The 72089-nt window shown below is 35.1% G+C and overlaps 1 protein-coding gene across 1 annotated transcript; it reads right to left on the bottom strand.

Moving 5' to 3' along the window:
* Positions 1 to 31262: 31262 nt before the first annotated feature.
* Positions 31263 to 40893, bottom strand: LOC149194965 (oligopeptide transporter 7-like). Its single transcript, XM_089407854.1, has 8 exons — positions 40809 to 40893; positions 40202 to 40704; positions 40018 to 40109; positions 39291 to 39860; positions 38950 to 39205; positions 38648 to 38830; positions 38088 to 38448; positions 31263 to 31522 (listed from the first exon to the last, which is right to left on the bottom strand). The coding sequence occupies exons 1-8, from the start codon at positions 40891 to 40893 to the stop codon at positions 31263 to 31265; spliced, it is 2310 nt and encodes a 769-aa protein (XP_089263980.1).
* Between the last annotated feature and the right edge of the window lie 31196 nt (positions 40894 to 72089).

Raw genomic sequence — 72089 nt, 5'->3', positions numbered from 1 at the left:
CCGGGTCAACTGCCGCCTCGACCTTTTGACTTTCGTCTGGTATGGATCCAGATGGTTTATCTTCAATGATAGGTGCTTCAGCTGACCACTTGAGCGGACCAGCTGGATTCTCAATTAGTGACGGACTCGGCAAGAGTTTTTTATATCCAGGAGGAAGTCGTAACGGTGAAACCGGACGATCATCCAAAACTCTTTTAGCTTTGTCTAAGAAGGGACAATGGTGGACGGCATGATTGCCTTCACACAGTTTACAGGGAAATCTAGCTTTCCCTTTTTGTCCTGGGGCTTCACTTTCACTAGTTGACGGTGTGCTTTCAACATGATCACCAGAGGTTGACGACACCGGGTTGTGCAAACGAGGAGACCAGTCCCTTAGTATTTGGGGAATGCAAGGAAAATCTCTGTGAAAGTGGTCTCCTTTGCAAATGACACATGGCGATTTAGGCCTGGTCGGTGCAGTGTGTGGATTTTCGTTAGATGACACTCGTTTTCCCCCATTCGCCTTTGGCTCCTTCTTCTTCTTCTCTTTCTTCTTCTTTTCTTTCTTCTCCTTAGGAACATGGCTTTTAGCTTTACTAGTTCCATCAAGCGAAGAGGAAGGAGGAGAGGAAGAATTAGAGGAAGTAGAAGGCTGGTGGGCAACTCTGGACTCGTCTAATTGCTGATTCGATTGTTAAGGAATGGTGGTGTTCTAAACGACAGAGGTTGAGAAGAGCCATACAGGCAAACCAATTGTCAGTCCTAGAAGCGACAATGTGGCCATATGGGGCGCACCAACATCTCCCCAAGAGGAGAAAGGACTAGGATTTCCACCAAGGGGAATTCCTTGGTTGGTAGGCTCCATTTTCTCAACCCAAGATCAACGTAGGAAAAGGCTATGAATATTCCGTTTAAAATAAATTTTAACACGCTTTGACACAACTTGTTTTTTCAGTTTTTAAGAGTCGAAAAAAATCAAAAGATGACTCTAGTCTCCTTCGATTTTTAATGAGCCTGAAGTGACAAGTGCTCAGATGGACCTTTTCCATTAAGGAGTCTTAAAAGGAACGAAAGGGACTGCTCTGGAGGTCTAGGTAGAGGGTGTACCAAACCAATCGCAAAACTGCAGAATACTTTTTACGGTACGGCAGTCAATCTTCCCGAATGCTGTGTTCGGTGCATTGCGATCAGTAGGGCGGCCGACACGGCTTCCTATGGATAAAAGGTTTTAACCGTATAGGGGTCTCCCAATATATACTCAACGGTACGTGGGAGCACAAGTCCGTACTGGCACTTATCGTCTCAAAGTGGAGGAATCACCCAACCATCAGTGAGGACAACAGTTACCAGGCTTTACGACACCGGAATACGTCTCTAGCCCAGACCTCTAAATGTTGTGCATTAAGTTCCAAAGCGTTGTTAAGTTCATTGAATTTATTTTAAGTTGATCTTTCTTATGAAGTTTGCCTTTTGGGATCACCATGATATGTAGATGTAATTCCTAAAATGCAATCTAAAGATGATAAACAAACCTTTATCTCTTTTCAGCAATGAAAATCCTAGCTACTAGGGGAAAACAAAGACACAATCTTTTCACAAAGAGCAAAGAGCACAGACTGCCAATATGCAAATGCACATGCATCTGTTTTGTTTTTCACTTTCTTAATATTGATGCCTAAAAAGAAAGTTGGTGTACAAATCTGAATTTGCTTTCAAGTGACAAACACAAACAAGCTTATTTTCGAAATCAAAAGGTCGAGATGATTACGACACTTTATGATTTTGAAATAAATACTCGTTTCGACACTAGAAAGTCACAAATTCAAACCAAAGGCAAAAGTAAAAGCATAATCGACTATCAAAAACAAATAAACTTTCTCCTATGATCAAAATCGACACTTGCGACAGATCTAAATCAAAGGACGACAGTACGACTATTCTACTTTTGCAATGGAAAACTGTAAACGACGCAACAAACACATAAAAACATGTATAGTTTCTTTTGTACAACTGAGGCAGAATATCAGTAAGGAAAAGGGGTTTGAAACAGTGGAATACTGATCATAGGCTACAAAAATCAGAGACAAAACTGAAAAAAAAAATGAAGCAAAGAACCTCAGCTGCACAGGGCTAGGCTGATTAGCGCACCTGTTACACAGAGAAACTGCATTGCAGCGCAGGTAGCCCTCTCGGGAAGTGCGTTGAAATGCAGAACCTCTTCACAGAGCCTGCGATGGGGCAGAAACGAGAATTCTATCCGGATTCTGGGTCACGGTTTGCAGTTTAATCTTCGGTTTTTGGCCGAGTAAAAGCAATCAGTAATGCACAATCAGAGGTAGATCTAAGGGGGGTTCTAAGAGCTATCACAAGGGCAATCAGTTAGTCTATGAATCAGATGTTCAAATCATAAACAGATCCAGTGAATGGATTGAAGCAGCAGATGTCTACTTTGCATTTGTTAATGGCAAATGCAGTTCGATTGTTACTTCTAAGTTTATGAAACAAACAACAAGAGAAACACAAACAAACTAACTAGACACGATCCCTAGTGGAGTCGCCATTTTTTTATCGGGAAAAGTGTCTATTTAGAACTACTCTATCCCACTAAGGTGTGACAGCTACCTTAGAAACAAACAGAGAAAACTACTTTTGTATTCTTCTTTATGAACTATAAACAAAGAGGAATAGGATGAACCAACCTGTGCCTTGCACTAGTTCTTTGATCCAATCTCTCTTCTCTTTGACAGCTTCTAGCCACCTGCTCCCTCACTTTCCCAGCTTCACCAAGTACCTGTAAGATCACAGAAGAAGGAAACTATAGAAAGACATGGGTTTATATTCATAAATAACTTAGGATTAGATTTAAGTTAACCATACAAATGTAACAAGCATCAATGAAACACAAGCATGGAGAATAAACTCAAGTAGTTTTATTGATATACAAGAAGATCCAGGAGGAGTTACAACCGATGATTCCTTACCCAGCATCAACCTCCCAGTAAAGAAATCCCTTCTTCAACCCCAACAAAGCATAGATCACCCAATTCTCTGATATGTATCTCAAAACCAATAGCAATTCCTTACAATGTGCAAAATTGCAGCCTCTGGATCTCTGGGATGAGGGATCCATATATAGATGTATGCAAGGAGGATGAGTCAGCCCATGATTTGATTAGTGGCTTCTCTCTGTCAGTTCTTTCTTCCACTTGGAGACTGAAAGCCTCTTACTCATCCTTAGTCGAATTCAGTGAGGCAAGTGTCATTGGAGAAGATTCTGGAAGCTTCCATTGTCTCTCCACCTCGTGGAATGACTCTGCCACTTGTCATTTCCCGCTCAACACACCCTGGTAGTGCATTTAGGTGCGTTGCAATGCACCTAGCTAGTGGACTTAGGTGCTATGCAAGGCACTTGGCTAGTGAAGCAGCTGAAATGATCCTGATTTGACTTATTCTGAGCAGTTTCTGGTGGAGAACTTCTGGGAGAAGCTGTAATTTGTTGACCTTGTTCCTTTAGGGGTTGGAACAACACTTTTAGGGACTTAGGAGCCCTTGGTTTATGGACATTTCATGCTTAGAGCTGTAAGGCACAAAAATGTCTATAACAGTGACCCACTATCCCCCTTCCTTCTTATCATAATGATGGAAGGACTGGGTAGAGCTATAAAGCAGGCGAAATCATCAGGAAAGACTAAAGGTCTGCACCTTAGTGACAACAGTCAGGCCCTGACTCACCAGCAATTTGTATATGATACCATGTTACAGGGAATCCCCATAGTCCAATAAGCTTCAAACTACAAAAAAATTCTGAATCTATTTGCTTCGGCTTCAGGTATGGAAGTTAATCTCTCTAAATCAAAAGTCTTTTTCTTCAATACAAATATTTCTATTCAAAAAAACATCTCTAGAATTCTTGGCTTTCAAAGGGATTCCCTTCCTTTAAAATATTTGGGAGTTCCTCTAACTACAAAACCAATGCTCAAAAGTATATGGAAACCTTTGATCAACAAGTTGCATGAAAAAATCAGTAAATGGACTATCAGATCTTTAAACCTTGCTTGCAGGTTAGTTCTTACAAAAATAGTTTTTCAAGCTATCCCTATTTTCATGTTATCAACGCTCTTAGCTCCAAAAGGTGTCCTTTAGCAATTTAGAAATATTCAAAGAAACTTCCTTTGGGGTAGGGAGGATACTAAGAGAAAATGGGCCTTGGTGTCTTGGGAAAAAATATGTAAGCCCAAGAACCACAGAGGGCTAGGATTGGATGATCAGGAGATTCTCAGCAAGGTTCTAGGGGCCAAACTTTGGTGGCACTGGGTTCAACATCCAGAGACCCAATGGGCAAATATCTGGAAAGGAAAATATGATAGTTCCTAGAAGAACAATGATCTTATAAGAATGCCAGGAAATATAAAGGGTTCATATATTTGGAACAAAGCCCAGGAGAATAGAAGACTAGTACAAGAGAATAGCTTCTGGGAAATCAGAGAAGGAAATATTCCTCTTTTCTGGGAAGACAAGTGGCAGCAAGAATCAATTCTGTTAAAATAAGACTTCCTCGATCTCAAACAGGAGTCAGATCCCTAAGGTTTAATAAAGGTTAAGGATTTCTGGAATCGTTTTCATCTTACGGATAAGTGGCTAATCTGGAGAAACATAAATTGCACAAATAACAATCTCCTTAAAACAAAAGCAGAGGAGCTCCGGAAAATAGTAGAGCAAAGGAAAATCTTAGTGGTAGAGGGACAAGACCAATTAAGATGGAGAAATAACAAAGAGGGCACCTTTAATCTTAAGGAAGCAAAATGCATTCTCCTTGAGCTGGATCCCTTGGTTGCGGAAAAAATCTGGCAAAACCTTTGGAGGGACCAAGGGTGGATGAAAATCAAACTTTTCATGTGGGTTGTTTACCATAAGAAAATTCTGACTTGGGATAATATAAGCAAGAGAGGTGTTCAGGGGCCTTCAAGATGCTTGCTCTGTGAGGCTCAAGAAGAAACTTTGGAACATTTGCTCAACAACTGCATTTTCACATTTTGGTTATGGGACTTATTTGCTACAATCTTTCAACAATTTGATAGAGACAAAGGAATCATCATTAGCACCCTCACCAATTAGAGGAAATTTTTTTTGAATAATGAGATTCTTAACTCAGCGTGGGCTCTTACACCGAGCTTCATTTTATGGAACGTTTGGAAGGAGAGAAACAAAAGATTTTTTAAGGAGGAAAAAAAGCACCCAGAACACCTACTAGAGATAATCCTGAAACAGCTCAAGGAGACTATGGGAAGAACTATTCACAATCTCCCCAAAAAACCTCCCTCGGATGTAGATTTAAATATTCTCAGGCAGCTGGGGATACAGGGGCTCACCCTCCTAGGCCTAGACACGAAGGTTATTTCTTTGGATACGGAGAAGGAATTTTGGCATCCTCCTCTGGAAGGCTATTTAAAATATAACATTGATGGGGCTTCAAAAGGGAACCCAAGAACAATAGGGTATGGAGGTGTCCTTAGAAATGCAGAGGGTAGTATTATTTTCATTTTCCATTGTCACCTTGGTACAGCCACTAACAACATGGCTCAACTAATGGCTATACAACAATGCCTGCATTTACTAAAGCAGGACAACTGCCCCAATGTCATGATAGAGGCAGATTCAGAGTTAATTATCAATTAAGTGCAAAAAATACATAATGGAACTACGCCAGACAAAGTCTCTAAGCATTGGAAATTAATTTGGGTCTTCAAAAGAATTCAATGTCGTCTGCATGGCCTGGACACTATCAGTTTCCACCATGTTCGTAGAAAGGAAAATAAGCTGGCGGATCTTCTAGCCAACCAGGGAGTTAGCTGCACAAAGAATAATGTGTCGATGAAGGGGTAGGAGTTGCGACCTAGCAGACTGAGAGCTCTATTCCGCGAGCAGGTGGAAGAAGATAGGGAAGTGTTTAGATTCAAAACCATGGAGACTGGCTCGTTTTAATTTTCCCCTGCATGTGTCTTCAATTTCTGTGTTTCTGGTCTCTGAAGAGAAGAGAACCATGTCTGGTCACCCAGAATCAAGGAGTAAGCGTGATGAAGATCTCAGTTCATCATGGGCAATGCTCTGATTCCCACAATTCTTTGCTCGGTGGAAAGACTCTTACCCTCTTCGGCATCTTGTGTTTTTAGATTTTGGGGTCCATATTTTCAAAATCACCTCCCAGGCAGTTTTCGACTATTCGTGTTGCTCTCAAGTGGTAATGGTTTTGGAATTTTCGCAGTGATCCCATTCATCCTGCGACATGCGGCAGGGTGGGGGCTCCAAAAACCGTCCTCCATCACTAACTAAAGTCGCACCTTCTTGTCCCACGCGAAATCGTTCACAGCCGTTGGATTTGGGTGTAGTTAATCAATAGTTGACCTGGATAAAGCAACTTGGTGGGGCAGGGTCGTTAATCATCGGTCTCCTTGGCTATGCATCTTTCTCCTCTGCTGTTGATCTTCTTGATTTCATGGGATGGATCTAATGCTTTGGGTTTTCTGGAGCGGGGTTGTGTGAAAATTCGCGGGCTTTCCGAGGGATAGAGTTTAGTTTTGTTAGTTAATTCTTAGGCTCAAATTTTTAGATGTAAAGTTGTAAGGTTTAGCCCTTGGAGGCTTAAGATTTATTTGTTTTCTGTTTCTGTGGAGTTGGGTGGACGTTTGTATACTGCACACTATTTTTTTGAATACATGATATCGAAGGATCCATATTTGCTTCAACAAAAAAAAAAGATTTTTAATTAATTTCAATTTATTTGAGAATAAAAATAAATTTAAAGGTTTTTATATTTGTTTTTATTTATAATTAATTTTATATTTTCTTTTATTTTATAGTTAATTTTATTTTGGACTTTTTCTTACTTTAGAATAAATTAATTAGATTGATTTTAATAATAATGTAGAATTAATGATTAAGATTTAATCTCAATAGTAGTGTTAATTAATACTAATTTTTAATATTAGTGTTGTTCTTAGAAATTTTTATAATTTTAGTGATTTTTATTTTATTTATGATCTATAAATTGATTTCAATTTTGACTAAGAATCCTATCAGTCTTATTAAATAAAATTATTATAAAAATTCTTCTAATTTAAGTTAATTTGAAGTGGATGGCTTGAAATGTCGATTCAAACAATTATGGATGTGAGAACTCGGAAAGAAAACTACACAGAAAGTAATAATTGCAGAAGCCTCAAAATAACAATTTGTTATTCTCTTATGTTTTTCACAAACTTAAATGTTATCTAAGGTTGAATGAATTAACTGGAAATTTATCTCAAGATTTGTTTAAGTACACTTTGTTTTCCATAGTTAATCATTTACATATTTTCTTCTGATATCCAGATTTTAGAATCCTTAACTTCTCTCCCATCCGAGTTGTCCTATTTCATTTTATTCATAACTTGGCCTAAGGAACCCTTAATTTCTCTTTGGATCCAATTGAAGACCACTTCACCATCCAGCGTTAAGATCTGAAGTAATTATGCTATCTTACCATGTAGACATTTTTTTAGAACTTGATCCAGTCCTGTTTGCCTGGCATTTGACCCCATATCTGAATGGTAAAAGACACCCATATTTTCATCTAAGTAAGTGATCGCACCACCAAATCTAAATCAAAACCCGAGCACAATAATAACTAGCCTAAAATCACATAACTAAACAAAGCTAAATAAAAAGGAGAGAGCCATCTCTGAGATTAGGAAGGCTAGATCCTAATCTACAAAGTTGGTTTGTGGTTACCGCTAATCATTTCTTTCTCCAGCACTCTAGAGAAATATTGGAGCACTAACAGTATGTGAACTCAACCAATGGAAAATACTACTCCCATTTCCTCTACCAGTGAATCACATACATCCTCAGCATATCTTTCAAGATCCTGTTGACCCTCTCCTTCTTTCCATCTATTTCTGGAGGATAAGTTGTACTGAAGACCAATTTCGTACCAAATCTTACAATTAGCTCCTTCTGAAACTTGGAAGTGAACTTTGCATATGTGTCTGACACAATAAAATTTGGTACACCATGTAGTCTCACTGTCTTCGTAATGAATAATTGTGCTACCTTACTAGATGAATATGTAGTCTTCATCGGAATGAAGCGAGCCACCTTGTTCAACCTGTCAACCATGACATAATAGAATCATGCTACCTCACTATCCTCTGAAGACCTATGATGAAATCCATGGAAATGACCTCCCATTTCCATTCTGGAATTGCAATAGGATGTAGTAGACCACTTGGGTGCTTACATTTTGTCTTTACCTGTTGACAGTCTAAACATCTAGACACGAAATCTACCACTTCCTTCTTTAGATTAATCCAATATCAAAAATTCTTCACCATCATCAATGTATTCTAATAGCCTAGATGATCCAAATATGGCTTCACATGAAACTCCCTTAAGATAAGCTTCTTGACATCGTTGCAATTTGGCACATATATCCTATCTCAAAATCTCACCAACCATAGTCCATGAGATGATAATCTTCATCATGATCCCTTGTACCTATACCTAAACATGTACCTTCACCTAAACTTATACCCGTGTCTATACTCTATTGTAACCTATGCATTATCTCCAAGTATTTTTCATCATGTTTTCATTCCTTCAAGATCTTATCCTTTAACTCTATCCCATATGAGCTTATATTTGTTGTATGATTTACACGTACCTTCCTCCTAAGAGCATTTTCAATCTGGTTCTCCTTCCCTTTGATGCATTTGGTCTCGAAGTCAAACTCACTAAGGGTAGCCAACCATTTAGCTTACCTGGCATTTAGATTTGGCTAGTCAAACAAATACCACAACCGACTATGATCACTCATCAATGTAAATCTCATGCCCAAAAGATAATGTATCCACATATTCAATGCATGTATAATCATTACTAGCTCAAGATCATGTGATGGTTAGTTCTACTCGTGCTCATTCCATTTCTGTGACTCATAACACACTACCTATCCTCCTTGCATGATAAATACACCAAGACCCCTCTTGCAAGCATATGCAAGCATTACAAACTCCATGTCTATATCCGTAATCTTTAGCATTGGTGCATGTGTCAATATATTCTTAAATTTCTCAAAACTATCTTCACATTCTTCTATCCATTCAAACTTCTTACCCTTCCACTGAAATGATGTGATAGGATATGAAATGTGTGATAAGTTCCTGATGAACCTCCTATAGTAACGTATGAATCCCATGAAGGATCTCACCTCATCCACATTCTTAGGAGTCTCCCATTCCATGGTGGCCGTTATCTTTTCTGGATCTATTGCTATGTCTGCCTTGGAGAGAACATGTTTTGAGTAGTGTACCTCAGTATGAAAGAAGTTGCACTTGCTAATATTAGCATACAACTGATGCTCCCATAGCAATCTCAATACTGCTATTAAATGTTTGACATTTTCTCCCTCATTCTTAGAATATACTAGTATGTCATCAATGAATACAATAAAAAACTTGTCCAAATAAGAATGCAACACACAATTCATGAAACACATGAACGTACATGGAGAATTACTCAAACACATGAACGTACATGGAGAATTGTGGTATCATCTTCCTTCATGTGTACTTGATGATATCACAATCTCAAGTCGATCTTAGACAACACTTCTACTCCTTTTAACTGACCAAACAAATCATCAATCATTCGGGAAAGGATACCTGTTCTTGATCATTACCTTGTTCAATTGCTTCTATTCAATGCACAATCTAAGAGTACCATCTTTCTTCTTTATGAACCACACTAATGTGCCCTAAGGTGATACAATGGGTCTAATGTATCCTTTGTCCAAAATTTCCTTTGGTTTCAACTTCAACACTACCAACTGAGGTGTGCTCATCATGTAAGGTGATTTCGATGCTAGAGTTGCCCCTAGCACTAACTCAATAGAAAGGTCTACCTCCTTGTGAGTTGGAAACTCTATAATGTCCTCAGGGAATACATCCTGAAGCTGCTGCAAAAATGGGTACCTCCTAAACACCTCTCCATCCTCAACATCCTTACCCTTGTCACTAGAAATGTGTACTGTAAACATCACACAACCTTTTTTTCAACTAAACTTAGCTTGCATAGTGGTAACCATCCTCACTGATATAGGATTCTTCTTTCCCTTCAAGGTCCTCTTTTCCCCACTATCATCCACACACTCAATGGATTTGTCAAAGAAATCCACTTTGGTTCTGTGAAGGTATGACCAATTCATACCAAAAAGCATTCTATATGATCCTAATGGAAATACATTCAAATTCACTACTGTAGGTGTTATCACCCAGTAATTTCCCAATGTTAAAGAAGGATATCACTGGGGTAACCACTAACCACTTTTAGGCTAAGGCTCTAGCCAACCTATGTCCGAAGAAGGCTCTTTATGATTTAGCTTTGTTTGCTAGGATTTTAGGCTAGTTCTTAATGTTCATTGGGGTTTTGGTTTTGAATTTAAGGTTGGGTGGTGGAATTCTTGGAACAGATGGATAGAGAAAGGTCTTTAAGCCATTGGGCTATGGAGTCGATAAATTCATAGTAGAACTAGATCAATTCATTGAAGGGAATGCTCACATGGAAGGCTAGCAAAGTAAAGTGAAAATCTTTAGGTCGAATGGGTGAAATGACCCTAGCGAGGGTGAGAAAGCGCTTAAGAATCCACATACGGGGTTAAAATTAAGAACAAAGGATAATCATTAACAAATGGCAATTAGTAATCCTTTTCTATATATCACGAGGAATTATCTAAACTTAGAAGCAATCAAGAATTCTTTAACTTAGATTAGTGAATAAAACATTAAATATGCATAACATTTAAGATAGAGTGCAATTAAGTAATTTCTGAGATATCATTCCATGTTATAGCATTCAGATTTTTAGAGATACAAGTAAGACTATAGAAAAGCTTAAAGAAAGTAACATTGAATGTGAGAGAATACTTATTTGAACTTTGTTTTACACAAGAATGGAGTGAAATATCTGATCTTTATTCCTTGATACAGCTAGCTGATCTAGTCATTGATACGATAGAATTTCAGACTATAGAACAATAAGTATATAGAAATGTTTGGAATTCACACTACATACTTCAAATGGTGAAGTATATAAACAAAAAAGTATTAGAAAATATTTCAAACTGATTTGAGATTAAAATTAGGAAATACAAATATCTTCTAGTAAGAAGATAGAGACAACTATTGAATGGTTCCATGTTGTCCCTTTTATTATGGTTGTGTTGGCCTTTGTCGTTGAAGTGAAACCCTTTATGCTAGCTTGTCGTTTTAGTGTTTCACACTGGAGCCTTCTTTGACTTTTACCTTTCCACTAATACTCTCTGACCCTGATGTGTTGTTTTCACCTGTTTACCTAGATACTCTATTTTTATTGCGCATTAACTTTTTGTTGTAAATTTATCACAGTAAATAGGTCATTGTCTCCCACCATTTTGCATTAGGTAATTTCACATTCATCAATCTCCTTTAATTGGGTGAAATTGATTGTTACTGGTAGTTGATGGAGGCTACTAGTTCGTATGGTTCTGGTATGGACTGATGAACGAGCTAGGCTATCTGCAGCGTCTGCGGAGCAATGGCGAAGGTCTGTGAGCAAATTAGTTGGTAGCAGGAGTTGCAACGACTTGTCTGAATTGTCAATGGTAATTGCGCGAAAAGAGTGAAAAGAGGGGTAAATGGGCTGTTATAGTGAAAATAGTTAATTTTCATCGAGTTCATTGATTGATGAAGAGTGGTGGTTTTTTGGTTAGATGGGGGAAGTGGTTTGGGAGGTCCATCGCGCCACGTTTGTGGTGCAGGTGGTATTCGGGAGGGGTCGCCTGATTCCACTTATCGTGTGACATGTAGCATCAGGGGCCGGGAGGAAAACCACCTTATTTGGTGAGTAAAGGGTGGACATCAGGTCAGCCCGATATGGATACAAGCAGCTGGATGAGGGGGAGGGAGATTGTACAGTGATCAGGAGGTGAAGCTACGCGGTGATTTGTACAAAACGTTTTTGGGGGGCCAATGTGTCTATTCACCAGTGGTATGAGATTAACTTGGAGCTTAATCTCATCGAGGACGCTTTAATAAGAGATTAAGGACAAAGGGAGGGATTCAATATGTTTGTGGGATATGGGGTAGTAATATAGTTTATAAATAAACAAAGGGGTGGGCTTAATTTATATAAAGAAGATAAATATATACGGGACAATGGGTTTTTCGTAAATTTGAATAATAAAGTTAAAAAAGTTAATATGCTGTGAAATGAGAGGAAGGGGTATAGCACTTAGGTATATGAAATATTGTGTGCTTTCCACATACTCAGTACTTAGGATAAATGTATTTGGTGGGTTTTGCAAATAAAACATGTTCCTAAAGGGGATTTCGTAGGCAAGAGAACTTAACCTTGGGAAAATGGGTTTTGTGAGGGGGATGAATGATTTATAAGGGAATTTAACACCTTTCCTTCTTAAGTCATCAAGCCGAGGGTCTGGTCCCACCAAAAGTCAGAGAAATTCTTTGAGCCTCTTTGACTTAAATAACTATAGGTATTAATATTTTTATTGTGAAAGGGAAGTTAGTGTCATAGGGGTTAAAATGAATGAGGGGGTGTTAAGCAAATCATATTGTAAACCATTTTTTTTCCTTTGTCCTCTACTTATGCACTTTTGAAAATTGCATTTAATATGATGACATAAGTGCATTTGTATAATCACATGACATTTTTGCAACCTTTCTACTATTTACCTACTTACTTACCCTACCATTTTTTCTTCACTTTATTTGGGTGCATTCAGGCTAGCAACCATTATCAATATTTTTCTTTTCTTTAAAAAGTGAAGTATCTAATTCTAACCTTATATCATCCAATGGCTCAGATTAAACCAATGAGCTCCTTTTATTCACTCTACCTATCTAGTGATCTGCCAAGATTACACTGTTTGGTCGGATTTTATTCTCTAACTATAAACATAAAATTTAAAACATGAAATAACAAATATTAAATAGTTTTATTACCTTGGATTATGGCATGAATAACGAGTTGCACACAATCATTATTATGCAGAAAAGTAAATAGTAGGGGCATTTGGACTTGCACACTTTCATGGTCTTTTTGTTTTTGGGGTTCAGATATTTTCATCTTTTTTGACCTTCTCTTATTCTTTTTTTTTTCCTTTGAGTTTTCTTTTAGGACATACCCTCTTTACATTTTTTAACTTTTTATAATATGGAAAACACTTGCAGAAAGCAAAGGTATGGATAATATTACAAGGCTTAACCTTAGTCATTCAAAATTATGACTCCTATTAGTATAGGAACGTAACAGTGGCTCCACTTGGGGATGGAATTTCCTTGTTAAATGTCAAGAACACTGCCGACTAGTAGCCTGACCCATTCATCCAATCCCACACATGTATACTATTTTTTGTATAACCTTTGTGACTAAAACTTTTGAACTGAAAATACACCCTTTTCTACAAACTGAAATCTGATCTAACATAAACTTGCTACTGAAAGCTGAATTTATTCAAACTGAAATTATACCTATTTACTCTAATAATCTTTCTGACTGCTGGTTAGTTCAAATGAAACAACCAATGCAACCATTCAAGAATTATATACGTTGATGGATTTTGTTGCTTGGGCTTGTTTGTGATTAAAACTGAGGTTCTAAAGCCAAATGTAACCCTGTCAACTAATGAGAAGATAATGAAATACTTGCTTTCCTTTGTAGACTCTAAAGACTGTAAAAAAGGATCTTCCAAAATATATACATTATTGTTGAACTGATTTAAGCAACTGCACACCCGTTCTCGATGGCTTCCATGCCATGAAACTGAAATGTCACTTTTATCTTTAACACCCTACAGACTTTCAGATGAGCTTTGTGATGATACTTCCATTGATTGAAATATCTATCTGGTGAAACCATTATCATCTTGATTTTAACTCTCATCGTCTGTTAATGGAGAAAATTTTTGATTGCATCTATCATCCAATCTATCAGCTGTTGGATCATAAATAACTTAGAAGGAATGTTGCAACTTATTACATATAGGTTTGAATGAGACTTCATAGATTTCTACAAGTTGCTCATCCTTTTCTTTAGAGATTTTATACCACATTTCCTTTAATAACTGAAATGATTCAAAACAAAGAGGCAAAGAATCTTCACTTATTGCCAATTTTTTTGCACTTCCTTATTCACTTTCATAGATAACATGGATTAGATGGTCACTATTTTCAAGCTAGTGAAATTGGATTTCCTTATTCCCCAAACTAGCTTTTGATTTTTCTATAAAGTTAGTTTGGATTTGAACAACATGATTATCATCATACTGATAATATTTGGGAAAATCATCAAAAGAACTAATGTCATCAAACATACACATTAGATAAGGAGATTTCTCCTCCACATATTTCTCTATCAATCTATCTTCTGACCTATGGTAGTTGGAGTTAGTAGGAACTTGTTCATGAATATCAACCTTTTTCCTTTGTGAAATAAATCGGTCATGGTGATCTTGAGCAAAAAATTCATCTCTCATGGTGGTCTTCTGCATCCTTTCCTCTATTTTCTTCATCAAAATGACGATTTTTTCCTCTGCAGTGTTGTTTTCCTCTGCTTCTGCTTTCAACTTTTCTCTTATAATTTGCAGATTAACTACTACATCTACTGCCATGTTCTGCATCTGTTCTAGTTTTGAAGGGTTTCTTTCTCTTAACTGAAATTCTATCTTTGGATCAAATGTTCTTCCGTAATGCAAAAGAGCTGAACCACGGGGAGGTCTTATATTTGATGGCATTGAATAATAGGCTTAATTAAATATGTCTGAAAATTGTTGTATTGTTTCATCTGGTTGTCTTTTTAACTAATTATATTCTTCTATGATTACAAGAAGATTGACATTGATTATCCATCTATCAAGGAAACTTTTGAAAAACTATTGGAAATTTGAGATGCTTGCAATAGGTAAATTTTTGAACCAACTCGTTACTCTACTTTGTAAAGAAAGAGAAAAAATATTGATAATAACATCATCTTCCTCAATTTCAAATAATTCTAGATAATTTTCAAAACCCTGAATATGTTTTTGAGCAGTGATACCATTCTCTCCATCAAACCTAGGGAGATACTTGTAATAATTGTTAGGGAAAGCCTGGAGTGTAGGAGGTAAGATGAGTGGCTTATATCTATCAGGAACTTTATGAGGTACTAGAATATGTACAAGGATTGTATGATTAGTCTTGATTGTTTGATGCTTCTCATTGGAAAATGATCTTCATAAGAGTTAGAAGACTATTGTTCAAATGTCTAAGGAGACTTTATATCTACACTTTCGAAAGGGAAATAATAAGAAAATAATCTAAAATCTTCTCCAAAATACAACATACATTGAAAAACATTATCAATGAGAAATAGCATAATGTCTTGGATAACAATCCAAGTTAAAAGCCTGATCTTTTCATACATTTATTTCAAGTTCATTCCTCTAATGGAGTCTTGATTGTGGAATTGGTTTGGAGTCTCCAGGTGGATGATTTTAACCTTTGTGTGTCTTATCACTATCCACGATGATAGATCATATCTAAACCAATAAAATAATTTTGAAGAAAATGTTAGTTCTCCCTAGTGGAGTTGCCACTATGTTATCATCCAGTAATTTCCCAAGGTTAAAGAAGGAGATCACTGGGTAACCACTAACCACTTTTAGGCTTAGGCTCTAGCCAACCTAAGTCCAGAGAGGGCTCTCTCTTTATGATTTAGCTTTGCTTTCTGGGATTTTAGGCTAGTTCTTCATGTTCATTGGGGCTTTGGTTTTGAATTGAATATTGGGTGGTGGAATTATTGGAACGGATGGATATAAAAAGTTATTTAAGCCATTGGGCTATGGAGTCAATATATGGATAGTAGAATTAGATCAATTCATTCAAAGGAATGTTCACAGGGCATGCTAGAAAAGTAAAGTGCAAATCTTTAGGTCGAAGAGGTGAAACAATCCTAACCAGGGTGAGAGAGAACTTAAGAATCCTCAGATCGGGGTTTAAATGATGAACAAAGGATAATCATGAACAAAGGGAAATCAAGAATCCTTTTCTATAGATCACAAGAAATTATCTAAACTTAGGAGTAATCAAGAATTTCTTAACATAGATTAGCGAAGAAAACATTAAATATGCATAACAGTCAAGACAGAGTGCAATTAACCAATTTCTGAGATATCATTCCATGTTATAGAATTCAGATTTTTAGAGATACAAGTAAGACTGTGGAAAAGCTTAAAGAAATTAACATTGAACATGAGACTATACTTATTTGAACTTTGCTTTACACAAGAATGGAGTGAAATATCTGATCTTTATTCCTTGATCCAACTTGATGATCTAATCATTGATACAATGTAAGTTCAGACTTAAGAACAAGAAGTCTGTAGAAATGTTTGGAATTCACCCTACATACTTTGGATGTGAAGTATATAAACAAAAAATTATTACAAAATATCTCAAACTGATTTGAGACTAAATTTAGGAAATACAAATATCTTTTAACAAGAAGATAGAGACAACTATTGAACTGTTTCATGTTGTCCCTTTTATTATGCTGATGCTGGCCTTTATTGTTGAAGTGAAACCCTTTATGCTGCCTTTTTGTTGTAGTGGTTCACGCTATAGTCTTCTTTAACTTTTACCTTTCCACTGATACTCTTTGACCCTGATGTGCTGCTTTCACCTGTTTACCTCGCTACTTTGTTTTTACTGTGCAAGAACCTTTTGCTGTAAATTTATCATAGTAAATTAGTCATTGTCTCCCACCATTCTGCATCTAGTAATTTTACATTCATCATTCTCCTGGAATTGGGCGAAATTGACAATTATTGGTAGTTGATGGAGGCTACAGAGGTCTGTACGGTTCTGGTATGGACTGATGAATGAGTTGGGTTGTCTACAATGTCTGTTGAGCAATGGCAGAGGTCTATGAATGAATTAGACGGTTGTAGGAGTCAGAACAACTTTTCTGATGTGTCAATGGTAATTGCGTGAGAAGAGTGAAAAGAGGGGTAAATGGGCTTTTATAGCGAAAACGACTAATTTTCGGCGGGTTCATTGATTGATGAACAGTGACAGTTTTTTGGTTAGACGGGGGAATTGGTTTGGGAGGTCCATCACACCGCTTTTGTGGTGCGAGCGGTATTCAGGGGGGGTCGCCCGATTCCACTTATTTTGTGACACATAACATCAGGGGCCGAGAGAAAAACTAGCTTATCGAGTGGGTAAAGGGAAAACATCAGGTCAGCTTGATATGAATGTGAACCATTGGATGAGGCGGAGGGAGATCGGTAGGTGAATCTGTGCGGTGATTTATACAAAAAGTTTTCGGGGAGGCCATGGGTCTAATCACCGGCGGTATGTGATTAACTTTGAGCTTAATATCATCAGGGACGCTTTAATATGGGATTAGGGAATTAGGGTGAGATTCAATATATTTGTAGGATATGGGGTAGTAATGTAATTTATAAATAAACTAAGGGCTGGGGTTACTTTATATAAAGAAGTTAAATATATACGGGACAATGGATTTTTCAGAAATTTAAATAATAAAGTTATAAAGTTAATATGCATTGAAATGAGCAGAAGGGTATTGCTCTTAGGTATATGAAATATTGTGTTCTTTCCACATACTTAGTACTTAGGATAAATGTATTTGGTGGGTTTTGCACATAAGACATGTTCGTAAAGGGGTTTTCCTAGGCAAGGGAACTTAACCTTAGGAAAAGGGGTTTTGTGAGGGTGATGAATGATTTATAAGGGAATTTAACACCTTTCCTTCTTAAGTCATCAAGTAGAGAGTTTGGTCCCACCAAAAGTCAGAGAAATGCTCTAAGCCTCTTTGACTTAAAGAATTATAGGTATTAATATTTTATTGTGAAAGGGAAGTTAGTAAGTGTCATAGGGGTTAAAATGAATGAGGGGGTGTTAAGTAAATCATATTGGAAACCATTGTTTTTGCTTTCTCCTCTACTTATGCACTTCTGAAAATTTCATTTACTATGATGACATAAGTGCATTTGTATAATCACATGACATTTCTACAACCTTTCTACTATTTACCCACTTACTTACCCTACCATTTTTTCTTCACTTTATTGGGGTGCATTTAGGCTAGCAACCCTTATCAATATTTGTATTTTCTTCACAAAGTAAAGTATCTAATTCTAACCTTATATCATCCAAGGGCTCATATTAAACTAATGAGCTCCTTATATTCACTCTGCCTAGCTAGTGATCTGCCAAGATTACACTCTTTGGTCAGATTTTATTCTCTAACTATAAACATAAAATTTAGAACATGAAATAACCAAGATTAAATAGTTTGGTTACCATGGATTGTGGCATGAATAACAAGTTGCACACAATCATTATTATGCAAAAAAGTAAATAGTAGTGGCATTTGGACTTGCACAATTTCATAGTGTTTTTGTTTTTGGGGTTCATATATTTTCTTCTTTTTTTACCTTAACTTTTTTTTTTTTGTCCCTTGATTTTTCTTTTAGGACATACCCTCTTTACATTTTTTAACTTTTTATAATATGGAGAACATTTTTAGAAAGCAAAGGTATGTACAATATTACAAGGCTTAATGTTAGTCATTCAAAATTATGACTCCTATTGGTATAGGAACCTAAGAGTAGGCATACTATTTAACTCAAATGTATAAGCTCTTACACAATGGTGAACTCACTTCTTTATACCTATAGCTAACTGTACCAACCAACATTCTACATGCACTTATTTTTTCAGGAAACACTTATCCACCAGGTTAGGATTAACATAACTATAGTTCAATCTAGGATCAATAAAATAGAAACAACTTTATCACAAAGCTTACCGTCCATCTTAATGATCAATGCCTGATGATATGCCTAATTGTTTTACATAACAACATATATCCGAGGAATGTTATGACCAACATCACCAACTGTATGTGCCTCCTAAGCACTTTAGATTTTGGGTCTACTAGCACTATGATAATACAAAAAATCCCTCTTATGATGATCCTTACCACATATCCAATGCTGCAATGATTCCCTACCACCACCTCTAGCCTGCTGCTCTCCATGTCCCTTCTCAGTTATATTGAATCTCTTGTGAGGAAGTGCATTATCTTTGTCACTTGCATCTTAAGGTATTCCTCGCTTTGGTGGCAATTTTCCTTTAGCTTTGTCATTTCTGTTCAAGTCATGTTTCGGCTCAACTTTGCACTTTGACTACTGATAACAATTCCTCAACATTTGCATGGCCTCCCCCAACGATATAGGCTCATCTAACTCAATCCGGTATATGTATGAAACTAGAAATCCACCAATGAATCTTTGAACCTTGGCCTTCTCCTCTCTAAGGTAAGGTACATATCTCAACAATTCCAAAAATACACTAGTATACTCCTCATCTATCATAGAACCCATCCGTAACTTATAAAACTCCTTATCTTTGTCATCATAGTACCTCTCAGACAAGTACTTCTTCTTGAAGAACCTTTCAAATGCATGCCAAGTCAAATCATCCTCATGTATGTCCTTGACATTCTTCATGTCTTCCCACAAAATATCTGCTTTACCTTTGAGACTGAAAAGGGTTATCATTGCATTCATGTTTTCTGAGTACTCATGCAGTCAAAAAAATTTCCTCATGTTGATCAACCAATCCTCCTCATCTTGTGATTTTTTCATCACTTCATCAAAGGTAGGTGGCTTTTATTTCTTAAGCCCATCCAGTAGGTATCCCCTATCATTCCTTGTGTACAGATGATAATGATGACGATCACAATGTCTATCACAACCCAAACTAAAGTAATCCCTATGTCTCTCACCATTCTTATCCGGGGTGTCTAATATCCTTCCATCTCTAATAGTGTCAGATCTATCAGACCTATGGCTACTATGAGACTTGCTACCATATTCCCCATTCGTTTTGTCCTCATGTCCATGGATGATCTGAAGAGGTCCTTGTCACCACAAATCTGAAAAATTCTTAAGTAATATCGCATTCACCTCTGCTTGTTTCTCTTGTGCATACAAGATTTTATCCTTTCTTGCTTTGCAATTCCTTATCTCTTCCTTCATTGTTGTCAATGTGTCTGCCAAGTCAGAAGAGTGCCCCACACCACACTACCCATCCGACTCATAGGGAGATTCTATGCAGTCTACCATATTGCTAGCAATCTAATCTCTTTCCTGGAAGGCATACTATGTCAACTAAACAAAATCACCATAAATAAACATACCTTGTCATAAATTAGGGAGGATACCTCATCTACAAGATCATCAAATCAATGTGATGCATGTACAATATAAGTATAATAACATATAGACATATATCAATAAGTGCATCAATGCATAACCATCATACTAACTAGGGTCTAGTCATCAATGCAAGGTCATGTAAAGAATGCATGCTATGACCTCATAAATGACAACAACTCCAGTATAGACATTTCTTGATGCAACTATACACTTGCATAAGTAATTCCTAATCAACTACGTCTACGCATAACCGCATGTAGTCAAGCATAAGCGATCAATTCTTGTAATCAACATACAAGACTGACACATGTAAACAAATAACCAAGAATGCAACCCGGCGTACAGGGATGTAATAAGACTACTTATAATTGTATAACTAGTCATATACTCATGACGATGCACTCCATAAAATTGACATCAAGTTCCTCATGACAACCTTGTTACTACCATGATCAATTTGATGCAGTACAACAAGCACATGGACTGCAAGTGTAAGAACCACACACGCAATTGACATGTGTGCATGACCAACACATTCACCCATATATGTAGCACTAGATATGACCCAAAGAGAGTGAAACCATGATTTGATACCAATGTGTAACACCCCCTCCCAGGTCTACCCAAAGTAAGTATGGAAACTAGGGAAAACACTATGAGAGATACTATTATGATCAGATTCGAACTCCTATGATACATTAAGGAAGTGGAATCAATGGAACATCACATTCAATCATCCAACATCATCAACATGACCCTCACGAGATAAGCCAACCACTCAGAGAAAAATTCCCTGGGTCCCACTATTATAATGCATCTCGAAGGCCATAGTTGCTCTCATGCTATAGACAAGGGAGTGACCAAAAACCAAAAGTCACTCTCACGGGCCTTCCTGCCAATGACTGTTGACCAAAATATCTAGTTCTGTTCCAACGATTCTAGGATTTAAGCCGCGGAGTCTTGGACTCTGCCCAGAACTTGTTGTATGTTCCAAAATTCATCAAAAACATGATAACAATGCTGATAAATAAAAAATCACCCTCAGGACTAGGTTTAAGCATCCCCAATCGGGACTGGCATTCTGTCAAACACTAGGCATCAATGCAACCTACATGTTGAGGATACAAGACAGAGCATAAACGACTGAAATAACTTATGAAACATAACCAAAAGGATAATCTCTTTCTCCATTGAGCTACTACACCATCAATAAGGTCTTGCATTCATCCATCTAATAGTGACAAGTAAATATATGAAATGACCATGATATAAATCAGTCATTCAACCATGCTTATAAACAAAATAAAACCATATAAATATCAGAGACATGAAAACTATTAAATCCATATATAAATTAGCACAAAAAAAGATCTTACCTTTTATTAATCATAGGAAAATCTAACCAGGTTCGGGAATTCCACAGACCACCTAGCCATAGATATGGCTGAACCAAATCTCTCTTTCAGACACTCACCCCTGTTCCATATTCCAAGCACGAATATGGGATCTCATAGAACAATCAACGAAAAAATAACCAAGGGAATCTAGAGGTTGAATCACCTCCATCTTCGTTAAACCATGATCACACCAAAGCCGGTTCTCTGAACACAACCAAACAAAACTTGGAATTCCATCCAAAATCCATCATTATCCTTGAGGAATTTTCTGGCTTCTTATCTCTCAAGCTTTATCGCAATCCAAACCCGGATCAGTAGGCCATAAACCAAGATGGATCGCTCAATCTTTACCATGTATCCCGCCAAAACCGATCAAGGGATTCCTAGGCCTTTGGGCATGAACCTTAAGACCACCTCTATTGAAAGTTTTGAAATGACCCGACAATTCCAAAGTTCAAAAACCGAAATAAACGTACTATGGAATATAGGAAAAGGAAAGACTAGCATGAAAACCACTGTCACAACCCAACAGAACCATGCCATTGAAACCAAAAGAACAGTATACCAACATGCCAAGCCATGCATGTCCAAACCAGCAAGGAAATCACACATGAAAAAGGTTACCTGCAAGTATTCCCACTGAAGTTGCTTGATCCTGATTTCCATTCCTTGATCCTTGCTTTCTTTTTCTTTCCTTTGCTTGCTTTTCGTTTCCTTGTTCCAAACTAGAGTGCTCCAAGAAAACTCTAAGTGACCAAGAGTGAGAGAGAGAGAGAGACAATAATGAGAGAGTTCCAAACTTCAACTAACAAAAAGTTACCAAATTATACTCAAAATCCTTTTTATGCATGATGCCTCTATTTTCTTCACTTTCCATTATTTTCCATCAATTTCCTCCTCACAGGAAACCTGTGACCTTTCACCTTAATTTTCTCTTAATTTCATTTATTTTCATAAATAAATGTGCCAAAAATTCTTTTTTTTCCTTTTAATGCCTTTGTCTTAGCCTTTGCCATTTTTCCTCAGCCAAAAGTAGAAATCTAATGATTCCCATTACAATATATTTTCCCAATATTTAGCTTGGAATAGGTGTCCCTTAACCATGGTCTTATTTTGGTGTTTATTAACTTTTATTACATGAACTTTTACTAGGCTTATTATAGAGGTTAATTGATCTAACATAAAACCTTTCACCCTATCCATCACATCTCAATACCTCACCTTGAGGTTTTTCAACTATTAAATTAAACTCATATAGTTATACATATCGATTTCCACAAACACAAACAATATCTTCTTTATTCACAAACTTCATGTTTTATATCCATGAATTTTAGCTTCTATAACTGAGACTTGTTAATTTCATTGAGTGTCATCAGTTAATATAATCCGTTAAGAATTTGTTCATGTAAGCCCGATTTTAACCCTCAATATGTCTAAAAAAACTAGATCTAAATGAGGGACCGACACTTGCGATGGGTCTTGATACATCATATACATATATTGATTCCCATAATTCCTTCAATTCATCTAGCAATGGTTGTAAGTAGAATTCCATATTCTTCACTTGTCTTCTGCCAAAGATTGTGAGAGACAACTTAAGATGTTATTCTTCTTAGACAACCATGGGGTGATATTATTTCTTATCACTACTATACGAGAAAAAAAATAGTTGGTGGTTTGGGGGATATATTTTTCACGCCATCCATGACTATTCTGAGTAGTAGAATTCGTACTTCATTCTTGAATTTTTTGATCCATGTATCCTCTATATGCTTCATGGCTATTGAATCTGTCAGGATTCACATAACTCCCAACTCATTTCTATGTGAGGCATTTCATCCCTACAACATAGCTAACTCTTTGCAATGAAAAAGTGTTTGAATTCTTATGATTGTAGGCATGTAGCTCAATATATTATGAGGAGGACCATGTGATTTACCCTTTTTTATATTTATGGTACCTTTCATGCCCATGCTTTGGACATTTCTGTTTTTTCTCTTATTCTCCTCTATATACAATATAATGATTCAGACATACATGATAAGATATGTACTCAACACCAAACATTTTCAACAACTTATTTGCCTGATGGCAACTAGAGGGAATGGCATTATTACTTGCAGCAACCTTGTATTTGAATGACCTATAGTGGGTGGGAAATATAAATGTACAATGTCAACATTTAATGTTCATAAAGTCGACCATTTTCAACATTGATTGTTAGACAATATTTCTCACAATATAAGGGACATGGTCATGGTAAATTACGTCAATATTGTCTAAAAACTTGCATTTGACATGGAAAACTTTTCTTTTAATTTGTATAGTAACATTTTTGTCCCAAGCTAGGTATACTTTAACTAGCTGCTAGGTCCAAAAAGGTGTGTGGTGGAATCAAATTTCATGCTTTCGAAAACGGTATCATTGATATGAGCATCATCTTCTAACTCATCATTTTGGAATTCATCTAACAACATTGTCTCCATGGTATTTGTATCCCATAAGTAATAATCCATAACAACCTCTATTTGATTTTCTTCATTGCCAACTTGTGATGATGAAATATTATTGTTGTAGTCATTCCTAATCGGCGAATTTGGGTGTAGTAGGAATTGAACAGGTGGTTGATTTCAACCATGCTTGGTATGCTTCCTCTACTAGTTTTTCTCTGATTGAAACCTTCTCCCGATTTCACATTGTAGTGGGGTGTATCAAAATATGGTAGGTGGGTCGCTCATCATCACTAAAATCCTAATTTTAAAAAATATTGAACATTAGCACATCAATGATATTAGTAAGACAATGTAATTGGTTTGTTGAAATTACATTATACCAAACAATTATTACCGTTGTTGACCCAAGATTGCGGCTGGAAGATGGAATGTTATAATTTGCAAGGAAAAACAACTACCCATTTTCATCTACCAAATACTTGCAGTATGATGCTCCTCATAAGAGCTTGTGACATTTTTGAATTGGTGGAATATTTTTTGCATTTCAATTCAATTCTGAATCACGATCCTACAAATTTGGATGCATTTTTATTCAAATTTACATAGATATTAAAAAAGAAAAAAGAAAAAAATTAATTAGATGGAAAGGGAGAACTCCACAAAGGACTTTGAGCATTATGGAGCGAAATGTAATTTGAAGAATTGGCCATTTGATATTATGAGATTTTCTCCTTTCATTTAAATAAAATCAACAATAATTTTTTGTGTACATAACTAAAATTAATTTCAAGAACCATCCCACAATCTAAAATTCAATATAGTTTGCAAACCATTTTTTTAATAATAAGAAGACTTTAAGAAGAAAACGTATACTGTGAACTATTATAACTCATGTGGATGCATTGTAAAGGATAATTTGAGATGAATATGTTATTTTATGTGAAAATAAAAATTCATATCTTTTAAAGCATATCGGTTCTCTTTTAAAACTAATCATACCGATGTGTTTGAATAATAAATTCACCAATGTGTTAAAATAATAAAAGCACCAATTTCTAAGATTTAAAAAATTAAAAAAGGAATTATATCATATCAATGTGTTAAAAAAAATAGCGCATTGGTAAGTTATCTTGATGGGTTCCCGTTACTAGTAAACACACAAGTACTTTTTACTAAGAAAAGCATTGATGTTCCAAAAAACTAGAAATGAAAAAAAAAACGACTTTATTTTCTTCAAAATGGAAAATGAGCGGTAATTAATCTTTCAAAATCTAATTTCATAAATTCTTTTAAATGGTAAGAAGCTATTCACTATTTCATTATTTTTTTTGAAAATTTCAAGGGAGAAATTTGCAAGAAAGAGATACTCGGAGAACTGTAGAGTAGCAAGAATACTTTGGAACAATATAACTTTTCAGAAGATATGAATGGTATGGTGATTCACTAACATCCCTACATAGAAAAAAAATTAAATTTCAGTGTTGAATTTACTTATAATAAATTTATAATTTGTGTTACATTTAATTAAACAAATCCATATAGTAAAAATTTAACTATTGATTTTACTAATATTTTCTTTTACAATATATTCTCCTACTTAGATTGAATTAAAAATTAAAAAATAAACAGAAAAAACCAATACTTACCTTAAAACCGATGCTTCTTCTTGCTTATGTGAGTACAAAATTTCACCTTAGGTTTAAACCCCTCCACTACTTCACAATTAGGGTTTTCATTTTAATCATTTTAGATTTAATTTGTTTGTGTTACTATATATAAGGTGTTTGACATGTAAAGTAGGGGTACCACTTATTGGATCAGATCCAAAAATTTTCGGCCCTATCAAGTTTTATTTTAAGAACAAAATTTTTTATGAGTACACATTGTGTAATATAATGCATCAACGCACCTCTCCCAAATACCGCATTTAAATCCAAAAACCTTATGTTAAAATTTTCATGTTTTCATTTTTTTACTGTGATGGCAATACTTTTATCTGTACATATAGCACCATCATAATTTAAAGTTATTTATATAAAAAAAAAAAATTCTACTTTTAGTTCTTAAGAATTAAATGTCTTGGTGTGTTTACTAAATTAAATGCTCCAATGCATTTTAACACATAAGTGTACCAATTACCACACTACTTTTAGCTTAACATTATGTGATTTATTATAAAATACATTTAATGGTTTATGTGTTGAATCATATAGGTTGTATATTAATAAAAAAATGTCTGAGAAGTGGTCAAGTAATAAAAATACTAATCAACAAAATGTTATCACATTTAAAAAGTAGAAAAGACAAGTTCTGCATAGATTCTTTACAAAATTAATATGTTTGAACTATGTGTAAATTTAACTAATATGTATTGCTTAGTGTGTGTCATGCAAATCCACAAAATGGGAAAGCTCAATAATATTATTTTTTTATCTAACTACAGAAGAGCGTAAAACCCCGATGAAATAATTACAGAAGGATGAATAAGGTGAATGAAAAAACATTGTTCAATTTCAGTTTTTTTTTTTAGTTGTCATTAATAATATACTTAAGAATATTTGATTGCATGTTTCAAACAATTTATTAATTCACATATGGTTAATTTTCTACAGTGACCAACAATGGAGGAAAAGAATGTCATTCTAAGAAAATAAAAATTATAGAACATGTAAATGACGATGAATCGGTCCTTAGGTCATCTGTAGTGGTGTTGGAGGTTAATTAAAGGGGGAGGGTGGAGGGGGGTGACTTTTAGAAAACTATGGGCGATATAGTGGAATGAACGCATAGACATACTTTCCACCTACAATATATAAATCAATCAAATGATTCCAATAGCTAAGCTATATTTAAATTATAGGAAATGTTTCTATAGCCATGGTGAATTAGAATTGCAATAGTTGCAATAGAAAAAACATACAACAACAAAAAAGAATCATTCAAAAAGTAATATGCCTAACCAAAATGATTTTCTAGAATTATATGTATATAATACTACAAGGCATTCATTTATTAACATCAATTCGATTATATTTAGTTTTCATATATCAATATAAAAATAGTTTATTCCTTTTTCAGTAGGATTATCAGCACCATTGCATTGTTACGCATAATGACCTGGTTGGTTGGAGAAGATAAAATTAACAAGGTTGCAACAACTTTTTGGCTTCCCCGATTCCCTTCTTGAAAAGTACTACCTAGGGAATTTTAAAAATATATAAGCACCGAGGTGTTGTACATTTTGGGCCCTAGTGTTGTTTGAGTTCAACATCCCGGTGATGGTAATATATATTATGAGAGCTGGTGACTTTTTTTTATTAAAGGACCCGTGCTTTTATAAACTTAATGCACTGATGCTCAAAATGTTAGTTTCTTGTCACGGTACTTTTATTTAAATTCACAACATTGATACATTTATATTGGTAGCACATCAGTGTGATTTATCTAGTTATCAAACCACTAAACCTCCAACCCCCTATATTTTTGTAGTTATGACGAAGTTATGTTATCAAATCTGCTAAAAGATACACTACCACAAATGAATGTTGTAGCATAGTCTTTTTTGACACTTTTTCCCAATTTTATAACACTAAAAAGCTCCACTTGAAGGTATTTTATTTTTAGTACATCAAGAAGGAATACAGTTTTGTTTCATCTTCCATAGGAAGTTAGGTCACTCATAGGTAAAATCATAAAGGTTCAAGAGACAATATATAATATGCTAAAAGAACTACATTTTTCTCAGGGAGAAAATTCAGTGTATGACCCAATCAATATAAATTACAATCAAATGAAGGATAAGGAAACATACATGCATCAACATGAGTTAAGAAATTTTCTGGATGAAGCAACAAATAAAATGGCTTTTGAAGAAGTATAGGAGGTAATCCTACCAACATACTATCAATATTTTGATCTATATGGTATTCAGAGGAGCAAGGATGATGATATGGAAATAGATCAAGAAAGAGAGTCAAGATCCATGAAGTTCAAAGTGATAGAGATAAATGAGGATGATGATGAAGAGGGTGATATTGATAAAGCCCTCCTAGTGAGTGCAGGAACTATTGGAAATCCATCAAGTGAACCCATGAGAGCAAAAGGCTCACAAGTCATAGTGTAGCACATACCCCAACATTCCATGTTCTCCTCTGTTGAGTCACCTTCATAGTCTCATTAGAAATAGGGACAAGATGGAGAAGTGGGACCCATGTAATAGCCCCTAGAAGAATTTAGTTATAAACTACGAGTTGTCCATTGTAAAATGTCTAGTGCTTTTCTATTACCAATAGTAGTTTAAGGTTAGGTACTAGGATGTTGTTCCTTATAAATAGGCTCCGTTTTGTTGTAAAAGAAGAAGAGTGAAAATTTTTATTAAAAAATTGTGTCAAAAAAATTGAAATCTATTGGGTATGTAATCTTGAGTTAGGATCAAAGCTAGGATTCTACAATACATGAAGGGTTGCAATTACATTCCTTTGTGTTCATGTAATTTTGATGTAATTTGAGTTTTGAAATTTCAGTTGAATACACATGCAATTATTCATGGAATTTCCGTTGGTACATCTTGTTTTCAAATGTATGGATATATGTTGTATATAATGAGAGAAATTAAATCAATATGATTTTAATCTTATTTATGTGATAATAATTAGGATTTTATGAAGCATTTATTCTTCTTATTAATTATCACATGGGTTTTTTATTCTAAATTCAAGTTCACTTTATATCTATGTTAAATGGAAAGATTCTTAAGTGCCTAGTTATTTTTCTTGTCCTCTAATTAATTTCCTCAAATTTCCACCATAACCATAATTTGTATTCCAAAACCTAAGTGTATGAATGCCTCAACCTTGAATGAAGTGAAAGAAATAAAAACAATGGTCCTTTTCTAAGGTTCCATGTGTTTTTCACGTAACTTCTAAACAAATAGATGAAAATTAATGAAGAAAATGAAGAAAACTCTAAACAAGAAATCTTATATGTTCCTAGCGTCTTCAATGTTTAGACAATGTCGTGTGACTTTGGGCCCCAACAAGAAGAGTGACTCTACCACGGGTTGGCTGGGAGTGCATAATTGTTTTATTTTATTTGTCATTCTCTTTAATTTATTATTAGTATTATGTGGAGGCATAGAGGTTAATTGATCTAAAATAGGACCTTTCACACTATCAATAACCTCTCAATACCTCACCTCGAGCTTTTGCAACCATTAAATTAAGCTCCTATGTCCCTAAATATCAATTTCCACAACCACAAACTTTATCTTCTTTATTCACAATCTTCATTTTTTGTATCCATGAATTTTAGCTTCTATAGTTGACACTTATTAATTTCATTGAGTGTCGCGAGTTAATATAATCCATTGATTATTTGTTCATGTAAGCCCAATATGAGCCATCAAAAGATCTAAAAAAATTGCATCTAAATTGGGGACTGACAATTGTAAAGGATACTAAGGTTTTATGCCTCTCTAACTAATACTCCTATAACTAAAACTAGATAAATAAGTATCTACCCCTCACTTATCCATTTATTCTAACAATTATGTAAAAGTAAATATCATCGAGAAAATCCAATAGTGTTTATATGCAACTCACAAACTACCATGATAAATTATAATACATGAAAAACTTTAGAATGAAATTATTTTATTGAAATTCTTCCTTAAAAAAAGACATTTTAGGAAACAAAATTTCCTAAGTGTTACCAAAACTAGCATTTGCAAAACCCTTCAAAACCTAAATTCATGTAATCTTGGGCATAGAATATATGTACCAAAAATACCAACGAGAAGAATCAAATAAAATCACAAGGAAGAAATGGCATAGAAAATCATATATTCATAACCATTTGCACTTTCGAATCATGATTGTCATTTTCGTGACGATGAAGGGTGAGCATCTAGTGTTTAGTTTGGTAGAAAATATGATTCTCCTCGGAATGTCGAGTCCAAAATTTTGGACAACTAAACAAAAATATGAATTAGCAAAAAGAGGAGTGTTCTTACTTATTCAAATTTCAAATTGCGATGTAAGGTCAAATGAATGCATGTCCTTTGTATGATGTCTGATAATGGATTGATATATGGTAACATAGACACATACAGGTACATAACCTTAAATAATGGTATTAGTGTCGGGTTTGATAACTTATGGGACTTTAATATTGGTTGCATTTCCAAGTTGAAGTGGTTGGATGAGATGGTTGGGAGGTAGATCTCACACTCTTCTCACCAAGCTACAAATAACTAAGTAATTCCTTTAGATTTAAAGTAAAACAATAATTTGATTTCCAATGAAAAAAAAATCAAAAACTTGTAAATCCCTTGTATCATACTCTCTTGTTATCCAAAAACCATACCATTTTGTGATAATATAATGGTGAAGAATGGTAATTCTTCTCCACCACAATAATTTCATTTCCAGTGGAAAAAAGTCAAAAACTTACTTTTCAAAATATTAATCAATTAAAAATACTACATCTAGATCCCTTATATCACGCTCTATCCAAAACCCATACCATCTTGTTATCCAAAAAGCATACCATTTTGTGGTAATATGATGGTGAAAAAGGCTAACTCTTCTCCACCACACATCTTCAATTCCCATAAATAAAATATTAACTTATTGCTATAAAGATAAAAAAGATAAACAAAATTAAATTCTCAAAAATAAATGCCCAAAAATAGAATTACACTCTAATAAAATTGACTTCCTTTAAAACATAAAATAAACACGCTTTACCGCCGAATTCAACGTCTCATTTTTAATAATAATAACAATAACTTCTTTTAAGTAAACTTATATATATATATATATATATATATATATATATATATATATATATATATATATATATATATATATATATATATATATATATATTAAATGGTAAAACAACAAGCATCTATGGCGTAAAAACCTAATTATCATAAGATACAATTCCATTTTGTAACGTAATGTCACTTCCTCGAATGCACAGACTGAAATAAAGAAAAGAAATGGGTTAATCCCTTCTAGTGAAGAAGAAATATCAAAACAGAACACCAAATTACAAAGCAACAACATCTGCCACAGGATGGAAAAATCAGTTCCTGGAAATCCTCGGCTATGGGCAGCTAGCGACGTCAATGCCTTTTGCTGCGGGACACTGTGCGAGGGAGCAACCGTCTATGTTTGCTCCCCACCAATTCAATGAAATATTTTGGTATCCCAAGCAGAAGTAGAGAAGTACTCCCATGAACGCCAATCCTGCGTCCAATCCTGCAGACATCACATAATTGTGACGCTCCCACCAGTCCTTCTTATATCTATAGAGTACAAAGCTGAAAAGGAATCCCATGAGTATCCAGCTTGTATAATTCACTGCTGTAGCATGTTGGAATATTAATTCCAACTGCTGTGCAGCAGCAGCAGCTATTTTACTTTATTCATTTGTCTTTATCAGGCGCCCCACATTTTTTCCGATCTTTTAAAGTCACCGCCATTACCATCTTTTCAGTCTTTAATTACTTTTGTGTTTCCTGAATGAAGAAGATCAGATTCAGCGCCACATCGTTACTTTACAGCAACCATATTAATGAGCAGACGGCTGAAAGAGATAAGAACCAGCCTCGAGCCGTAACAGCATTTATCAGTCTTGGGTTTCAGCACAACCGACTCAAGAAATACAGCAAGAAATCAAATCTGTTAATTATGAGCAGTAGATATTTCATCAGCAAGTTAAGGCGGTGAAGACCCTTTCCCGCACTATAAATAGAAACAGAAACAAAAGTAGAAAATATGTGAGAGAGATAGAGAGCGGATGAGAGCACGCAGCAGCGTGAAGAAAAATATTTCCAGAACAGTGAAATGCACAGAAGTGCAGTTTTGTAAGTTTTTTTTTGTATTGCACAGCAGTGCTGAAATTTTCTGAGATAAATGTTTTCTGGAACTGAAGTGTTCCTGTTGTAATCTGTTAGGAAGATCCCTCTACGTGAGGAAGACTTAGTTTTATGTGTTGGTTTATTTTCATAAATTGAAATTTCTTTCTGTGCGTTTCTGTTTCACCAAAAGTTATTTCGTCAAAATTTTTAGTTGCTGAAACAGCTCGTAACTCAAAAAATACTTGACGTCAAAATTTCCTGTTGCTGAAACACCACGAACAGCAACTGAAAATTTTTTACGTTGCTGAAACACCTGTTTCAGCAACTGAGAAAAAAAACTGTGTTGCTGAAACACCGTTTCCAGCAAACGAATTTTTCTGTTTTTCTGAGTTAAAAACAGAGTATTTTCCTGTGTCAAAACCAGAATGTTATTTTGATCAGTTTGTGATCCTGAGGCAAAGTGGAGTATTATTTTATGCTCGGTTTTTGAGTTTTTGAATTATCAGAAAACAGAGTATTGCTCTCTGTTCATATTTTTGTTTCGGAATTTATCAGAAAATTCTGAACAGTGGAAACAGAGGATTTTTCCACTGTATTTTGTTTGGAATAACCAGAAATTCCCAACATAGTATCAGAGCTTGTTCAGGCTCTTTGAAGACATCAAAGAAGCTGAAAGAAGATTTGTTGCTGCAGCAAATTATCCAGCAGAGTGAAAACGCTGTCAAGATATTTTTCAGATTAGTTTTTTGTGTAGCTACTGAAGACAATTAAGTGATTTTTTTTACAGTCAAGTATTGCAAGAATGGCCAGTACCAGCGTGGGTATGTTTAATACCCAGCTCCCACAGTTCAATGGGAAAAATTATGACTACTGGGCAATAACCATGAAAGCCGTGTTTGTCTCACATGATTTATGGGAACTTGTTGAATATGGATTTGAAGAACCAGCAAATGAAGAAGAATTTATTGGATTAACTCAGGCAGAGAAAGAGCTGTTGAAGAGAAATAAGAAGAAGGACTCAAAAGCCCTTGTATTCTTATATCAAGCAGTGCATGAGAGTGTGTTTCCGAGGATAGCAGCAGCCAAGACATCCAGAGAAGCATGGCAAACTCTCAAGACAGCCTATCAAGGCATGGAGAAAGTGAAGACAGCAAAACTACAGTTGCTGAGGAAAGATTTTGAGAACCTGCGTATGAAGGAGTCAGAAAATATTGACTCATTCTTCACACAAGCAATTGGTTTGGTCACACAGATAAGGTCTCATGGAGAAACTCTTGAAGAAAGAAGGATTATAGAGAAACTATTGAGGTGCCTACCCTCAAGGTTTGATGTGATTGTCACCACCATAGAAGAGACAAAGGATCTTTCAAAATTTTCAGTTGATGAACTTCATGCATCACTAATAACTCATGAGCAGAGGTTGAGTAGAAATGAAAACTCATCTCTGGAGCAAGCCTTCAAGACCCAGATGTCATTTGGAAGAGGAAGAAGTCAAGGCAGAGGAAACAAGAGAGGAAGAGGCAGAAGCCAATACAGAGGCGGAAGAAACAGTCCAGCAAACGTTCAAGGAAGAGGCAGCAATCCAAATCAGAACCAAGGCCATGGCAACAGCCAGCAAAGTGGACAACATCATGCTCAAGGACAAAGGTATGAAAAATCCAATGTCCAATGTTATTATTGTAAAAAATATGGGCACTATGCAAATGAATGTAGGAAAAAACAGCATGATATGAGTAATAGATCTAGTGCAAATATCACTAGAGAAAATATCAGTCAAGATAATGTGTTGCTAGTTTGTAATATGGCTGAAACAAACAGTGAAGATATATGGTTTCTAGATTCTGGTTGCAGCAACCATATGACAGGAAACATAGCCTTGTTTTCTGCTTTAGATCAGAGTGTGCAGTCACAAGTCACACTTGGGACTGATAGTAAAATTTCTGTTATGGGAAAAGGAGAAGTTAAGATATTTACAAAGAAAGGTGAAACGAAAACCATAGCAGATGTTTATTATGTTCCTGGAATGAAGTGTAATCTCTTGAGTATTGGACAACTTATTCAGAAGGGTTACAATGTTTTCTTTGAGAATGATGTATGCACTATCATGGACAGATTACCCAGCAAACGTTGTATTGCTGAAGTGAAGATGACAAGGAACAGGATGTTCCCTCTCAGAATAAGGGCAGATCTGAAAAATAAAGAAGTAGTTGCAGCAGTGACACAAGAGGCTCTCCAAAGCGTACCAAAGGATGAAAATTGGTTGTGGCATTTGAGGTTTGGACATCTTAACTTTGGAGGTCTTAATTTGTTAAGTAGAAAAGGAATGGTAAGAGGATTACCACTGATAGAAAAGCCAAACAGCCTTTGTGAAGGTTGCATATTGGAAAAACAACACAGACAAAGTTTTCCAACTGGGAAAAGCATAAGGGCAAAAGCACCCTTAGAAATTGTCCACTCAGATTTATGTGGACCGATGCAAGCTCCATCACTTGCAGGTAGCCAATATTTTCTAACATTTATTGATGACTTTACCAGAAAGACTTGGGTTTATTTTCTGAAGAATAAGAGTGAAGTGTTTGAAAAATTTCAAAATTTCAAAGCACTTGTAGAAAATCAAAGTGGGCTGCGTATCAAGGTTTTGAGAACTGACAGAGGAGGTGAGTATATCTCCAAAGAATTTTTACGTTTTTGCAGGGAAAATGGAATTCATAAGCAATTTACAGCAAGGTACACCCCGCAGCAAAATGGAGTTGCTGAAAGGAAAAACAGAACAATCATGGATATGGCGAGGAGCATGTTGAAGGCAAAGCATTTGCCAAATGATTATTGGGCTGAAGCTGTACACTGTGCAGTATATATTTTGAATAGATGTCCTACAAAAGCAGTGATGAACAAAGTGCCAGAAGAAGCATGGAGTGGGAGAAAGCAAGGAGTCACCCACATGAAAGTTTTTGGTTGTGTGGCTTATGCACACATTCCAGATCAGCTAAGGAAGAAATTGGACAGCAAAGGGGAGAAATGTATTTTCATTGGATACAGTGAAAAATCCAAAGCTTACAGGTTGTATATCCCATCCACCAAGAAGTTTTTTGTGAGCAGAGATGTTCAATTTATTGAGGAAGAAGCTTGGGATGGAAGCATAGAGAAAACAGTTAATGTTAAAAACTGTTTGTCTCATGATGATGATGATGAAGAGTTGGCTGAAACACATCCCCAAACAGCAGCACCAACAACAGAACAGCAAGAGACACCCTTGAGGAGAAATGAAAGTGCTTCTCCAAGCACACCACAAGGAGGAAATTCAAGTGCATCTACAAGCACTTGCACACCAAATGAAAGAGGTAAGAAATTCAGAAGTTTAAGTGATATTTATGAAGAAGGAATGAATTCTTTGTTTGCTTTGTATTGTCATGTTGATGACCCTGTTCATTTCGAAGATGCAATTAAAGATAAGAAATGGAGAGAAGCTATGGATGAGGAGATGAATGCCATAGAAAGAAATAAGACATGGGATTTAGTTGATCTACCAAAAGGTAAAGAAGTCATTGGAGTTAAATGGGTCTACAAGACCAAAAGTAATGCTGAAGGAAAGATAGAAAGGCATAAGGCAAGACTTGTTGTCAAGGGATACAAGCAGCAATATGGGAGAGATTATGAGGAGACTTTTGCACCGGTTGCAAGAATGGAAACAGTAAGAACAGTGTTGTCCATAGCAGCACAAAACAAATGGAAAGTTTACCAAATGGACGTGAAGTTAGCATTCTTGAATGGAGTATTAAAGGAAGAGGTCTACATTGAGCAACCTCTAGGCTATGAGAAGAAAGGCCAAGAGCACAAAGTCTGCAGATTGAAGAAAGCTCTTTATGGGCTGAAGCAAGCACCAAGAGCGTGGTACAGTAGGATAGATTCCTATCTACTGGAGAACGGATTTGAGAAGTGTGAGGGAGAACCCACTGTTTACATCAAAGAAAAAGACTGTAAAATTTTAATTGTTGTGTTATATGTTGATGATGTGATTTTTACAGGTAATGATGACTACCTCATTGAAAATTTCAAATCAGTCATGAAAGAAGAATTTGAGATGACTGACATGGGTTTGCTGAGATACTTCTTAGGAATAGAAGTAGATCAAAATAAAAATGGAATTTTTATTTCACAGGCAAAATATGTAAATGAAGTGTTGAGCAGATTTAACATGCAGGACAGCAAGACAGCAATCACTCCCACAGTGATGGGATTGAAACTCAGCAAAGAGGACAGCAGCAAAGATTTTGACCCTAGTGTGTACAAGAGCATAGTTGGCAGCCTCATGTATTTGACTGCAACTAGGCCAGACATAATGTATGCTGTTAGTTTAATTTCCAGATTCATGGAGAAGCCAAAAGAAACACATTGGCAGGCAGCAAAGAGAATTCTGAGGTATGTTAAAGGTACACAAAGGTATGGCATATTTTATACTGTTTCAGAATGTTCAGATTTAGTTGGATATACAGATAGTGATTGGGCTAGAAGTGTAGATGACCGGAAAAGCACATCTGGTTACATTTTTCACATAGGTTCAGGAGCCATTTCATGGGCTTCAAAGAAACAGCCAATTGTGGCATTATCTACAGCAGAAGCAGAGTATGTGGCAGCTACAGCAGCAGCATGTCAAGCGGTTTGGATGAGAAGAATGTTGAGAAGTCTATGCCAGGAGCAGGTAACAGCAACGGTTATTTTTTGTGACAATAGCTCAGCTATTGCATTATCTAAGAACTCTGTATTCCACAAGAGAACAAAACACATAGACACAAAGTTTCACTACATCAGAGAATTGGTGAACAATGGAGAAATCATTTTACAACATCGCAGGACTCAGGAACAGGTTGCGGATATTCTGACAAAGCCATTGGATCAGAAAAGTTTTGAGTTTTTAAGGAAACTTCTGGGTATGACTGATAACCCAGCAGTTGAAATTAAAAGGGGAGTGTTGGAATATTAATTCCAACTGCTGTGCAGCAACAGCAGCTATTTTACTTTATTCATTTGTCTTTATCCGGCGCCCCACATTTTTTCCGATCTTTTAAAGCCACCGCCATTACCATCTTTTTAGTCTTTAATTACTTTTGTGTTTCCTGAATGAAGAAGATCAGATTCAGCGCCACATCGTTACTTTACAGCAACCATATTAATGAGCAGATGGCTGAAAGAGATAAGAACCAGCCTCGAGCCGTAACAACATTTATCAGTCTTGGGTTTCAGCACAACCGACTCAAGAAATACAACAAGAAATCAAATCTGTTAATTATGAGCAGTAGATATTTCATCAGCAAGTTAAGGCGGTGAAGACCCTTTCCCGCACTATAAATAGAAACATAAACAGAAGTAGAAAATATGTGAGAGAGATAGAGAGCGGATGAGAGCACGCAGCAGCGTGAAGAAAAATATTTCCAGAACAGTGAAATGCACAGAAGTGCAGTTTTGTAAGTTTTTTTTTGTATTGCACAGCAGTGCTGAAATTTTCTGAGATAAATGTTTTCTGGAACTGAAGTGTTCCTGTTGTAATCTGTTAGGAAGATCTCTCTACGTGAGGAAGACTTAGTTTTATATGTTGGTTTATTTTCATAAATTGAAATTTCTTTCTGTGCGTTTCTGTTTCACCAAAAGTTATTTCGTCAAAATTTTTAGTTGCTGAAACAGCTCGTAACTCAAAAAAATACTTGACGTCAAAATTTCCTGTTGCTGAAACACCACGAACAGCAACTGAAAATTTTTTACGTTGCTGAAACACCTGTTTCAGCAACTGAGAAAAAAAACTGTGTTGCTGAAACACTGTTTCCAGCAAACAAATTTTTCTGTTTTTCTGAGTTAAAAACAGAGTATTTTCCTGTGTCAAAACCAGAATGTTATTTTGATCAGTTTGTGATCCTGAGGCAAAGTGGAGTATTATTTTATGCTCGGTTTTTGAGTTTTTGAATTATCAGAAAACAGAGTATTGCTCTCTGTTCATATTTTTGTTTCAGAATTTATCAGAAAATTCTGAACAGTGGAAACAGAGGATTTTTCCACTGTATTTTGTTTGGAATAACCAGAAATTCCCGACATAGCAGGGGGCATTATCCCCGTGGCTCCGATGAGAATAGGCATATTGATAAGCCTGATCCATTCTTTCTTAGGGTATGCCCTGTGAAACAACCACACTATGACTGGAGCGATTGCTCCTACTAAGAAAAACCAGTTGATTGCTCCATATTCACCAACATTTCCAAAAATCCTCCTGGGTCCAACTAATCCCCATATTACAGAAGCGGAGTAGAAGATGTGATCGCCTGGACATGTCCATGGGCTGTCAGAGGGCAATACAGCAGTGTCGCAGATATGGGGAATGGAATGCATGATCCACCATGCTGTGCTTAAGTACACAATCCCTGAAATAACTGTGCCCACAATCTGCACGCAAATTGAAGTAAAAGTTACAAGAAAGAATAATGGCTGTAAACTTGCCGTAAACATAGATTTTTAGTTAATCTTGTAATAAATATAAATTTGATCGAATTTTGGAAAATTCTATTTTAGATTGATGAAACTTGTACTCTCTGCCCTGCCAAGGTATGCTTGGTACAAAATTAAATAGTTCCATGTTAAATACCTGTACCCAGAACATTGCTCTAGGAGGGATTTTCATATAATGACCTAGCTTAAAATCGCCCAAGAATGACGAGGCTTGCCGCATGCTTATATATCCATACGTTTTGAAGCAAACACTTGCAACTGGTCTGCCTGGATAAACATAACCTATGATGTACTCCGTGATGATGTTCAGACCCGGCGTCTACTATGACCAACGCAATCCAAGGTTTAGTTTGACGCAAGATTGATGATAGAGTATGCTCGACATGGTTTTGCTTGACGAAACAAAAGTCAATTTGCATGAATGACGCATAGACCTACCTGATTGGTGGTTGCAGTGATAACCCCAATGGGTAATGTGAAGGAGGAGGCAATGCCACATGCAAGTATTACTCCCCACCATGGCAATTGAATCTGTTCACTGTAATATTCGCATGTAAAAATCGCTAAAGCTATAGTGCCGACGAGAATTCCAGTGAACCATAATTCTGGCACTTGCTTGTACTTTCTCATTAGTCTGGTGTGCACATCCAATTCCTGAAGTCTGAAAGCAGACAGGCTAAGCCTCCAAACATCCCTGCAACAAATTATAACCCATTATTGTCATTCTGAATGTTTTTCCATCCATGGAATCCTGATGAATTCAGGGAATGATAACATACTTTCCATGAAACAGGAGGAAGTGAACCAGTGTGGCACTTAATGCAGCGAACCCAACGCCATACGTAAAACCAAAGAATGCGGTAAGAGGTATTGGTCCATTCTTCTCATAAACCTCGCGGTCGAGATGGAAGTTTGAATCAACGATTCCGGCGATGTCGTATGGTTGGCCAGTGGAGGTGAAGAGGCTGTAAGAGATGATTGGGAATGTCTTTGCATGATACAAGTTGAGCCAATATGTTAATGGCGTTATCACATACATTACAAGAAAAAATCCGACTGCAGTGTTGGCTACTGAAAACCAGGGAGTAGCAAGAGGGCTTCTCAGGTAAGAAGAAATGGTGGACCAATCTATCCCTAGGCAGCCAATGCCAAGGCCATATAGTCCTGAACCCAATTGATGTGCAAGAACAGAGTGCGGAAAGACCCAGCAAATCCATGACAGGGATGTCACAATGGGAAATAGATAGCCGGGGATTACATAATAGGCAAAACTACATGAAAGGACAATCATGAAAAACTGGTTTCGTGTAAGGCCTCCTTTGGGCCTCTCCTCCTTCTTATGAAGAGCTCTGCAATCAACAAAATTGAAACAAAATAACGCTTCTCGTTCATATGTTAGTGAACGCTTATATTAATCAAATATCTGTAAACACGCATATATATATATATGTATATATATATATATATATTCATCCAATCATATGAAATGAGACTCATTTCCTGAACAGAGAAACCTGAACAAGCTTTGAAGGCCACCACATGGTAGGAGGTTCCACTAGATATTTTCTGAAGACCCCTGCCCATCCATACCCCAACATCTGCATATCTAAAACAGTAAGAAATATTGCAGACAACAACAAGCATCAGGGAATTTAACGAACCTTTCGAGCAGAAATGGTCAAAACCTAACCTGGGTTGTCATGACAACGAGTAAAGAAACGAAAAAGGTCAGCTTCCTCTGGTAGAAAATTTTGACAATATCGACAATGCCAATTGCATACACACCTCCTGACCCTGCATTGGCAAAGATTGTGATGAGAACATGCTCCTTTGTATTAAATGGCCCCGGATTCAGCGAGAACTCCCATGTGCTGCCTGCAAAGAACTTTTTGTTGGTTATGGTTGCTGCCATTAGTCGGCCAAGAGGGAGGACTGCAACCTGAGCAGCGATTGAACTAATGGAGAGGGGTTCCCTTCTGTACCCAAGAAACTGATTTAGAAACGATATGATAACGCAAGACAAAATTCCGAGAACCCACATCCTGAAAGTTAGGACGGGAATGGTTGGATCGTCCGTTGTAGGCACAGTGAGAGCCACCTGCTCGATCGGGGACTGGTCATCTAAATCTTCTTTTTTCTCATTGAATGATATATGTTCCTCATCTCCATCGTTTCTGCTGCGGCACGATATATCTGCAAAAACAACCATTACAAAACTCCAATAAGCTTTTCATTGCTAAAATGCAGAAAATGTAATCACAGAGTCGCCACTTGAGAAATCAACGCCAACGCCAAACCGACAAAAAGAGAATGCTGTGTACCATGTGAGGTCGGAATATATGCATTCCTCATCTCTACTTGTCTGGAACTTTCATTTTCCATTTCTACTTGTCTGCGGCACTCAGTTATTTCCTGTACCCTCGAGACGATTTGGCAGTGGATTTGAGAGGCCGAAGACGATAATTAAGTAGTGGCTCCAGCCATGAGAATTTCAAACATATATGATCCGGTGAGCTTAATATTTCATAGCATTTATATTTTTATTTAGTATTTATTTTAAGAACATCAATCTGCATCCTATCAATAAATTGTAATTAATATAATGTCAAATTTAAAAATATAAAATTGAAATATAATCCTCGTACTATGTGAAACGTAAAAAATAAAAAATGATATTGAGTACAATTTTTTAAAAACATTTTTAATCATTTATTTATTCCTGTATGGATAAACATTTTTTATTAACTCGTAAAAAATGTATAGTTAATGTTTTTCTCGGCTCACTTTAATCACATTAACTCCAATCAGATTTGTTAGTCACGAGAGCTAAGCAAAACCGGAGAACAACCTATCAACCTTCACAAAATAACAAAAAAATTAATGACAAGAGGTGTAAAAAAACCAGAGAATGAGAAGACAACTAGTATCCATTAAGGAGCATGAGGAAAGCGAGGTGCGTGACCGGAGTGCAGGTAGACAGTGATGATCACCATGGGCATGGAAATCCACATTAGATAAATGCCCTACCATCTAGTCAAGGCAATCGTTGATGTGTTGTTAGTTCCTTTTGATAGATTCCAAACGGTCCAATATATTCCACTAGTTTTTTTGTAGGCCATTGAGGAAGGAAATGACTTCATTACGGTCATCATTCCTTTGTTGTTGCATTTCCTCCAACATTGCTACAATACACGTCATCTAAGAGTCTAAAGTTTTGAGAGAAGGATGCTAGTCCATAATGCCTCATGAAGGGGCTCACACTTGAGCGAGCTCCCCATCAACCTCTGTCCTTCCAACCTCATCATCAACCAACACTCTTCTTTAACCACCCTGTGTAGCCTATTGGCCACATAGCCTCATCCCTTCCCAAAACCTACCACATTGCCTCAGTATTATTGCACGTGCACTAGGCCATCCAACTGAAAACTCCATTCAAGCACAAACATAGGACTCCCTCCCTTGAACCCTAGGCCATCTATGCCAAATGGAAAAGTTAACAATATTACTCCTAGTTAGAATTTGCAACTCCACCACCACCATTCGGCTACTGTAGTTATCTCAACTACCCAAGGGTTGCATTTTTGCATATCCGTGAAACCTTGTTGACAGTGAATTTCCATGACTCACTGCACGATACACAAAAATTAGAGAAAAAGGGAACTTGGGCAACATATCGCCCAACTCACCACACTCCACTAGAGAATAAATGATGTCCCACTCCAATAGACCACTCTCGGTAGTGAAACATAAACAAAACATAGAGAGACCCTAAACCACACTGCGAGACTTACCTGGATTCATTCACATGTTCTGGAGTCGTTCACGAGGAACACCACCGTGTAGCCCAAATACATAGAAAACTCTAGATATTTCTAGCCCCCAAATCCAACATTGTGCATGAATATTTTCGACAAAGGCACACTGGGAGCCATACCTTCTAACTGCAATAATTTGAAACAAAGGTACTAGGTGATCAATTATGCACATATTGGATGTCTGTGCATAGTCAATGTCATTTATGCCATCTACTCAATCTCCTATACCACAAAATCACCAAAAATGAAATGAGACAATCCTCTAGAGGTTATATGACTAAGCCCACTTCGAAATGCCTCTTGACTACCCTTTCCAAGACCCTTTTGTTTCACAACATAGCATAAGGAAATGTCCCTGCTGGTCCCATGAACGCTCATGCTACCTTTGATCCTCCACCCATCAAGATTTTTGTTATTTATCTTATTTATATTCATAAATATTTATTATTTATGGTCTGTGTAAAAATATTAGAGCACAAATTGGAATTGAGAATGAATTTGATTACTAAACATTGATTTGAGAATCAATACATAAAGAAACTAATTTGAGCTTAGTTGTACATGCAATATCTTAAAGCTAACTTAAGCTAAGTTTTCTTTATGTTTTGTTAATGTGCACATGCACCACATGCAAGCACTAGAGTTAAACAACTAAAGGCAAGTGCACACCACATGTAAGCACTCAAGAGTTAACTAACTAAAGCTAAGTGCACACCACATGTAAACACTTGAGTTAATTAACCAAAACCAAATATACATCACATGCATGATCTAGAGTTAAATTGAAGCTAATTAATACTAACTTGATGTATATACACAAAGTGAAACAATTATTCATTTTCTGTACTCACGTTTCTCATGTTTTAACAACAATGGCGACAATTTACTTCAAAACCAACAAAATGATAATAATGTACTTACTTGATCCATGCAAATTTCGCACATAAATTGTGAATTAAACTTGATTTTCATAGCAATTCCATTTTATTTTATTTTTATTTTTTTTTATTTAGATATGAAGTAGAAAATTTTCAATGTTGGTAAAATTTAATAAATTCCATACGTAATCTTAATTTTAAAATTAAAAAATAACCTTAGTACCCTTTATGGGAGACCAAAGTTAATGTAAAATACATTTTTTTTATTTTTTTTTGGCTTATTGTTTATTTTATCCATTCTCATACATACATAAATGAAATTTTCCTTTATTTATGGTCTGCGGTGTTCATTTATCTTTATAATCACTTTCTTCGAGTTTTAGTTAGAGAAGCAATGATGGGTAGTTTGTTTGGGATATGAGTTTTAGTTAGAGAAGCAATGATGGGTAGTTTGTTTGGGATATGAAAGATGTTAGTGACCTAACATTGGTAACAATATGAAAGATGTTAGTTTTTAAGTTTTAGTAATTTTAATATTTATCTTAGCGTTTGTATATATAGGGTTAGTTATTATTAGTATTTCGGACTATTAATAACTATATAAATATTAACAACGAGATTATTTATATATATTACTGTATAATTATTGTATTAATATTATAATAATTATATAAATTTTTAATATATATTAATTAAAATTAATAATATTAATGAATATTATTTTTTATGATAATTAATAACTATATAAATAATAGCAACTATATTCTTATATATTTATATATTTATGATTATGATATGAATTTTATTATAATAGTATAAACTCATAATAATATAAAATGTATGAGTAATACTATAAACCCGAGGAATTTATATCATAATCTAATGGATTATAAACCTAAACAATCTAGATATTAAAAACTCGTTAATATTATAAACCTTATCAATAATATTATATGCTAACAATATGAAACCTTAGATTAATAAACCCAAGGGATTGATAATAGAAACCTAAGGAACTAATAACAACAAGGGATTAATATTAAAAATCTAAAAAACCAAAATGATTTATCGTATAACCCAAGGTATATAAAACTGATGAGGGATACCCCTGCACATACCCACAGTACGCATAAAAATGCATAAACACATCAGTCCTAGGTATTTAACTCTCAAGGAAGTCAAAACATCACACACACGTGGTTAAGGCCCTTTTTTATCACTTCCTTTATATCAAAACCCAATCACCTCGCTAAAACTTTCTATCGAAACTTTAATCAACCTTTAAACCTTCATATAAGACTTTACTGAAGTCTTCTATTAAACTTTCCTATCAGCACCTTAAAACCCTTCATAACCTTTGTTTGTGACTCTTAACCCCACATACATATATATATAACCTTTTCTTTTATGAACCATTTGTAACACATGAAAGCCCTTTATCATTGTCTGCTGTACTCATTTATTTTCAATACTCATTTTTCCTCATGTATTAGTCGTAACGCTTGGCATTCGTTGAATTGAAGCCCTCGATGGATAATTCGTTGAACTTGACTTTTCATAGCATATTCTTTAAGTGTAAAGCACATAAAATTTAATAAATTTTATAATGAATTTAATATTAATTTTAATTTTAAAGTTGAAATAGAGTAATAGTATATTATGTTTAGCCTGAAAATAATAATATGAAATACAAATTATTATCTGATAACATCTATTGATTTTTTATTTTAAATCTATGTATAAATACATAGATAAATGATTTCTTATCAGCCACGCCGGGCAGTCGATTTGAGAGATGGAAGATGCTAAGTTCAAGCGTTGACATTCCATACCAATTTATTTATTTTTTATTTCTTTTATTTATTTTTTATTTTTTTAATTCAGGCTATGACGATAAATTTGATCAATTATTTTCTGAAAAAAAAAATTGATCAATTATTATAAAATTAAATAAATTCCACGCTTAATCTTAATTTTAAAATTGAAATAGCGGCCGAATATATCATGTAGAAATATAATACAAAAATTTAATAAATTCTATACTTAATTTTAATTCTTAAATAGACAAATTAATATTAAGTATAATATTTTCGGAATATTTGATTATTATTTATTATTTATTTATATATATATATATTTTGATTTATATATTTAAAAAAAAAATTATTTTATTTATTATTATAAAATTTATATAATTTTTATACTTAATTTTGTTTTTTTGGTTAACGAAGATTTGAATTTTAATTGTTGTTTACCTAACATTTGCATCGTTATTTAATAGAATAATTTTTGTACTTAATTTATGGTAATTTTTAATTCAAATGTATTCTCAATATATTATGTATTAGCATAAATCTATCTTAATCACGGATCTAACATGAACAGAGAAGGATAAAAAATTTTCACGTGCAAACTTGTTTAGAGTGCAAAATATAATTTGTTAAATTTCATTATTTAAATGGTATTTTTTAACTCTAAAGAAAGTATATATAGGAACAAATAAATGTTTTAATGATAGAACTTATTTTTTTCTGTTGGACACAGATTGTCATTGATGTCAATATGGCAATATTCAAGAGGAGGAGACAGAGCATTTCGGAGCCGAGAGGATCAAAAGGAGCTAGAGGAACCAAATCGGAGGAGCCACATATATCAGAGCAAGAGGAGCCATATCGGAGGAGTGCCAGTGCAAGAGGAGCCATATATGCCTTTATTAATACTATCGGGCATTGTTCGGGCAATGAAAACCCACATATGCATGTATTAACAATTATCGGAACCCTTAGGGATGAGAGCGGACGCGAATTCTTATTCAGTTGGTCTAGACCCATATCGGGTCCGAACCCAAAATATCGCATCGGAGGAGTGGCTTGGAACTATCATGTGAAAGCTCCGATATATATCGGAGCCGAAATATTATTGAGCGCTCCCTATAAAGCGTCGGGTCCGTCGTGTTCAAAGGAGGGAGTGTTATTGTCTGTGGCGACTACCGATAAGCGGACCCGCCGAAATATATATAACGTGGCATCTAAACCTTTTCGGGTCCGAAAGGAACCTCAGTGCGGTTAAGTGACGAGCTTCGAAATTCGGAGCCGAAGTATTATATTGAGGATGGTTTAATGGGTCGTCGGGTCCACAAGGTCCGTTAGACTTTGAAACAGCCAGAAGGGAAGTCATCGAAATCCATCGGGACTGAAATCATAATAAAGAGCAGCCTAAAGGTGTGTCGGGTCCGCACCTCGTCGGAGGTCAGGCCTTAACAGTTTTGTAGTGATCGCCGAAATCCGGATCCACCGATAATTATAAAGGCGGACGGATAAGAATTGAGATCCGCGTCTGTTGAATGAGAACAGGAATTACGTTATTTTCCTGTGTGTTAAAATATATGTGGCTGCGGGGTTTTTATAGTGTTGGCCATATATTGCATATGATATAAGGCTTCCGATGGTTGATTTAAAGTGCTCGGGTGGTGGCTTCCGATGGTTGATTAAAACGCTCGGGTGGTGGCTTCCGATGGGTGATTAAAAGCACCGATAAAGCCTGTAAGACAAAAAAAAAGAAAAAAAAAGAAATGGAAGCCGAAGTGTCAAGCGGCTCCAGTGTATGCCTGCGATCATGAGCAAAACAAGAGTGTTGTTATAATTTTGATGTATGTATCCTGTGATTATTGGAATGGTTGGATAAACAGAGGTAACTGACAGGGCAAGCAAGCGCTAAGGAAACCGAAGAGCCTACGGAGTAAGGAAGCTGAAGAGCCTGTGAAGAAAGGAAGTCAAAGAGCCAATGAGAAAGAAGAAATGAAGGGACAGAGGCATGGAGCATATGAAAAAAAAAACAGCAGAAAACAGTGAGAGTAGTTGTTGTTGTTCGAGGACAGGATAACCTGAGCAGGAGATAATGGAAGCAGCAGAAGCAGTGGAAGCTGAAAAGAGCGCAACAGCACACCAGTGTATACCAAAGAGGTTGGAGCCTCAGAATTGAACAGGATTGAAGTCCTTGGGAGTTGGTGCTCCTAAGTCCGAGATTGGTGTCTTGGCAAAATAGAGTTGGTGCTCAGGAGGTTGGAGCCTCACCAAAGTCCAAGTTGGAGCTTGGCAACCAATTGTGACAATCTATTTATTGTATTTATATTTACTGCACAGTTATATTAATAAAAGCATTTATTCCTGCTGTTCATTTTGTGTTTCTGAACATATATGTTTTAACTAGTAAAACAATAGTGAGAGAAAGAAATACTTATTCACCCCCCTCTCAGTATTTCCAACAATTGGTATCAGAGCGCGCTTCTTCATTCTAGCCTATCAGCTTGAAGAAGGATCAGCAACCATGATGAGAAATCATGAAGCATCAGGAAAACCTCCTCTGTTCGATGGCACTAACTTTGGGTTTTGGAAGAAAAGAATGACTTACTATTTAATGTCCCTTGGACCTGAAGTCTGGCATTTTTGTCAAACTGAATACCGAGCAACTTCCACTCTTCCAACAGACGAAGACGAGAGGAAAGCCTATATTGCAAATGCAAAAGCCATGAACTCTATCACTAATGGAATCACTGATTCCGAGTTTACGAAAATCATGCACTGTAACTCTGCCAGAGAAATGTGGGAGAAGCTAGTCGGCTTGTACGATGGAGACTCAAAAGTCAAAAAGGCAAAGCTTCAAACTCACAGAAGACAATTTGAAAGTTTGAAGATGGAAGAGGAAGAAGACATTGCAGCATACCTCCTCCGAGTAGCTGAAGTGGTAAATTCCCTGAAAGGATTGGACGAAAAATTTGAAGAAAGTACTATTGTACAAAAGGTATTAAGGTCTCTTCCAGACCGATTTGACTCCAAGATAAGTGCTATAGAAGAATCAAAGGATCTTGACACCGTCAAAATGGATGAACTCCATGGAATTCTCACTGCCTATGAAATGAGGAAAGGTGGACCTAGCTCCAGAGATGCAGCATTGAAGGCCTCAAAGTCAAAGAAAGGGAAAGAAAGGAACGACTGTAGTGATGAGTCAGATGTGGAATCCGAATTGGCTCAATATGTACGAAATCTGAAGAGAGGATCTAAGCTTAAAGGCAAGTATCCTCTTATCTGTTTTAAATGTGGTAAAATAGGTCATTATGCAGCAAAATGTCCTCATAAACATGACAGTGATGATGAAAGAAATTCTAAAAGAATGACATACAAAAAGAAAGGGTTCAATAAGAAAAACCTTCTCTCCAAGCAAGGTGAGTCTGATGAGGATGAGTTTATGGTCATAAAAAAGAAATCAGATGAGGAAAGCGATCATGATGAAAGCCAAGAATCATTATTCATGGCACTCACAGATGATGATGACTCGGGGCCAGGAGGAAATGTGGATGAACTGTTAATAAGTGCCATTGAAGAGAATGAGAAACTACGGAACAAAATTATCTCTCTCAAAGTGGAAAACGAGGAAACAAGAAGGAGAGAAGATCTCTTGGAAACAAAGCTTAAGGAAAAAGAAGAGACTTGTGAAGAACGTGAGGCCGAAGTAGTATCTCTGAGAAAGGAGTTGGAGCAAATTAAAAAGGGTTGTAAAAGCTCTCAAATACTTGATACTATTCTGAAAAATCAAAAACCTCAACATGATAAGTCTAGAATAGGTTTCAAGGGAGAATCCTCAAGCACTAAGAATAATGTGAAAAGCTATGCCGATGCACTTTCCTGCAACCCAAAAGATGAAGAAGTATCTTATCAAAAGTGCATCCCAGATTCCAAGAATAAAGAAAGAGTTACTCCAAAGAAGAATGTGGAGTCGAATCATGGACACTACAGCAAATACAAACCTGTACTGCACCAAGGACCCATCAAAAATCCAAAGGACGAGGGAGGAGTAATTCTCAGAAAGGAAAGCGAATTAAACCATGGTTGCTTCAAAACCATATTTCTTGGACACTGTTTTCACTGTAAAAACTTTGGTCACCAAGCTAGACATTGTATGGCTCGCAGAAGTACGCAAAAGGACCAAGTAATCAACTCATATGCTCCCAAAAGACAAGGGCAAACCAAAACCTTCAATTCATTCGATCCCTTGACTAAATTTGATCTGACTTGCTCTTTTTGCTACAATAATGGACACTATGAACAAAACTGCCCACTCAAAGGAAGAAAGACGAGTAGCAAGATCTCTGTAATGGAAAAATGCGGCCTAGCTCTATTTGCGCAAAATAATGGAAACCAATGGTTTGTGGATAGTGGGTGCTCTAGACACATGATAGGAGACAGAAGGAAATTTATCTCACTGAGCAAAAAGGAAGGGAATGTGTCCTTTGGAAGCAGAACTGGCGAAATTGCAGGAAGAGGAACAATTACTCTAATCAATGGAAAAGGAAAATCTCAAGATGCTCTGCTGGTTGACGGACTCAAACACAACCTTCTGAGTGTCAGCCAAATTTGTGATCAAGGACAAAAACATAATAGGAACCAAATGGGTGTTCAAAAATAAAATGAATGAGGAAGGACAGGTTATCAGAAACAAGGCAAGACTTGTCTGCAAAGGCTATTCACAAATTGAAGGAGTTGACTTTGAAGAGAAATTTGCACCAGTGGCTTGTATGGAAGCTATCAGGATGTTCTTAGCATTTGCTTGCTCGAAAGGATTCAAAATCTATCAAATGGACGTGAAATTAGCATTTCTAAATGGGGAACTCAAGGAGGAAGTCTACATGGAGTAGCCAGAAGGTTTTGATCTGACAGCAGGAAAGGACCTAGTCTGTAAGTTGGAAAAGGCTTTGTATGGGTTGAAACAAGCTCCTAGAGCTTGGTATGCAAGACTGGATAACTATCTCCAACAACAAGGCTTCAAAAAGGGAGTGGCTGGAAGCAATCTATACATAAAGACAGATAAAAGTAAGTTACTAGTTGCTCTTGTTTATGTCGATGATCTGATTTTTGCTAGTAATAATGATGAAATGAGCCATGAATTTTCTCAAAGCATGGCAAAAGAATTTGAGATGTCAATGATAGGAGAACTGTCCCACTTCCTTGGACTTCAAGTATCTCAAACCAGAGCAGGATTGTGTATATCTCAAGCCAAATATCTAAAAGACATGCTCAAAAAATATGGAATGGGGGACTGTGCACCCATGAGCACTCCCGTGACCACAAACTGCAAACTGAGCAAAGATGATGACTCCCCTCTAGTAGATGCAACTCATTACAGGTCAATGATTGGAGCCCTTCTATACTTAACAGCTACATGACCAGACATAATGCAAGCAGTAGGAATGCTGGGAAGATTTCAATCGGCTCCCAAACAATCCCATTTATTAGCTGTAAAAAGAATCCTCAGATATCTAAAGGGAACTTCTGATTTCGGTCTTTGGTACCCAAGGAACTCAACACTGACTGTAACTGCATACACTGATGCTGATTGGGATGGATATATAGATGATCGGAAAAGTACTAGTGGAAATGCATTCTTCCTAGGAGACTGTTCGGTATCCTGGCTCAGCAAAAAACAGTCATCCATATCATTATCCACAACCGAAGCCAAGTATATTGCTGCAGCAGACTGTTGTACTCAGATACTATGGATGAAGGAAGCGCTAAAAGATTTCGACATATGTACAGATCAACCATTTACCGTTTATTGTGACAACACTAGTGCTATCAATCTCAGCAAAAATCTAGTGATGCACTCAAGAACCAAACACATACCAATCAAGTATCATTTCCTCCGTGAGCAAGTAGCTGAACAAAACATCGCTCTGGAATATATTAGTACTAAGGAGCAGATAGCTGATATTTTCACAAAACCTCTTCCTCGGGAAGCATTCGAACATCTGTGACAAAAGATGGGGGTTATTTCTTTATCATCACTCAAGTTTATTCATAAAGATGCAGCAGGATAGGGGGAGCAGCTTGACAGGGGGAGTTCGTATGCATGCCTTTGCCATTGATGTCAAAGGGGGAGAAGGAAGAAGAATATTTCCATCAATAACAAAGGGGGAGATTGTTGGACACAGATTGTCATTGATGTCAATATGGCAATATTCAAGAGGAGGAGACAGAGCATATCGGAGCTGAGAGGATCAAAAGGAGCCAGAGGAACCAAATCGGAGGAGCCACATATATCAGAGCAAGAGGAGCCATATCGGAGGAGTGCCAGCGCAAGAGGAGCCATATATGCCTTTATTAATACTATCGGGCGTTGTTCGGGCAATGAAAACCCACATATGCATGTATTAACAATTATCGGAACCCTTAGGGATGAGAGTGGACGCGAATTCTTATTCAGATTGGTCCAGACCCATATCGGGTTCGAACCCAAATATCGCATCAGAAGGTGTGGCTTGGAACTATCATGTGAAAGCTCCGATATATATCGGAGCCGAAATATTATTCAGTGCTCCCTATAAAGCGTCAGGTCCGTCGTGTTCGGAGGAGGGAGTGTTATTGTCTGTGGCGACCATCGATAAGCGGACCCGCTGAAATATATATAGCGTGGCATCTAAACCTTTTCGGGTCCGAAAGGAACCTCAGCGCGGTTAAGTGACGAGCTCCGAAATTCGGAGCCGCAGTATTATATTGAGGATGGTTTAATGGGTCGTCGGGTCCGCAAGGTCTGTTAGACTTTGAAACAGCCAGAAGGGAAGTCGCCGAAATCCATCGGGACCGAAATCATAATAAAAGGCAGCCTAAAGATGTGTCGGGTCCACACCTCGTCGGAGGTCAGGCCTTAACAGTTTTCTAGTGATCGCTGAAATCCGAATCCATCGATAATTATAAAGGTGGATGGATAAGAATTGAGATCCACGTCTGTTGAATGAGAACAAGAATTACGTTATTTTCCTGTGTGTTAAAATATATGTGGCTGCGGGGTTTTTATAGTGTTGGACATATATTGCATATGATATAAGGCTTCCAATGGTTGATTTAAAGTTCTCGGGTGGTGGCTTCTGATGGTTGATTAAAACGCTCGGGTGGTGGCTTCCGATGGGTGATTAAAAGCACTGATAAAGCCTGTAAGACAAAAAAAAAAAAAAAAAAAAATGGAAGCCGAAGTGTCAAGCGGCTCCAGTGTATGCCTGCGATCATGAGCAAAACAAGAGTGTTGTTATAATTTTGATGTATGTATCCTGTGATTATTGGAACGGTTGGATAAACAGAGGTAACTGACAGGGCAAGCAAGCGCTGAGGAAACCGAAGAGCCTACGGAGTAAGGAAGCTGAAGAGCCTGTGAAGAAAGGAAGTCAAAGAGCCAATGAGAAAGAAGAAATGAAGGGACAGAGGCATGGAGCATATGAAAAAAAAAAAACAGCAGAAAACAGTGAGAGTAGTTGTTGTTGTTCGGGGACGGGATAACCTGAGTATGAGATAGTGGAAGCAGCAGAAGAAAAGGGGGCAGCAGAAGCAGTGGAAGCTGAAAAGAGCGCAACAGCACACCAGTGTATACCAAAGAGGTTGGAGCCTCAGAATTGAACAGGATTGAAGTCCTTGGGAGTTGGTGCTCCTAAGTCCAAGATTGATGTCTTGGCAAAATAGAGTTGGTGCTCAGGAGGTTGGAGCCTCACCAAAGTCCAAGTTGGAGTTTGGAAACCAATTGTGACAATCTATTTATTGTATTTATTTTTACTGCATAGTTATATTAATAAAAGCATTTATTCCTGCTGTTCATTTTGTGTTTTTGAACATATATGTTTTAACTAGTAAAACAATAGTGAGAAAAAGAAATATTGATTCACCCCCCTCTCAGTATTTCCAACATTTTCATGATATATACATTATTATTTTTAAAATGATATATAATATATATGTAATTGATATTAAAATATTTTACAGAACATGTACATCTAGATATTTTATCATGGAAATTAAAATGATTTATTATTATTATTATTATATTTTTAAATATATGTCAATATTAATTCCTATTAAAATATTTTATTGATAATCCACATTGAATATTTTTCTATATACCGCATTAAAATATTTCATTTTAAAAACTTTCTTTTATATATTATATATCTGAAGTTGATATGGACATAAATTAGTCAATATAGATATTGAAATAGTTTATTTAAATATTTTGTTCAAATATTTTTGAAAAGCATAAGATTTAAATATCTTACTCACACATTTTTTTACTTCTAATTACTTTATAACATATTCATTTTATTTTTTTATTATAGTAGACATTATTTTTCTATTTAGAACATATTTTTTATTTTTTATTTTTATTTTAAAGAGTGATAGATAGACGTACGTACTTACACATCCCCTCATCCCCTCATATTGGGTTGTAGAATGAGCCTTTGCACTCAAACAACATAGAGCCGAGAGGGATCAAATTTCTTCACGTGCAAACTTATTTAAAGTGCAAAATAAGATGTGCTAATTTTCATTATTTAAATTGTATTTTTGAATGCTAAATAGAATATATATAGCAACAAATAAATGTTTTAACTATAAAACTTATTTTTTTCATGATATATCCATTATTATTTTTTAAATGATATATAATATATATGCAATTGACATTAAAATATTTTACATAACATGTACATCAACACATTTTATCATAGAAATTTAAAATGAATTTTTATTATTAATATATTTTGAAGTATATGTCACTTCAAAAGTTATGTTGATCACTTAGTTGGAGAGAAATACTAAGTAGGGGGGAATAAAACATAGTGGGAGAGAAAATAAGGTTTTAGAGAAAAATAAAAGTCTCTTTTTCAAAAAAACTTAAAACAAAAAACCTTAGGCTAGTGGGCTCATAGACCCTATAAAACGGGACACTGTTAAGAAAAAATATGCTAAGGAAGGAAAGCATAAAATATGTTGTATCGAATCATAAGAGGTTGTTGATTCAATGGCAAGAAGTTCTTGCTCGGAGAGAGTTGTTAGAGACAACTCATGGTTGCTAGGAACATGCTTAGTCCTCAATAATTTCCAAGAAGGAATTTCGAGCAGATGAAATTTAATTCATGTCGTATCATGGATTTCGAATTCGTTTAGAAATTTCATCTCATTTTACATATTCTAGTTGGTTGCCAGGGACATGCTTTGTCCTGAATAATTTCCAAGAAGGAATTTCGAGCAGATGAAATTTAGTTCATGTCGTATTATGGATTTCGAATTCGTTTAGAAATTTCATCTCATTTTACATATTCTAGTTTGTAGGCATGCTCAAATTGATATTATACCGAGTTTGTTTACTAAATCTTGTGTGCAGGTATAAAAGAGAAAATGGTTTACAACGATTATACTTAATCCCAACCATAGCTAAATCAAATGGTATTAATTCTATCAGATATCACGTTTTATTTGGATTTAGATGCTGGTAATTTAGGGGCTATGTCGATATGTGAATTTTACAGGAAATATGAATCAGATCAAAAGGACAGTTGAGAATTTCCGAGCATACAATTAAGTATTTATTTATATAATTTAGTAGCACAAAATTTCTCTTTTATGTATCTTTGAAAAAAAGGGATTGTAGATTTTACACTTTCAATGCTATACACCTTTGCCAAGATGCTTATAATTTTCTACGATGTGCTACCGCCTAAAAGGTAAGGAAATGAAGAACAACACAAGAATTTAAGGTTCGTAGCAAGAGAGTATATATGATGTTGAAGGAATATTATGTTAAAGCCTTATTTGAATTAGAAAATCATAGCTAATTTCTTGTGGCATGACTGTGTATGGTTAACTAGGTTGTACCCGGGGTAAGGTTGGCCACCGGGAAAAAAATACAAGTGTGTGAAATAGCTGATAACCTCATAATTTCACCAATGGTCGCATTTAGGGGAGGAAGTGGTTATATTGAATTGATATAATGTGTTATTGGCATAAACACATGTACATGATAAGAAAATTAATGGAAAAAACCCTCTTTAGATTCAGACCACGTATATCTTTAGGGCATGTTGTTTTTCTCATGTGAAAGGGAATATATTTATATTATGTTATTGATACAATTTTATTATGACCACCTAGAAAAATCTATAATGCATTGAGGTATTTATTAAGGTACATGGTAAGGGTATTGCTACTAACTAAAATGCGTGAGTGAGTCCTTATTTTAAATTGGTGAATCAATCACCCAATGTCGGTGAGCCATAAACCTAGGTAAGAACATGGAGGATTTATATTTCTAGACAAATTGTTAAAGGAGAAAGATAAGAGAGTTACCTTGGAGTTATAAAATTGTAAGACTACATTTTGATCACATGGTATTGTGAGGCTAGTAAAATGAAAGAAACAAAAATTCATGCAAATAAGGGGGGAAATGTCCTTTGCTACGTATAAATAGGAAACTAAAAATTTAAACCCAAGAAAAGAGCGAAATGGGGAAGAGTAAAATAACCAACATTAAATCGTTTAAAAATTAAAATTACCAGAGAAATGTAGGCATCATGGGCTCGCTCGAATAAGTGGCATCAAATTGCCTCTAGAAATCCATAAAGTTAGAATAAAAACAAATTTTGTAAGCTCATAGAGCATATTTAAATGTCAACAAAAAACAATACATTCATCGACATGAATACTATGCTAAGAAACCTTTGTACAATATAACCAAAGGTGATAAACACATGCACGCAGTTATAGTTACCACCAAAAAGAAAAAAAACCTAGAGTTCCTTAAAATGCTAACAATTATAGTCTTAGAGCTTGATAGGAGACATAAATATAATAACCTTCATAACACTTTGTAATTTACAGACTTAAATTAGTCCCAACAGTATATATATATGAATCATTAAAAATTAACGAGGAGACAACCCATACGTCAACTACAACCTCATGAGTAAGTAAGGAAAAGCACAACAAAAGAAAAAAAATCACTTCACAATCATAGAGTGGAAGAATTACAAGTTTGAATCCTAGTCTAAAAGGAGGTAGGGATGCCATAACCCTCTAAAAAGATGAGAAACATGTAGCCTAAGGGAAACCTAGAGAACATCGACCTGCGAATAGAAAATGAATGTCAGGGTTGTGACCAAAACTTGCTCCCAACTCCAAATAGTTTACTTGAGTTAAAGGGAAAAATCCATGTCTTTCATGAGGGGACCAGTGAAATGAAAATTAGAGGGAAATGTATTATCTCAAACCTTCAATATTTTTTTTTTTATTAATTGACCATAGATGAGAAAATACTTATGGCCGGTGAGGAGGGTGTCTCCCCCCCATACAAAATATAAACATGTATTGTATTGACAGAGTGCAAATGGAAAGAATGAGTGAGAAATGCATAATAGAAGGGGAATGGAAAATTCGCAAAAGAAGAGAAATGCTAATTCTCTAATCATAGCATAAACATAACATTCATCGAAGTGGAGGAAAGCCAGAAAACCCAACCTCACCTTAATTATTTCAACTTTATGCATGACGTAGGGTAATTAATCTTGCAGTCCATAACCTTCTATAGTCAAACTCTGTGATATAACCACAAGGAAAAAAAAATTAAGGAGGATAAAATAAATCTATAACCAAGAATTGACGATATATAGCTTGAAGAATAAACTTAAAACATAAATAAATAATGGAAATCGTAGGATTTACATCCACAAAATTACATTGGAAAGCGGTCCAAAGGGCTCAGGACACCATGTGGACCAGGAAGCATGTCATCATCATAGGATTGAACACCTAAATCAGTAGGAAAATATTTGAAGTGTATTGAGTAAGAAACAATACCGCTGGCTCGAATGAAAATCTTGTAAGTCTGCAAAAATCTTCGACCCATTCCTCTCCTTGTTCCAATTTGTTGGAGTCATGATTGTCATTACACCAAAACCCGTAGGTGTTAGTAAATAGACACATTGCTATATTTAAGCACATGCCACAAAACACATGGGGAGCGTTGAACTTCTACACCACCATTAATGGGGAGACAACAATCCCCCCCCCCAACGTGAGCCCAATGTGTTTCGAACTCGAGACCTTTGGCTCTGATACCACTTGTTGGAGTCATGACTGCCATTACACCAAAACCCGCAGGTGTTAGTAAACGGACACATCGCTAGATTTAAGCACATGCCACGAAACACACGGGGAGCGTTGACCTTCTACACCGCCATTAACGGGGAGCCAACACAATTTCCTCAATGTTATGAACTTCACCCAAAATGAAGAAGCGAGAAATGCATACACAGTCGTAGTGTAGATTCTAGTTACCAGATGTCGAGAACCTATATTCTTCCTGAGGTGGTGACATGAGCTCTAAACTGTATACCTCTGAGTGAAAATCACTAAAGGGATCAGGTGTCATTCCATCTTAATCACTAGGTTTTTGCGAGAGCAAATTCTAATTTTTTGATCTGACATATAAGATTCCAACTATCCCCTTGTGTAATGTGTGGTAGCACATGAGCATCACGTGGTTCAGAGGTGTGTGGTAACATTTGTTTCGACACATCATGTGGTCTAGAGGTGTGTGACAGTGTTTGGTTCGACCCACACATTATCACCTTCTTAAAAAAAAAAACTTAGCCTCATGTACGAACTTACTTGGGAAGTGTGTAAAGGATTTAAAGAGGAAGAAGACGGGTAGACACATTGTTATATTTTATCAACATAAGGTTTTCACAGAGACTAACCTCACACATGTACCCACCCAAGGCTTTTAATGCAACTCTTTATGATTACTAATTCATGCCATAGTTCGAAAAGTAAGGTGCTAGTAACATTAACATCTCGATTAGGGTAAGATAATTCTTAGTACCCATATGTAATTTTATATACATTATTAATCACACTACCTTGAGTATCCATTGTGTGAATGCTAATTTTTTTGTCAATTTAATGTTCTAAAATTGCAAGCGTAAATTATCGACCGGAATTGGTAAGATTCTAGAGTGCAAGCGCAGTATATATGCTAGAAGCCTTTCTTTCAGTTTCTAAGATGATGGTTATATTTGTTTTTGGGATTTTCATTTTTATCTAAGTTCCTATTAGATTAGACTTAGATTTATACAAATTAATGAGTGGAAGTTGAGTTATTGTTAGACTAATCTACTAGGTCATATCTATATTGAGTATCGTTCTAAAACATCTTATGTTAACCATTCTAGAATTATGAATCTATCCTAAACACCTTGCTGCCATAAAATCGAGTATTCAAACTCAAATGATTTTGAGACCAAGAAAACACTCATTTAAAAGCTTTATGAAATGCACATACAAATACTGACTCTAAAAAGAATGAAGGTAATCCTCTAAAACTGACTACAAAGTATAAACAAGTTTAGATTCTAAAAGCATGAAAACAATATTTTAGCACTGACTGTAATTAATCGAAAAAAATTGGAGAAACTAAACCATTAAACTACTATGAATAAATTCACGTGAAAACTAAATAATGAGATTTACCTAAGTTGTAACAAAATGATGAAATAGTGAAGTAAGGAAACTAAACTAGAACGGAATGACAATGCGATAACAGAAAGCGATAAAATGAAATAAAATAAACCTCGATTGTCTGCAGGGGTCCTATGCATACAGTAGGTGTAAATCATGCTTTCATATGCATCGAATAACATAAAGGTAACTTTAGTTCAGTATGAGAACAAAGGATTGGTTCACACGATTTCTTTAGAGATTAACTATTACTTCCTTATTATCCTTTATAGAGGATACATATTTATATATAAAATGTGTGCTCAACAGTCCGAGACTTCTACTCCTATAGTTCTTTTAATCAATCCTTATTAAAATTTGAAACTTAAACATAAAAATCATTATCTTGACGATTTTCTATTTGCAAATAAAATCAGAGAAACTTGATGCATTCAAACTTCTTTTTCTATGTTTCTGACCTGTACCTTTGACCATGCCACTGTGTGATTCCTTAAGTTATTTGGCTCAAGTGAATAGGAGGAGATCCATGAGGGGATCTATCTTCAACCACCGATATGCTTCTTTGCTTCGTTGGCACACTAGAACCCCACAAACCATGGAAATAGCTACAGATTTGTAAAATAGCTACAAAATAATATTAATTATGTAGCTAATGAAATATTTAACATAATAATAAGGCACATTAACGAATATGAAAAATAAGACATATGAGAGTTTTTACCTTGTCAAAATCTATTGTTTTACTGCTTTTATTGAGTTGATAGCGACGATGAAAAGAGGGAAATGGAGGTAAAAGCATGTCAAAACAAAACAGTTATGGAACTCTACATTCCCCCACACTAAAGATTTTGTATGTCCTCGTATAAAACACAAAATTGATGTCTTTGTTGAACTACTACATTTTCTTGGACACTTATGCCATTACATCTAACTTCATCCTTTTCACTTTCTTACCAGTCATTTCCATCCTTGGTTTTCTCATGAGGATCTTGTATTTAAAATTTATAACCTGTCTCTGAAAACCCCTATTTTTCTTCTTCAATTTCTTGTTCTTCTTAAACCACAGACTTAGATTTAAAAGGAGGTTGTCACTCATAGCTATTTGGATTTCCATATGTGCTTTCAAGGCTTGATTTTGATTTTTAATGTACCTGTTTATTGTCTCTAGTTCGAAGATTTCCTGTTTGAATACATTGATTACTAGAGGTTCTTGTGGTTCATTAAACTCGACTTCTTCTTCCTCTTGAATTGGAATTGATGTTCTTGATGAATTCATTTTCTCGAGGGATTCAATATAATCATAAATCTCTTGCCACATAGGATCAATTTCTAGCGTTCTTCGTCTTGGACTATGAGGAGGCGAAGTGAAAGTTAGTGATGAAACCCTTGGAGATGTTCTTGGAGAAATTCCTAAATCTTATTCTCCCTCTAAGTCTTCTTATGTTTCTTCATGGATATTCTCTATGCTCTTTAAGGGTATTTATTTTTCTCAGTTGAGTCTAGTACTCCTTCTTAGACCCGTGACATGGGCCTTTTGAGATTTCTTCCTTTTTGTTTTAGGCTTATTTGTTTGAGGTGAAATCTGTCTCTTTACTGGCTTTCTTTCTTATAACATATTTTTTTTTTATTTTCTCCAAAATTTCTACAAGAGGGATTTCATCCTCTGATAGTTCTTGTGACTGTTGTGGTTCTTCTTCCAATGTCCTATCAATTTTTATTTTCCTTCCCTCCTAGGTTTGCTACTTTTTGTCTACCCATGAGTGTCTTCCTGAAAGTGATTCCTTACTAAAAATATTTCCCAATTATCACTAATGTTTTGGAGAGGGAATTCAACAAGTATTTTTACTAGACCATGGTGATACATTGTGTTACCTACTAAATGAAACCTTCCTTCGCAGGTAATTTTTTTTTATTATTATTAGAGGAAAATTCCTCCACTTAATTTTTAATTCCATCCTTGGGATGCCCTTCTTGAAAATGGTGGTGTCCATGCTTGGTTTCTTCAGGAAAACTTTCCAATCTTCTATTTCAATTCCTCTATTTTTGAACCATTTTTCTCCAATTCTCGGCAATTCAATGGCTTCAACTTTAAACGAATCTGTCACTGTCAATTTGATGTCTCCTATCTCTACTTCGACTCCATCAAAATCCCTGGGGAAGGATTTGGTCATTTCTTTATGGAATCTATTGAATTTCTCCATAAATTCTAGCCACTATTCCTTCTACAACAATTCTTTTGTCTGTGGGTACCCCTCCAAAAATTTCTTCCCTATTGGCTCTGTTCTGACTATCACTCCCATGGCTGAGAAGCTTCATCTCAAAAATTGTTTTGTTTGACAGGGTAGGACGGCTTGATAGTGTTTTTAGAGTAGAAAGGCCGAGAGTGTGAGTGATGGAATAATGAGAGCATAGTTAGTGAGGGTATAAGGGAGTGAGGAAAATATAACAGTTAATACCATTCATGTTTATGATTTTTTTGATTGCTACAATGGATCGAGATGTGAGTCGAGATATGAGTTATGATGACAGGGAGTGAATGGTGGATTATACATGGTTTTGACATGACACTATCAACTCTTAGCAGTAATGATTTTGATTTTCAGTAGTACCATGTTTATATAATTCATATATGTAATGCTTTGATCCCTATTATTAAATTAAAGAAGTGCGTACCTTTGAATTGTGTTATTGCTAACCTTTGGTTGCCATTTTTTTATGTTGTTCTTCAGGTACTTTGCAGTGGAGGGGGTCAATCATTCCTTCAATTGTATAATCATAAGTTTTTATCAATTTGGTTGTATAAATTTGCCAGGGCTGCAGAAAATCAGAAATTTTGTAGCAATTTATTTTTAGAAGAAAGGGATGTAAGAAAATGGAACTATAGAAAATGGGATACAAATAAAATTTAAGATGCCAAGGATTATTGGATTTCACCTTGAATTTGCTGCATAAACATGCCAATAATTGTTGCTTTTCATGTTTATACAATTGGTTTATTATTATTATTATTATTATTAATTTTTTATTTCATATATTAAAAATGAAAGTTTTTAAGATGGAGAAGAAGAAGAAGAATTATTAATCGACTTCAAATCAGAGTTGTTCTAGAAAATATTTACAAATTCCTCCTTGGTCATTAGCTTATGATAGTTCCTGAGTCAATGTCCATTCACTAAGAGAGGAACTTTTTCTTCATTAATAGTCCTAATTCTGACTGTTGCATTATCAAAAAGATTTTCAATCCTATAAGGCCCAAGCCAATGAGTTTGAAACTTTCCTTGGAAATTTTTGAACTTTGAATAAAAGAGTAATACCAGTCTCCTGGGTGAAATTTTATTTCTTTGATGTATTTATCATGCCATATGGATCTCTGTTGCTGGACTAAACTAGTCTTTTGGATAGAAACTTGCCTTATTTGATCAAGCTCATTGAGTTGTTCCATTCTTTTCTTTTGGGCTTCTAGTAAGTCAAGTCCCAACTGAAATGTGGTCTTGTAGGTCTGAATCTAGAACTCAACTGGAAATAGGACTTGCTTCCCATAAACAAGTTCATAGGGAGTATGTCTTGTAGTGCTTCTCCATGTGGAATGGTAGGCCCATAAAGCTTTTGGAAGCTTTTATGTTGAATGCCTTTTGTGCAAGTGAACTGTCTTGGTGAAGATTTCTTCAATCACTTTTTTGGTAGTCTCTACTTTTCCATTTGCTTGTTGATGGTATGGAGTAGATTTTTGATGCTTGATTTTATATTCTTCCACGATATTTTGCACTATTTTGCATGTAAATTGATTTCCTTGATATTTTAAAATTTCTCTTAGGACACCAAAATGAGCAAAAGTATCATAAAAAAGAAATGAAACTACAACATTTTTAGTAGAAAAAGAAAGTGCTTTAGCTTATACCCATTTAGTAACATAATCAATGCATACAAGAATATACTATTTTTTGTTTTGAAGATAGATTAATTGGTCCAAAAAAATCTAAAGCTCATTTTTCAAAAGCTTCAATGAGTACCTGAGGTTGTAGTGGAATTTGAACTGACGGAACAAGTTTCCCCATTCTTTGATAGCTATCACACCTCTTAACATATTCCTTGACATCCTTAAAAAGGGAAGGCCAATAACATCCTAAGAGAAGGACTTTAGAAGCAATTCTTTTGTCAGCAAAATGACCTCCACATCGTTCATCATGGCATGCTTTAAGTATCTTAGGTATTTCATCTTCTCTTACACACCTTCGGATGATGAGATTTGATCTTGTCTTATATAATTATTCATTTATCCATGAATAAGATGCACTTGTTTAGATTATTCTTGTCCTTTCTCTAGGAAACAAATAGGAGGGTAGCTTCCCTGTAACCAAATAATTAGCAATATATGCAAACCATGGTGATTTAGTAGATACTGCAAAAATATTTTCATCAGGAAATTTGTCCTCTACAAGTATGTCAATGTTACCATTTTGAATTCTAGATAAAAAGTCAGCAAATGTGTTTTGTTTTCTAGGTCAGTGCAGAATGGTGATGTTAAATTCTTGTAACAGTCATAGCCATCTTGTTACTCTACCATTAGTAATTGGTTTGTTCATTAAATATCTAATGGAAGAATGGTATGTCTGAATGAAAGTTTCATTTCTAATGATGTAATGTCTGAATTTATTAATGACGTGAATGATAGCTAAAAACTCATTTTCAGTTAGAATATAATTTAGCTCTGCAGGAGTTAAATTTTAACTGGTATAATAAATGGCATAAGAAGTGAGATCTTTTTGTCCTAACACAACTCCTAGAGTTTTGTCTAAAGCATCAGTTGATATATGAAAATGAAATTTCCAATTATGTCCTTTTAAGATAGGTGCCACGGAGATCTTCTTTTTAATAGTTTCAAAAGCCTTTTGAAAATCAGAGTTCCAACTAAATTCACAGTATTTGGTGAGTAATTTGAAGAGTTGAGATGCAATATTTGTGAAGTTTTCTATGAATCTTCTATAATATCTAGTAGAACCAAGAAAACTCCTAACATCTCATTGACAACATGGGATTGATAATTTGGAAATAATTTCTACGTTAGATGAGTCTACCCTAATTCCATTTCCTGAAATATGGTGACCTAAAACAATTCCTTAATTAAACATCATAAAAAATTTCTCATGAATTAACCAAATATTTTCTTCTTTGCATCTTATGAGAACTTTTTCTAGATTTTCAAGTGCTTCTTCGAAAGAATTTCCATAAACTGTAAAATCATCCTTATACACTTCCACACAATCATGAATAAGATCAGAGAAAATTCCTAGTACTTCTCCTTGGAATGTTGTTGGGGCATTGCATAATACAAAAGGAAGTACTCGGTAAAAATAAGTCCCCCATGGATAGGTGAATGTGGTTTTGCCTTCGTCTTCAGGTGCTACCTAAATTTGATTATACCCACTAAAACCATCCCAGAATAAGAAATATTTTTCCTTGCTAATGTATTTAAAACTTGATCTATGAAAGGAAGTGGAAAATGATCTTTCAAAGTAGATTTATTTAATTCCCTGTAATCAATGCATACTCTCCATTTTCCATTTTTCTTAGTAACAATTACTATGGGTGAAACCCATTGATTGTCTGGTATTGGATAAATGAAATTTACATTAACAGTTTCTGAACTCCTCTTTAATAATTTCCTTTAAGTTTAGATTCATTCTTCTTTGTGGTTGTTGAATTGGTCTAGCATTTTCTTCAATATAAATATGATGCATGCAAGTTTTAGGATGAATTCCCTTCATATCACTGTATTCCCCTGCATATGAAAAATAGTGTTTTTGCAATATTTCTACCAGTTTCTTTTTCTGTAGTTATTCCAGGTTTTCGTTGATATTCAGAATTTTCCCTAGAAGAATTTCTATTGAAGAGTTTCCAAATTTTTCCATAAAATGTAAATACGTTTATCTACATGATAGATATTCAATATTATATTGTTCTTGAAAATTATAACTATTGTCACAATATAAAGAGGGTTCATTATTTTCTACCAAATTTTAAATTTGATCCTCTTCATTTATTTGTGCAAAAGTGAAACCTAGTTGTATATCATTATCATCATCTATCCATTCTTCATTTTCTACTTCTATCATTATTTTTGCTGGTGGGTACAATGTAAATATATTTGTTGAACTTCCATCTGAGATAAACATGTCTTTTGATCTATAATTGATAAAAGCATCGGATTTAGTTAACCATGGCCTTCCTAAGGTTGATGGATTTCCTCCTAAATTATTCTTGGGTGTTAAAATCTTGAAATCAACAGGATATTCCCAAGAATATATATATATATATATATATATATATATATATAGATATATATATATATATATATATATATATATATATATATATATACATATATATGTATATATATATATATATATATATATATATACATATATATATATATATATATATATATACATATATATATACATATATACATATATATATATATATATATACATATATATATATATATATATATATATACATATATATATATATACATATATATATATATATATATATATACATATATATATATATATATATATATATATATATATATATATATATATATATATATATATATATATATATATATTCTAACACAGCATTAGGTTTAATTACAGACCTATCTGCTAATTATAACAACGTTGTTTTATATTGAAGATTAGGAAGCTTCAGTTTATCCATAGCTTGTTTGCTCATTGTGTTTATGGTGGCTCCTAGATCAATCATTGCGTTTGGTATTTCAGTTCCATTGATGTGTGTTTTCATAATGGGGCTTCCTGGATTTACTCCTTTATTGATTTTAAACCTCTCAGGAAAAGGTGGTCTTCAGACAAATACTAAAGGTTGTTATATAATAGGAGTATTATTAGAATGTATAGGATTATTTTCTGTTTCAATATTTTCTTTCTGAGGAAGGGGAAATCTCTTCTTCATAGTCATTATTATATTTTTGGGAATTTTTTTCCGTTTCCTAAATAATAACATATGGTTTCTTCCATACTAATACTCTACCCGACCTTAACTGAACATTATTAAGATCTAATGGATTTATCATATAAGTTTGAAGGTTCTGTCCTTATAAGTTGTAAATAGGTTGTGATTTTTTATTGTTTATATTTTGGAGTGGTTGATAGGTAATTGATTTCGTCTTTGTGGAAATGGAAAAGAAAGTTTTGGATTTACATTTTGAGCTTGAGCTTGAGGTAACTGGTTGGTTTGAGTGAAGTATTGTGATGGAAAATTTGGATAAGGTGGCAGATACTGTTGATATTGAGAATATCTTCCATAAGGATTTTTCCATGCTTGATTCTAGGATTGTGGTTTAGCCCAAGGCTTCCATGGCATGGGTGGATTCCAATTATTTTGTGAAGAGTGTACAAATTGTTGAGGATTAAAACCTTGAGTTTGATTTGTTTGAGTATTTTCCCATGGTCTTTTGGAAATAAAGAGGGTCTACTTGATTTGGAATTCCTTCTTCACTGAACACAGCCTTAAGACCTGGTATAGAGGGACATTCTTTTGTATCGTGATTTTCTACACATATAACATAGGTTTCTATGATTTTTTAAATCTAAAGGACATTCCCTCAAAGCATGTTTCTTTCTACACCTAGGACAAAAGGTGGAGAACACAACATTTTCAGTTTTATGCTTGTTTTGTATTTTAAGGGTGTCAATTTGCTCACTGAGACTCCCTAAAATATTTGTCTTAAAATTTATCAAGAAAACTGCCTAATTCTCCCCTATTTACTATCCCGGCTGCAGATTTATTTACTCTTGATAAAAGAGTATCCCTTGAAATTTTCCTTGCTCTTGTTCTACCTCTAGAAATATGTACAAATAAATCACAAATATATACAAATGGTAACTGAGAAATTTCATTTTCCCATTATATTGAGAAGATAAATCCACTCATATTTAATGGATTTTAGTAAAAGATCTTTCAAAGTTTCCTCATCCACATTATTCATTTTTTCCCTTTTGATATTATAAAGAAATCTTTAGACAAAATCTTCAAGATTTTAATCTTCTTTTTGTACCATTTTAAGAATAAATATTTAATGCTATAAGGCATATAATAATCCTTGTATTTCTCCTAGAACGCTTCTTTCATTTGTGCCCATGTTATTATAGAGTTCGTTGCTAAACTCAAAAACCATTTTAATGTTGAATCCTTTACGGTGGTAGGGAACAGTTTCAGTTTTGGAGCATCATGCAGATAATCATATGATCTACATAATACTTCAAATTCAACAAGAAATGTCTCTGGGTCTTCACTTCTTATTCCATGGAAATTAGGGAGGATAGAAGGTGACATGTTTTTCATTGTTAATGTTGTATCCTCATAAAGGATAGGGAACACAAAAGGTTTTGGATCTCCTCTTCCTCTACCTCTACCACCTCCTCTTCCACCTCCTCTATTTCCTCCTCCTCCTCCTCCTCCAATCCTATTTTGTTGACCATTTACATTGTGTACTTATCATTCTCCCTCTTCAACCATGATGGATTCCTCAGACTAAATATCAAGTTCTACAACATGATTATCTAAATTTTCTTCTAGTTCCTCTGGTTCCTCTATCAATGGTTTGAAGTAGGTTTCTTCTTCCTCTTCTTTAATAGGAACTTCAAACTTTTGATCTAGAAGTTGTTCTCTAGTTGAATATATAGAAATTATTCCTATTGTTGGGGATGTAGGATCTACTTCGATTACAACTTTTGTTAGTGAAGTTGGTGAACCTTTATGTTGGATTTAAGATCTCAAGACTTTAGGAAGTCTATATTGGCTGACTATGGATGGAATTAGAGTTTGTGTGGGTGGTGTGGCACTACATGGTCATGGTGGAGTGAGTGATAATGCAGGAGTTAGACTTATTCCTTGACCTACAAACCTACCTCTAGAGTCTCCTTCCCTATGCATATCATGTTTTTATTTGATTTTTTTTAAGGCTTCTATTTACACTTCCCTGACAACGATGCCAAAAATTTAGGTCAATTTAATGTTATTAAATTGAAAGAATAAATTATTGACTGGAGTTGCTAAACTTATGAAGTGCAAGTGCACTATGTATGCTAGAAGCCTTTCTTTCAGTTTGTAAGATGATGGTTATATTTGTTTTAGGGATTTTTGTTGTTATCTAGGTTCCTATTAGATTAGAGTTATATTTCTACAAATTAATGAGTGGAATTTAAGTTATTGTTAGACTAATCTACGAGGTCATATCTATATTGAGTATAATTCTAAAACATCTTATGTTAATCATTCTAGAATTATGAATCTATGCTAAATGCCTTGCTGCTATAAAAGAGAGTATTGGAATTCAAATGATTCTAAGAGCAAGAAAACGATACTTTAAAATCTATTTGTAAAGCATATACAACTTCTGATTCTAAAAATCATGAAGGTAATCCTCTAATGCTTACTATAGGGTATATACAAGTTCTGACTCTAAAAACATGAAAACAATCTTTTAACATTGACTGTAATTAAGCGAAAAACATTGGAGAAACTAAACCATTAAACGATTGTGAAGAAATTCAAGTGCAACTGAAATAACAATATTTAAATGAGTTATAAGGAAATGATGAAATAGTGAAGTAAGGAAACTAAACTAGAATCAAATGACAATGCGATAACAAAAAGTGATAAAATGAAATAAAGTAAACCTCAACTATCTGTAGGGGCCCTTCGCATACAATATGTGTAAATCACTCTCACAAATGCATCGAATAACAAAAAGGTAACTTTAATTCAGTATGACAACAAAGGTCTGGTTCACACGCTTTCTTCAGAGCTTAACTATTACTTCCTTGTTATCCTTTATAGAGGATGCATATTTATATATTAAATGTATGCTCAAAAGTTTGAGACCTCTACGCCTACAGGTCTTTTAATCAATCCTTATTCAAATTTGAAACTTAAATAGAAAAAGTGTCATCTCGATGATTTGCTATTTGGAAAGAAAATCAGAGAAACGTGATGCATTCGGACTTCTGCTGCTATGTATTTGACCCGTGACTTTGATCGTGCCACTGTGTGATTCCTTTAGTGAATTGGCTTGAGCAAATAGGAGGGGATCTATGACAGGATTGATCCTTAACCACCCATATGCTTCTTTGCATCGTTGGCACACTAGAACCCCGCAAACCATGGAGATAACTGCAGATTTGTAAAATAGTTGTAGAATCTTCTTAACTATGTAGCTAATGCAATATTTAATATAATAATAAGGCACATTAACGAATATGAAAAATAAGACACATGAGAGTTTTTAGCTTATCAAAATTGATGGTTTTACTACTTTTATTGAGTTGATAGTGATGATGAAAAGAGGAAATGGAGGAAAAAGGGTGTCAAAACAAAACAATTATGGAACTCTACACTAAGGTTCAAGCACTGGTTGGAAACTAGTAAAACTATTTATCATGAAGAAACAGGGATAGATGAGGACTGTAGGAAAGATTCCAATGGTAATCAATCAACTATGATATACTATAAGACTGAAGCTTAGGGAAAAACATTGTACCTATATATTTGTAACTTTCATATGAATAGGTTACATATTCCACCATGGAGGGGGAAAGGTACTAAAAATTCTACGGGAATGCATCAATATGAGGGGTCAAACAATAGCATTTACAGAGCATTCTTAAACATAAGATACATAGCTTCATATAATTGTGAACTATAACAAAATGGTTATAGGTTTGGATTTGGTGATGGAAATTAACATAGACTATGAAAATTGGTGGAGCGCATTAGTAAGAGAGTTTCTGCTAGAGAAAAAATATAATTAAAAGTACACTCATTATGAGAATGCACAAACTATAAAGTTCTCCCTTCATCCATAAATAAAGTGAAACAAATGTGATTCACTGGAGTCACGAATAAGGTTTGGATCATTTAGAGGATAAACTAGGGGTGAGAGTTAGAGAAGTTATCATTATAACATTAGCATAAATGTATTCTATATATGGTTATTAATAGTATGTGTGAGGAAATCTTAGGTGAAATAGAAAAGAAAGACTCGAACAAGGGAATCATGATTTCCTATTCCTATCAATAAAATAAGGGAGCAACGTCTAACTGAATACGTTCGTTATGTTTCAATGAAAAAATAAAATATTTGGAGAGGATAGGTATGCGATAAGTGTTATCAGAGATTTATGTTCAATACTACGTGTATGGCCAACCCATAACTACAAGAGAGAAATGGTAGGAAATGTAGAATAACAGGAGAGGCGATTCCACTCTTAATTCTAGTTGCAGTACAAGAAACAATCTAATTGAATGCAATTTATTTCATGGAGTCAAGGGAAAGAGAAAAAAAAAATTAAAACATGTTAAGAAAATAAGTAATTCACTTTGCAGAAAGTATTGGACTTGACTATTCTGGTTCCAACTAGAATGTTCATTTTCTTGCTTTGTTGTGAAACTTTTTAAGAAGCAAAAAAGTAATTCATTTTGGCAGGAAATATTGGAATTGACTATTTTGGTTACAATCAAAATGTTCATTTTAAAGAAAAAATGGAGACATTGTTTCTGTTTGAACTAGTCTAGGCATGCCATCTCACCTTTACTTATATAGCAAGATGATTCTCGTATGTCCTTACTACAATTTTTCTTATGTAACTCATGATGGAACACAATATTGGTTTTAAGATAACATAACATGTATTCCAAGAAAAGTGAAACACGAAAAATATTATTTATTTTTAATATCTCCAAATCATGTCTATCATATTCCTAACTTACTCCAACATAGTTGCACTGGTTATAGATGTGGATATGTAGCCTACCACGATGACTGACTCTTCCATATTTAAATGAATCTACATTTAGGAAATAAATGTTAAAGGGATTAAATTAAATAACTGTGATGGTGCCCAAAAATCTTCTTGGAATATTGAAGTTGAGAGTGAAACATTGTCATGGTGTCGAGGAGTTTTGAATTAACAGATAAATCAAACATACTTTATGGTTATAAGTGGATATAAAATTGGGTAATTCCAATCTTAAAAACTTATATTCTCATATGTGTAGTATCTATTGTGTTATCACTATGCTAATATTCCTACAAATACATTAAATATGACACACCCCTGCTCTAATAGATATTACTATTGAGGAAATAGGATCTAGATTTTTTTCCAACAAATCATAGGTTATGATATTCTTCCTAATTTGTAGAGGAGATTGCCCTATTCGGTACCAATAAGTTGTTTTATTTCAATGTTAGGAGAAAAATGTCTAAAATGTCAACTAATATGCAAGGGATATAATAAGTGATAAGTTGAATTTATCTCAATATTTTGATGTACTCCTATAGATTGAAGCTTTTAGGGGGGTCTTCAAAGATAGATTTGAAATTATATGAATTTAATTACAATCCAAAGAAGAGACACATACTATGATTCAACTTCACTAGATGAAAAAAAAACTGGACTTGGGGAAATGTTGAGTCAAACATGTGCTAAATTTTAAAAGTGGTTGGAGAGTTTCATACAAACAACTCTTAATTTCTTTTATGAAACCCAAAGGTGATAATAGTCATTCTTTCCAACCTGGATGATATTGTGTCAAATTTGATGATACAATATACATTTTATGACGAATGAGGGTTGATTTGGATGATCATTGAGACATCATTGTCGTTATACTAAGACTAAGGGAGTGATATGCATGTGTTCTAGATTGCATATATGACTATTAATAAATGATTTTTGATATAGGTTGTCCAAAAGTGCATGTTCCCACACCAAAATCGTAATCATACAGTCCTGGATAATGCAGAGATGATTAATTTCTAACAAGTGGAGTGTGGCACATAGTGTTGATGAGTGCAAAAAGTCACTCTAATCAATGATTCGTTATGCAGAAAATTTTCACTTTAGGAGAAATGTGTAATAGAGACGTTTTTACAAGAGAGATGAAGTTTGAATGAAGCCTTGGATGAATAATAGTTCGACCAGATACATGTGCAAGTTATGGAGAATTTCATAGTCATTCTAATTCCAGAGGTATTTTTAACCTGTATAATTCTTGCATGGTGCACTTGACCTAATTAGACTATGCATAATATGTTGTTTCCACATACAGTTGGTTGGAAACTATGGTGGGTATGATGGTTTGGGAGGGTAATATCAAGTTTATAAATTGACTAGTATTTAGTCTCATGTTCCATGTATCGCCTTATTTCCATTATGTATATTTTTTAATGTATGATGGTAGCCTAAAAATGAGGATTATAATGATAACACCGAATAAAATAGGAATGTAGATGAGAAATGCGAGGGTAGCCTAAGAGAGTGGCAAAAACTTAAGATGAAAATTGTTAAATGGTGTAGTGAAAATATGAAGGAAAAACCCTAAATGCCCTAAATTTATCTTTTTCCAGCAATGTGTCATTTTAAAATAAATATATACACATGGGAGTAAGGATATATGGAATTGATACTAACATACTGTGTTTTGATGCACATGGAAATGAAAAAAAAATACATCGATATACTCAGGAG

Source organism: Pinus tabuliformis, chromosome 2_2 (assembly GCF_031772625.1).
Source record: "Pinus tabuliformis cultivar Carrire ecotype Pingquan chromosome 2_2, CPIR1, whole genome shotgun sequence".
Taxonomy (NCBI): Eukaryota; Viridiplantae; Streptophyta; class Pinopsida; order Pinales; family Pinaceae; genus Pinus; species Pinus tabuliformis.
Note: the sequence above shows the minus strand (reverse complement) of the source record. Positions and strands in the feature narration are given on the sequence as shown.

Excerpts from the sequence above, each read along its gene's own strand:
- LOC149194965 (XM_089407854.1), bottom strand. The coding sequence starts at position 40,893 with ATGGAAAATGAAAGTTCCAGACAAGTAGAGATGAGGAATGCATATATT. Across the intron at positions 38,449-38,647 it reads GAGCAATGTTCTGGGTACAG|ATTGTGGGCACAGTTATTTC; the intron begins GTATTTAACATG and ends ATTTGCGTGCAG. Across the intron at positions 31,523-38,087 it reads TGCTATGTCGGGAATTTCTG|CAGTGAATTATACAAGCTGG; the intron begins GTTATTCCAAAC and ends AACATGCTACAG.